General features: G+C 43.0%; 1 non-coding gene and 2 pseudogenes across 1 annotated transcript; all 3 read right to left on the bottom strand.

Moving 5' to 3' along the window:
• Positions 1-29,882: 29,882 nt before the first annotated feature.
• LOC149168471 (25S ribosomal RNA) lies at positions 29,883-33,110 on the bottom strand (annotated as a pseudogene).
• A 247-nt stretch (positions 33,111-33,357) lies between these two features.
• On the bottom strand, positions 33,358-33,511 carry LOC149168470 (5.8S ribosomal RNA). The gene has a single exon (XR_016260036.1). It is a non-coding gene; the product is annotated as a 5.8S ribosomal RNA (ribosomal RNA).
• Positions 33,512-51,712: 18,201 nt separating this feature from the next.
• Positions 51,713-53,510, bottom strand: LOC149168469 (18S ribosomal RNA; annotated as a pseudogene).
• Between the last annotated feature and the right edge of the window lie 323 nt (positions 53,511-53,833).

The raw sequence follows: 53,833 nt of genomic DNA, 5'->3' as shown, positions 1-53,833 counted from the left end.
TTTCTAATAATAAACCCCAAAAACTGACTTGATGAACATCCATTGATTTTAGGCAAACCTTGGCTTGCAACTGTCGATGTTTATATTGGATACCGACAAGGCAATATGACCATAACTAGATGGGAAGATATCAAGAACCTAGCTTTATATCCTCCAACGTAGCCAAGTGTCACAATAATAAAAACTAACAAGCATCCTGTATCATACCTCATCAAAAATATTAGATCTCCATTAACCATAGAAGAGGCCCTTGACTTCAAAGACCAAACAGAAGCTGATGCCATTAATAATTTTATTAGCCAAGATGAACCTAGATCCCATATACAATGTCACATGATAGAAGCAGCATTTGATAATGAATTAGAAGAAGATCCTCTTAAAGATACACACAATCAAACAATACCTACTACCTCTATTTCAAATATTAAAATTGTAGAAATTGAGCCAAGAAAGACTTTAAACATTAATGCCAACCTGACTTCTGAGAAAGAAAATAAGCTCATCCAACTATTGAGGAAATATAAAGGAGCATTTACATGGGACTACCCTAATATGAAGGGAATTGATCCCCAGTTATGTACACGCCACATTTACATAGAAAGGGATGCGAGACCTATTCGCCAACCATAAAGGAGACTTAATCCTCATCTAAAAGATGTTGTAAAAGCTGAACTTCAAAAAAATTTAGATGTCAACTTCATCTACCCTATCTCTGATAGTAAATGGGTCTCTCCGCTTATTGTGGTACCAAAGAAGAATGGAAAGTGGAGGATTTGTGTAGATTATAGAGAGCTAAATAAAGCAACATAGAAAGACCACTTTCCCCTTCCATTCATTGACCAAGTATTAGACAGTTTGGCAGGGAAGAAATTATTTTCTTTCTTAGATGGCTTCATTGGACACAATCAGATTCAAATTGCCCCTGAAGACCAAGACAAAACCAATTTTACTTGTCCTTGGGGAACATTTGCCTATAGAGTTCTACCTTTTGGCTTATGCAATGCTCCTGCCACATTTCAAAGGGCTATCCTTCGCATATTTTCAAACTTAATAAATGAAGGGCTCGAAGTATACATGGATGAATTTACACCATATGGAGATGATTTTGACCCAACATTGGTCACATTGGAAAAAGTCCTGCAGTGCTGCATTGCCACCAGGCTTTGTTTGAGCCATGAAAAATGCTATATGATGATGACTGAAGGACTTATTCTAGGCCATTATATCTCAGCAGCTGGCATACAGGTAGACCCAGCCAAAATTCAAATAATTTTGCTAATTCCCACTCCTACCACTCAAACAGAGGTATGCAGTTTTCTTGGATTTTCTAGTTATTATAGAAGGTTTATAGAACATTTTTTGCATATTGCTGCACCTCTATATGCACTGACAGGTAATGTTGACTTTCTTTGGATAGAAAAATGTGACCATGCTTTTCAGGATCTGAAGAAGCTTGTGTCCATAGCCTTAGTCCTTCGAGGACCAAATTGGGACCTGCCATTCCAAATTTCATCAGATGCCTCAGATACAGCTATTGGAGCAGTCCTTGGGCAGGAAAAAGACAAAAAACCATATGAAATTTATTATATTAGAAAGAATTTATCCCCTGCTAAATTGAATTATACTGTTACTGAAAAGGAATTTCTAGCTGTAATACATGCTTTCAATAAGTTCAGGCATTACATTACTGGATATCCTGTTATCTTGTATACAGATCACTCTGTCATAAAATATTTAGCAAATAAACCAATCACAAATGGTAGAATAAATAGATGGCTGATTCTATTGCAAGAATTTTATATTACAATCAAGGACAGACCTGGAAAAGAAAATCATGTAGCTGACTTTCTCTCGCGAATGCCAAAACCAGTGGACGCAACAGCAGTTGAAGATCAATTTCCAGATGAGCATTTGTTTGTTGTCACTGTTAAAGCACCCTGGTATGCTGATGTTACAAACTGCTTAGAAATAGGTAAATTACCAAAACATCTAACCCCCTATGAACCAAAACAGATTTTCCAGCCAAGTGCTCGATTTTCTTGGATTGGGGGCTACATGTTCCATACAGGGGCAGATATGCACATCAGGAGAGCGTCTGCGAGGATGAAATTTTTGACATTTTGAAAGCTTGTCATGATGGAACATGTGGCAGACATTTCGCCAATCGCAAAACTAGACATAAGGTCCTGCAAACATGGTATTATTGGCCCGTGATCTTCAAATATGCAAAGAAGTTCGTTCAAGCATGTGACAGTTTCCAGAGAGCAGGATGCCCTGGTCAATCCGACGAAATGCCCCTAAACCCACAACTAGTTATTGAACCATTCGAGCGATGGGCCCTCGATTTTGTTGGATCAATTAACCCATCCTCGAACCAGAAAAAATATTTTTTAGTAGCAACAGAATATGTCACCAAATGGGTTGAAGCAGAGGCATTGCCGAGAGCTACAGAGGATTTTGTCATACAGTTCCTATTCCATATATTCGTACGATATGGGCTTCCAAGAGATATAATTACAGATGGTGGACCATAGTTTACTAGTGACAATATTGATGCAACACTAAAAAACTATCATATCCAGTACAAAATCACCACTCCATACCACCCACAGGCAAATGGTCAAGTAGAAAGCAGCAATAAAATAATAGAAGCAATCTTAACAAAAACCATTGCGTCACATAGACGCGATTGGGATGCAAGACTACCAAAAGCCTTGTGTGCTTATAAAACAACATGGAGAAGCACTACCGGCTATTCACCTTACAAATTGGTGTCTGGAAAGCAACCCATCTTTCCCATAGAATTCGAAATCCAAACACTGTGAACAACACAAGAAGTCAGCTTAGATCTAAACGAGGCACAGATTAATAGATTACAGTAGATCAATGAGCTAGATGAAATCAAGCTCTCTGCCCTCCAACACACTGCATTGATCGAAAAAAAATGAGCTAAATGGCATGACACTCTCATTAAAAATAAAGTCTTCCGCGAGGGAGATTGGGCACTCTTATACAATTCCAGGTTTCAAGATTTTCCAGGGAAGCTTCAGACTCGCTGGCTGGGGCCATATGAAATCCATAAGGTACATGATAATGGCACCCTTACTCTAGTCACTATTTATGGATCTAGCCATACCTTTAAAGTAAATGGCCATCGAGTTCGATTATAACGCAAACCACTTACTCGGGAATCCTTCTACCAGCAACTCCGCGAAGATTCTGATATGAAAATTTTACAGGAGGAAGAGAAATCTTCCTCACCTGTGATTCATTAAGTGATTCACCTATTTTTACACTTTGTACATAATTTCTTTGTTTTGTTAAATCATTCTCTGTACATATTTTTGTATTTGCACTTTGTTGTTCCTTTTCGAAGCAGCAACAATTCCATTGTTTTTGCTGTTCCTTTTTTTTCAAAAGAATAGCACTTGCATTTTTTTCTGTTGTTCATTTTTCAGAGGAAACAACACTGTCATTTTTTGTTGTTCCTTTTCTAAAGGGACAACATTTGTGTGCACTTTTGTTGTTTCTGTTGTTCCTTTTCCAAAGGGACAACATTTTTGTTTTGTTGTTCCTTTTTCAAAGGAACAGCACCTTTTGTTTCAGCCGTTCCTTTTTCACTTTCATTTTGCCGTTCCTTTTCCAAAGGAACGATGCTTTTGATTTTTGTTGTTCCTTTTCCAAAGGAACGACATTTGAGTTTTCTGTTGTTCCTTTTCCAAAGGAACAACACTTTTCATTTTTTTTGTTCCTTTTCCAAAGGAACGACATTTGGATTTTTGCTATTCCTTTTCCAAAGGAATGTCACTTTTAGCATTTGTGTTTTTGTTGTTCCTTTTCCAAAGGAACAACACTTTTGGTTTTTGTTGTTCCTTTTCCAAAGGAATGACATTTGAATTTTCTGTTGTTCTTTCTTCAAAGGAACAACACTTGTATTTTTTTCTCTTCCTTTTTCAAACGACAACATTCTCGTATTTCTGTTACTTATGCTTGTTCTCCTTGTTCCAATTTAAAGATACATGTCGTTCCTCCTGTTTCAAGTATTTTGGAGCACAGCTATACGCTTATCCAATGGATACAAAGCTAGAGCATACTGAAATCAGCGAATTATATAAAATCGCTATTTTTACAAGAAATTTCTATGAATTGATGGGAGGAAAGAGGAAAGAACACAATTATCCGTCACTTTTACTGCCATTATCCTCCTAATACTAATATGATTGGTTATCTTTATCATGTTGGTTCTTTTTAAATTCCCATAATCTTCTTTGATCATTATTAAGGAATAAGAACAAAGGGTTTATATTTTTCTATTGGGATGTTAAGACTTCTTCCACCATTCCCACTCTTAAGGAGTGCCGAACCACCCTTTGTGTATAAATAGGAAAGTAATTTAGAAAAAAAAGGAGAAAAAATGTTTATATGACTTGTTTATATGAGTTGTCAAATGCAGGATAGGGGGTCTCATCAAGAGCCAGCCTACCATGATCATAAGGAAGAACTGCAGTGGCATTCCCACTATGGCCACCACACCAGGGATATGATCCAAGAGGCACATCAAAAAAACAAAGAGCCCTTGGAATAGGAGGTCTCATTACGAGTCGGATTGCCCACCTTTCACTCTTTCCTAGTGAATGACATTATGGTTTAACTAGTTACCAAGCTAGCATAATGACCTCCATTTTGACATGGCATAGCACTTCCTAAGCATACACAAAGGATCATGGTTCCGTGGGTGAAAAAAACAACTCTGTCAAGGTTATGGACACCTGTCGGCAACAGAGATCTGTTAATGGTATTGAAGTCACATTCTTTATACACCAATAACAATCATTAACACCTTTCTCTATCTTATACCTTTGTAATCCGTCAAATAAGATTATGTATATCACTTCACCGAACCATTAAACACATGAAAAAACTATCATAACCAATCATGATGGAAAATTTGATAATGACTGCATTAGACTGGTTGTGCATGTCAGCTGTCCTATCCTCCTAACCTCGCATCATATCACAACATTCTCTTATTTGTTAAGCGATCCTATTATACACCTCGATTTTGGCAACCTGCTCCTTTTGTAAACATGGCATGTTCGCATACGTTGTTCCTTTATGGCTCTGTACCATTGTAGATCGGCACGTCGCTCCCTCATTTGACAGCCGAGTACAGCTTATCACATTGCAGGGGGGAGGCTGACCTCATAATTTGCTGGCATATGTGTCAGACTATTATTTGGAAAAATTTTACTTGGGAATAGCAAGGCTTAACGGTATCTCATTTTTCAATTTGCATGCCTTGTTGTTCCTAAGCTATTTCCATATTATACTCTGCAGACATTAGTAAGATTTGAACAAGCCTTGTTGTTTCATTATTTTCTCTGTGTTTCTTGTAGGAATTTACAGGGTAAGTTCCTCAGAAAGAATACCAAAAGGACACCGCTCACAACCAGATCTCAAATCAATACACCAATATTTTTGACGTGGTTAAAACCCTCAGAGTGCAAGGAGGGAAACAGTCCACGGCCTGTCCCAACGTGGGTACAGACAATTTATTAATCAAAGAATGAAATTTTACATAAGCTTCTCTCATGCACGGATTACCCGAACAATGACCCTCCATGCGCTTTAAATAGAACTCATGGACCAATCGGGTGTCAAGCCACGGATCAAGTGTCGGTAATACCGAGGTGAGAGTGAACCGTCGGATCACTACATATTGTGACCGTCGGATTGTAAGTTACAAAATGTACAATGGTAAAGAAACACACTTTACCTAACTCTAACCTAACTCTATGCTAGACCAAGTTGAACTTAACTATATCCTATGTGTCGGAATATCCTAACATCCCCCCTTAAGAACAACTTGGGATAGGATTGAAGGATTTACAAATATGACACAATAGGAGAAGGAAGGAGGTACTAGAGCCTATCCCCCCTTAGTGACAACTTCCTGAACTCCAAGCATATATCGAAGTTTAGTGAACTTCGCCTCTGTGAGAGCCTTTGTGAAGATGTCTGCAACCTGATCATCCGTTGGACAATATTGCACTTCAAGAACATGGTCATGAATGAGCTTTCTGATGAAGTGCATGTGTAGTTCAATGTGTTTGCTGCGCTGATGCTGGACTGGATCTTTGCATAGTTGAATGGCACTTTGATTATCACACCAAAGTGTGGTTGGATGCTGCTGCTCAAAGCCAAATTCTGATAGGATCTGACGAAGCCACAAGGCTTCCTTACTAGCTTCCACGGCACCACGATACTCTGCTTCTGCTGACGAAAGAGAAATGGCAGCCTGTTTCTTACAAGCCCATGTAATAGGTCCTGAACCAAGAGTGAAGACATAACCGGCAGTAGACTTCCGATCATCAAGGTCACCAGCCCAATCAGAATCAGTGAAACCAACTAACAGAGGAGTTGCTTTGGCACTGTAATGAATCCCAAACTGTACTGTACCTCGAACATAACGAAGTATTCTTTTAGCTGCTTTCCAATGACTTTCACGGGGGTTTTGCATAAAACGAGCAACAAGGCCAACAGCAAAGGAAAGATCAGGACGAGTATGGGTTAAATACAAGAGTTTTCCGACAAGTTGACGGTATAAGGTAGCATCAACTTCAGGAGAAGTACAAGAGACTGAAAGTTTGACTCCAGACTGAAAGGGAGAAGGGGCTGGCTTACAGTCTTCCATGTGAAAATGACGAAGAATATCACAAGCATACTTGGACTGGGAAAGGAAAATACCTTCTTGGGATTGCAAGACTTGAAGACCGAGAAAATAGTGTAAGTGTCCTAAGTCTGTCATTTCAAATTTCTTTTTAAGGCTGGACTTCACATGGTTTATAAGGTTGGGATCACTACCAGTAAGAATAAGATCATCAACATAAAGAACAAGGATGATAAGAGAGTTGCCCACTTTCTTGGTGTAGACAGTATTGTCAGAATGACACCTAGAAAAGCCAGATTCTAAAAGAAAGCTATCCATTTTGGCATACCAAGCTCGAGGAGCTTGTTTGAGGCCATAAAGGGATTTCTTAAGTCGACAAACGAGGCTGGAGTCTGTTTGTATGAAGCCAATGGGTTGTTCCATATAGATTTCTTCCTGCAAGTCCCCATGCAAGAAGGCAGATTTAACATCCATTTGATGGACTTCCCATTTTAAAGAGGCAGCAAGGGAAAGAACAAGGCGGATAGAGTTCATTTTGGCAACTGGAGAGAAGGTTTCAGTGTAGTCAATGCCTTCAACCTGTGAAAAGCCCTTAGCAACTAGACGAGCCTTATGTTTATCAACTTTCCCATCTGGTCCATACTTGGTTCTGTAAACCCATTTGCATCTAACAAGTTTGCGTCCCTTTGGTAGAGGAACAAGATCCCATGTATCATTTGTCATCAATGAATGATATTCTTCATTCATAGCTGCTTCCCAATGTGGATGGCCTGAAGCTTCTACAAAAGTGTCAGGATCATGATTTACTGGAGCTTGAGCCAGTAAAGAAGAGGCTCTTTCAAACTAAGAACGTGTACGTCGCTGATCTGTAGGATCACCGGCAAGATCACCTGCTGCATCCCGAGTAGCACGGACCCATCTTGGAAGTTGAGGATCCTGAGAAGGTGGGGGAGGATTATCATCCTCGCTTTCATCATCAGAAGAAGAAATGTTTTCAAAGATAGAAGAGATAGGAAGAGGTGGCACATCCGCCGGATTAGGCTCGCAGGCCGATTTATTTTCATCAAATTTTACATCTCTTCTAATGATAACATTTTTGGACTTAAATGGAATAAGTCTATAACCTTTTACATCTTCAGAATATCCAACAAAAGTACATTTCTCACTCTTAGGTTCTAAAGCTTTATGCTTTTCATCTGGAATATGGGCCCATGCTTCACTTCCAAACACATGAAAGTGACTTACATCTGGTTTAATGGAACTCCAAGCTTCTTCTGGAGTGATATTCTCTAGAACCTTAGTAGGAGTGCGATTGATTATATAATTTGCACAATTAATTGCTTCGGCCCAAAAACTAAGACTGAGTCCTTTAGATTGCAGCATACAATTAGCCATTTCCTTTAAGGTGCGATTTTTCCTTTCAGCTACACCATTTTGTTGTGGAGTGTATGGAACAGTATGTTGCATTTGAATTCCATTTTCGGTGCAAAAGTTGATGAATGCGTTTTTAACATATTCTCCACCATTATCAGTTCTTAGCTTAAGAATTTGATGTCCAGATTGTTTTTCAACAAATGCTTTGAAGGCCAAAAAAGTGCTAAATACTTCGCTCTTGAGTTTTAAGAAGTATACCCAAGTGCGTCTAGAGAAATCATCAATGAAAGTTAAGAAGTACTTGCAGCCAGAGAATGAAGCAACAGGAAGAGGACCACATAAATCACTGTGCACAAGCTGTAAAGGGGCTGAGGCGTGCCAAGAGGCACGTTTGTCAAAACTGTCCCGATGATGTTTTCCGAGTACACATCCGGAACAAACACCATCTTTGCAAGATACCATAGGAAGACCTGTCACCATATTTTCTTTACATAGATGCTGAAGGGAGCGATAGTTTAAGTGACCAAACCGCTCATGCCAAAGTTTGCTCACTTCATCATTATGAGCAACAAACACTGAGGGAAGATGGGATGACCCAAAGTTGTGAAACTTATACAACCTTTTGGAATCATCAGCAAGACCAGTAGCTAGAATCTGTTTAGGATCTTTTAGATCCTTGATTACAACATCATGAGGTGAAAATTCAACAATTTTACCTTCACTTGAATGAGTTATCTGATAGACAGATAGAAGGTTGCAGGATAAGTTTGGAACACATAATACATCATTGAACTGACCATTGTCTAGATGAACAGTTCCAGTCCCTACAACATTAAGAGATCTATCATCACCAACATATATATTTTTGGTGTTACAATCATTTAAAGAAGAAAACATGGCTTGGTTTTTGGCCATGTGACAAGAGGCTCCAGAATCAATGAGCCACTCATGAGAATGAGAAGAAGAAGAAGATACATTTAATGCATAACCAGACTGAGATGATTGACGATGACATGCAGAAAGTGCCGTTCCGGAAGTTGAAGTTGAAGTAGGCTCCAGATGGATGTTATGTTTCTTCATTGCGGCTTCCAAGGCTTCCATCTTCTTAAAGCATTTAGATTCTAAGTGGCCATCTCGATTACAAAAGTTACAATGTCTGTCAGTCCTCTTCCATTTGTTTTTATTGGTCTTGTCATTTTGCTGAAATGATCTTTCATCTTGAGGCTGAGTTGGTTTAGGACCATTCCTTTGAGGATAAGACTTCTTAGGATTCTTTGAATTTGGTTGCTGCTGGGCGGCTAACGCTTTCGAGGAAGAGTTTCCAAGATTAAGAAGACCAAGGTGTAAGAGTTTTTCTTATTCTCTTATTAAGGAATCACAAAAGGAGTCAAAGGAAGGGGGTTTGTAGTCTTTGCCTTGACAAATGAAAGCTTCCCTTGTAGAATGGAAAGTGGAAACAAATACAGAGTAGGCTGGTCCCAACTTAGTAAGGATGGAATAAATAAGGTTACCATCTTCTTTCTTAACTTTAACACCTTCCAAGAGATATCTAAGGGTCTTGAATTTGGACAAGAAATCTTCAATGCAAGAAAAATTATTAGGATCCAAAGTAAGCAACTCATTCTCAAGTTGATGGGCTCTAATTTCATTTTTAATCCCAAAAACTTTAGCAAGTTTTTCTAATGCTTCATGAGGAGTTTCAATTTCTGCAATGTGGAATCTAAGATCAGGAGAAACAGACATTCCTATCAAACCACATGCTTGATCTTGTCTATTTTCCCATTTTTCGGCCTTGTCTTCATCTTTGGGTTTCTTCTCTTGGTCTGTGGCTATTCTGAAGAGACCTTTACTTCTAAGTAAATCTCCCATGTAGGCTACCCATTGGAAGTAGTTAGTGCTGTCAAGAATGACTTGGCATGGACTTTCCATTTTTTGAAAAAAACCTGAAGCTGAAGATGCTGAAAGTAAGTGGTCCAATGGATAGATCTCGAAAAAATAGGCGGTTTTAAAAAAAACGGCTCTGAAAAAGGCTTCCGGATGAAGAAGTTATGGCTTTTTGAAAAAAAATTGTTGACGTTGCCGGCAAAGTGCGCGAATGTGCGGGAATGAAAAAATCCGCCCCCACAAAATGGAGACTTGAACCCAAGACCTCTACTCTCTTAAAAAGTCTTTGAACCAATTGATCTATACAAAATATTTGAGAGAGAGAGAGAGAGAGAGAGAGAGGGGGGGGGGGGGGCCTCGATTTGCGTGCTTGCCTTGGGAAGGCTCTTTTCCCTACAAAACAAAAAACACAAAACCCAACACGAATATGCAAAGAAAAACGAACCTTACGGCTCAAAGTTAGCTTTAGCCAAAAAACTAGAATTTTAAAAAAAATCTCAAAGTTAGCTTTTAACCGAAAAACTAAATATTTTTCTCAATGTTTCTGATTTTCCAAGATCACACTAAGGTGCAGGGAAAAGAGCATACGCATGAGAAAAATCCTTTCTTTCTGTTTCTGATTTGCCCAGATCGCACAGAGTCGCAGGGCAAAGAGCATACGCAGAAATGAAAGGTATAGATCCGGGAAAAAAAAGCTAAATAAACCGAAACCGAAATAAGCAGAGAGAAAATGACAATAAACTGCAAAAAAAACACTGTATACCTCCCGATCTGAAAAATGACGCAGCTAGGGCTACCGGAAACCTTTTCGCGTGAAACGAAAGGGGTTCCTCACTGAAACAGATGCTCCGAACGCAACAGAGCAGTCCTCTCGGCCCGAAAGTAGTCAGAAACAGCAGATCTAGGAAACGACAGCCGCATGCAGTTCTACCGGCTTCAGATTTGGATCACCAACGGACGCGGCCCTCAAATAGCTCCGATACCATGTAGGAATTTACAGGGTAAGTTCCTTAGAAAGAATACCAAAAGGACACCGCTCACAACCAGATCTCAAATCAATACACCAGTATTTTTGACGTGGTTAAAACCCTCAGAGTGCAAGGAGGGAAACAGTCCACGGCCTGTCCCAACGTGGGTACAGACAATTTATTAATCAAAGAATGAAAATTTACATAAGCTTCTCTCATGCACGGATTACCCGAACAATGACCCTCCATGCGCTTTAAATAGAACTCATGGACCAATCGGGTGTCAAGCCACGGATCAAGTGTCGGTAATACCGAGGTGAGAGTGAACCGTCGGATCACTACATATCGTGACCGTCGGATTGTAAGTTACAAAATGTACAACGGTAAAGAAACACACTTTACCTAACTCTAACCTAACTCTATGCTAGACCAAGTTGAACTTAACTATATCCTATGTGTCGGAATATCCTAACATTTCTAACAGTTTGAACAACCTGTTGTTCCATTGCCGTCTCTGCATTTTTATAGTGAGATAAAGCATGGGAGGAAGTCCAATTCGAAGAGAACCATAGGTATTGACATCTCTGATGCTGCACAGGAAATCCTGGTAAGGGCAGGATGGTTAGTCTATCTTAATCATTTATAGGAATCCAACGAGACTATAGCAATATAATTCCTGTAGAACTTGCAAGAATATCACTCCACAGTAAGGGGAAGACACATAGAAATCACCGATGACATAATTGTAGAAGTCTCGGGACTACCAGTCATTGGACCTGTGTGGAGTCTAAAGAAGGAGAGACTACGAAAGATTATAAAAATATTCCGAGATGAAGGATAGAACCTGACAGTCAAAGGAAAGGGAATTCTACCAGCAGCATTAGGAGAGTCGTGGGCAGAATTGGTGAAAGTCATCTAGAGATACATCACTTGTGAAGGAAGGAAAGACGTGGTAAGAGCACGACACCTTAAACTCTTATCCGTATTAAAACAGAAATGCTTTGTGAACTTACCTGCATTTTCAAATTCATTACTTCATGATGTTGCCTGAAGCATGAAAAAGTCACAACATGTAGAATCAGTAGTAAGTCACCATGGGCTGATACGACTGATAGTTAGCCACAATCTTGCTCAGCAATAGAGTAGCTAGGAAGAGCTAATTGCCATAATAGATGGGGGACTGACTCTGCCAGCCCAGAAACACAAACATGCTACCAGTACACCGAATAGACCATCGAAACGAAGAAAATTAGTTAGATTGGCACGGATTAGAGAGAGGTTGGAAAATCTCCAAAGGAATACCAGCAAACCTGTGGAGATAGATTATTTCGGGGATGAGCAATCCCCGCAATTGGAAGGAGGAGAGAATGAGAAAGAATTGGAAAGAAATGAGGAAGAAGAAACATAGGAAGAGACCGAGCAGCCTGGGCAGGTAGAGGTGGAGATAGAACAACGCGAAGAAAGCCCATTGCAAAATCCATTGCAAGAGGATGAATTGGCCCAAATTCTAGCCAATATGGTGAATATGCCCAACCTCTCAGCCCGCTAGGCCTCCATATTGAAGAAGAATCAAAGGAGCATTATGCTCAAGACAAAAATGCACCCGAAGAATTGCGCGACGAGGAAGAAAATGAAGAGAATCATTATGTTCTTGATGTAAGTATGACAGGAGAGAAAAGTGATGAAGATACAGAAGAGGAACAATCTGTTCCCAGAAAAGAGTGCACCAAAATAATTTCATGGAGAAGAAGGAGTGGAAAAAGAAGTTACCCAGGAAATAACAGAGCCAGCCAGGGTTTCTACTTCTGAGCAACCTGAACAGAACAACAAAGGAGCACCCCAAGAAGAAAACCAGCGAATTGGCCAAGATAACAGTCCAGGCCCGAGTAAACAAACAATTGTTCCTTCTAAGAAAATAGAAGAAATTAGAAGATTATGAAAATAACAACAAAGATTATTGAATGTGATAGCTCGACTTTGATAACAAATCAGGGTATTGAAAATGAGAAAGAGAGTAAAAAGGATTTCGGGGGCAAGACATGCAACCACTATGGCAAGACCCCTCAAGAAAAAGGTAAGAGGACTCAATTCAAACTTGCCGTTCAAAACCAAAAGGAACAACATTCAGCTATTACCAATGTTGAAGTACAAATAGATGATATGTCGGCTTGTGACAAAGAAGTTTAGACAGAGGCACAACCCTCTAAAGAATTATGAACCATGAACATAAGACAATGTAATAAGAATATTCAAGTGAATCTTTCACTTACCACTACCATGTGGGACAATGATCCGAGGACAGTAACCCTACGAGAGGGTTTGGTACAAGCTCAAAAAGCAGTAGAAAAACTCACAGAACAAACAGTTTCTCGAGAAAAGTATGAAGAATTACAACAACATCTAAGGAATGTCAATTTATCCAAAAGCCAGGCCTTTGAAGGATGGCGAAAGGAAGAAGAAAAAGTCGCAAAGGTAAATCATAGGTTAGATGTAGTTATCAAGAAGATGGATACCTTATGCTCTTTGTACATTGACATCCTAGCATGTAGAGCCCCTGCTAAGAATTATGCCTTGTTTTTAATGGAACGATATTTGCAATTGAAAATTAAGGCTGTCAAAGCAGGAGCCCCTATACAAATTAATACTATTGATGATTTTATAAATTGTTGTAAGCACTATGGAGTAAAGGTTCAAAGATTATTGTGTGAATTCTATCTGCATAACCTTGTGTTAGATCAAGAGACAGAGCAGAACCCTGGCCCTTTCATTGGGGATATCCAACTATAGGCATTTATTTCGTTTGGGGTTAATCAAATTAAATGGCTTAAAGCCTATAATGCCTTCCAAAGACAAGAAAATGGATTAGATTTATGGGTAAGAGCTGAGCCTAGAAATCCAGTGCAGTTATGGAGGAAACATAGGAATCTCATGAGGACTCCAGGTGTGATTGAAGCATTAGGACCCATTCATACAACAATCAATCAGCAAGGAATAGAATACTTTTTCACTATTAAAGACCTTGCCATTGATGCTGCTAAATTTCGATATCAGATTTCTAATCCGAATATTCAACTCAGGGAACCATTTAATTATGAGAACTTTAAATTAGTTGTCGATCACTTGAACCTCTATGGCGAAATTATCTTGAGGGCAGGGCCATCTTGGTTAGGATATAGGTTTCAAAGTCTGATTATTTGGCACCCTGCACCTGCATACCAAGCCCTTTATGAGATGCCTGAGGGTCAGACATGCGATATTTTTGAACACCTAGTTAGGCATCATGGCTGTAGACCACCACATGAGATCCCATCTCCAGCCTACTCTCTCACTGCCTTAAATGTCAACTACAATGTTTTCATGAGGGCATGAAAAAGGGTACGCAGGGGGGTGTGTGGGGCACTGAAGAAGGTATGTTTTTATTGATTATTTTGTCATCTTTCCTTTAGAACTCGTAACCTCTTTGCATCATGAACTAGATAGATAATAAGAAATCATGAAAAAAACTGTAGGATTTATACACAACACGAAAACACTAATAATTGCTATTTCTTATGAAGGAAAAGGGAAAAATGAAAGATTTCCATTCCAAAGAAAAATACAGGGCCAAGTTAACTGTTGTCCCTTTAGCGGGGAACCATATGCAAACAAGGCGATCTAAATTAAAACATATTAGCCAAGGAAAGGAAAAGGAGATATCGACTCGGCGCAAGAAAACAAACGGATAACTGGGAATTAACAGTTCAGCGAATCCCTTAGGATCCTTTGATCCTGAGGGATCGCTACCTTACCTATTTTTGCATCCTTGATATCTCCGCTTTAGCTGTTATAAAAAGGGGCAACACTGCTAGCCTGGGTGACAATCTGCTATTACTTTTTCTATGTAACTTTTCTCTGTATTTGAAACTTTGGTCATCGATTCTCATTGAGAAGTGATTCATTGTAACTCTGTTTTAATGCGTTAATATAAATCTGGTTGATGTTCTGTCTTTGATCCTAGAGTAATTTCAAGCGGTGTGTCCGTGGAGGCTAAGGGCCTGGCCCTGGTGGAACACTTGCTCATGTATCATTATCTTTAGTTCGTGCGTGGTTTTCATTATCAACTTTGTTTGGTAATCTGATGTGTTTTCTTATTTTACATCACGACTCTGATATATTTGATTCATGTTCGACTGAGTAATATCATTCTCTGTGACAAGAATGTTGGATTGTTCATTCTGACTCTCGAACGCATTGTTGTTCCTTTAATAATTAATATAACATTGCCGGTCTTTACAGAATGCTATTGTTGTTCAATTATAGAGTACCCATGTTGTAACAGTCATAAATTGGTATTACTATATTCATCTGTAGATTACATTTAATTGTAATTGCTGATTCAACTGATATTGTTGTTACATTATGAATTACAATCGTTATTCTTTATAACTAAGATTGATATTTGTAGTACCGAAATCAGATTATTGTTTTTCTCAATACTAAGATGTGCCATGTTTGTTATTTATCTTAGTTTATTGTGCATTTACATTTGGTTCCAAGTGTTGTTCTATACTTCATTACTAATCAGTTGCTGTTGTATTTCCGTGTGCTGTCCGATTTATTCCTAGAGTAAAGATTGCTATCTGATTTCTATAGGATACAATTGCTGCACTTATTCCTGTAGATTAAACTGTTGTTGTTTATAAGAATCAGTTGTTGTTACATTTTCTAGTTATTGTTCCATTTCTTAGTTGCTGTTCCATTTCCTACTTGTTGTTCCATTTCCTGTTATTTGTGTTCTCATTGCTTTGGTGTGCAGAATGATCTCAAACTGTAGTGGGCGTTGACATTTGTTGTCTAGTTCCCAGAATAATGATCTGTTCCTTGATTATCTTTAATTACATCAGTTTGCAGAGGGATGAGTTACTGTTACTGGACCCTTGACTGATAAACCGCTTAGTTTTCCGAATGCATGATTTAGGCTTTAAAGTGCTTTGTTGTAAGTAGATCTTATTTTAAGCATCTGTTTACTCTTGTATTCTGAGCACTATACTACTAGCATTACTCTAGCAAATGACAGCCTCAAACTAAGTACACTCTTTGAAATAACAAATCGTTCTTGGATTGACAAGTTAATTTGAGGTAATTAGAGGTGAAAAATACCCTTTTTACGGCTCGACAATGATGTTGATATAATTATTGTTGATACTTGTGTTTCATTTGAGATTTTGGGAGATGAACTATATGCAGGGAAGGGAAAAATCAGTTTGTCGATGCAGGGGAGCATCCTACCATGGATGACTATGATGAGACCTTGCATGGAGAAGTAAGGATTGTTAACTATTGAAGGACTTGTTGGGGTTTTTTGTGACCTTATGGTAGAAGGTACAAAAGGCTTGTGACAAGGGAGGGACATGATGGTCATTTTGGAGGAATGGATCATGCTTTAGCCACATGGAGAAATTGGCTAGGTGCCCAGCATGACTCATGGATAGATTGGAGGAGGGCACACACTTGAGTATGGTGATACTTGGGTGGACTTCTCATGGCCGAGACCAAGAGAGGGAGTCTTGGTGGAACCTTTAGTGGGGGAGCTATGATGGAGTGAATCAAGATGTGATGATGATATGGTTGGGTGACCGAGTTCACTAGACCAAAGATTGCAGGCTTGGATGGGGATGACTAATTGTTGTGATGGGTATACTTAGTTGGACTACATGGGCAACTTAGTCATGGACATTAGGTTGGAGACATGGAGCATGGCAGTATTATGCAGGGACATTATGCAGGAGCACTTATAGAGGTGTCACTTATGGGCATCTAATGAGGAGTGCCAAGGCAGAGATGTTGTTCAAGTAGATTTGTTGATGTGACATGGAGATGTTTTGTTTATTAGCCGATGGAGAGGTTATGCACTCTTGTACAACAAGGCCATGGACTTGGATGGAGTTGTGAGTAGACTATGGAGCATTCCTACTACATGGAAAGCTGAGGCATCTTGCAGAGACCTTTGGGCCAAGACTTGTATGCTTGCTAAGTGTTGGTGGGAGATGACTCATGGAGCTCATGATAACATGAGGTTGTGACTTTTGGGGGCTTCATATATGGTGGACTTGGAGGATCTGATGCATTGAGGAGCTGAGGTCAAAGACTTTCATGTAGAATGAGGTGCATACTTTTGAGTACATGTATGGGTGTGGCTTGGAAGAGTGACTTGATGTGGAGTATCGATGTGAGACACTTTGGAGTGATGGAGTTACAATGACGATGATGCCTTGGTGGCAACACTTGGTCATGGGTTGAGCCAAGACTTAACCACTTTTGACACATGGGAGCTGATTGATTTATGACGATTGGCAGCACATGGATAAATGAGACAGGTATATACTTGTTTCTATGATAGACTTGAGTGATGGCACATAACAGAGATGATGAAGGTTGCTTCATGGACCTGGATGTGGCACATCAAGAGTCGGGGTTTAATGAAATGATATCTTCATATTGAGGAGATACACATATGGATGATGATGTTGGGATAGATGTGGCTGATTTCATGTAGCACATTGGTACCAAAAATCATGGACAACATGTTGCAGATAAGATGAGGGTTACTTCATGGACCTGAGCATGGCTTACACTTATATGAAGATGGAGTCTTGATCGAGTTGATTATGTGACATGATGTTCTGAGAAATGACTAATGGTGGCATGAGGATGTGCATTCTCATGATTTGAGCGTGACAGATGGACTGATCACCCAACTAGTTGAAGTCATGATGGGATCCAGTGTGCAAAGATGTGTTAGCATTATGTTGGAGTATCATGGTAGTAGTTCACACGATTACGATACATGATGAGGTCAACACGATATGTTGTAGGAAGCATGTAGCTTGAGATGGAGGGGCCAGCCTTCCACGATGGGAGCAATATGTGGAGATTGCAGCGAGGTGGTATATGATCATGGATTGAGGAGACTTTTCAATGTATGACATACCGCTAGAGTATATGCCTTGGTATGGATATCTTGGTGATGGATGGTTGCTGGGATGAGATATTGTCGAGGACGAAAATGACTTTAGGTGGGGGAGGATGTAAGGACCTGTGGTCCGGGTCACCTTCACCATGCGAAGTGTGTGCAAGGATCATGTGAAAAATGCAAAGTGAACGAGCCAAGGATGAGTTTATAAGGTGTTGGGTGAGTTGAGGGGGTGGTCCCACGAGTTGGGTGGGCTAACCCTCCTCCATAGTGAGACAACACATTGTGAACGAGTCGGCTTGGGCGTTGGGCATAGGTCAGCCAGGTGAAACAACCCACCACCCACCCATATATATTGGCAAACAGTTTGTGGAGGAAAATCATCATTCGATCAACACAAGTTCGATCAAAGGAGTTCTGCGGTGTGCGGATGAGCCCGCATGATGGGTAGAACTGGGTGAGAAACTCATGCAGAAAATCTGGGTGAGAAACTTGTGCAGAAAACTCAGGTGAGAAACTCGTGTAGAAAAGTCAAGTGAGAAACTCGTGCAGAAATGTCAGGTGAGAAACTTGTGTAGAAAACTCGGGTGAGAAACTCATGCATAAAAGTCAGGTAAGAAACCCATGCAGAAAATTCGGGTGAGAAACTCGTGTAGGAAACTCATGCAAAAACCTCGGGTGAGGTCGTTCAGGCAGAACTTGGGCAAGTTCGTTCAGGCAAAACTTGGGCGAGGTCATTCGGGTAGAAAAATCGGGTGAGGTCGTTCAGGAAGACTCGGGTGAAGTCATCGGGCGACCCGGGTGAAGTCGTTTGAGCTAGTTCAGGTGAAGTCATTAGGCAACCCGGGTGAAGTTGTGTGGCGACTCGGGTGAAGTCATTTGGGTGAACAAGTTCGGGTGAAGGCATTTGGGTGGACTCGGGTGAGTCGTATGAAGGTGACTCAGGTGAGTCGTGCAAAGGCGACTTTGGTGAGTCGTGCAAAGGCGTGGGTAGACGTGCAGATAGGCATCCAGGTGAGGGTGCATCGTGCATGCCAAAATGAAGGATGGTGCAGATGGGGGACCCAGGTAGGGCACGTCGTGCATGATGAGATGGTGGAAACGATGAAGTGTTGGTGTTGTGAATGGAGGTGTGACTTGTGCATAGGGCGCCCGTGTGTGGCGACTTCGTTACGACGAGGCATGCCCAAGTTGGGCAAAAGACACGACTGTGTGATGAGGTGAACGAAGGGTTGGTTAGTCATGTGGCGATTGTGTGGAGGCACCGACGAGTTGGGCAACTGAGTTTGCAAAAAAATGGAAATTTGGCCAAGTGTAAATTTGGAGTTTCCCAAGATTTAGCTTATACTTTGTAAAAGTGGAAAATTATATATATTGATATCGAGCAGACTCATATTGCATGGAGTTTCCCCTCCCTTTATACTGTTGTGTAATTGTATATGCGTTAATTAATATTGATGATGAATATGTATGGGTTTTCATCTGTATAAAGGAAAAATATAATACTTGGTAATGAAAAATAAACTAAGTATGGAATGTTAGGTGTAGTCTACAATCATAAGTATTGGTGAAAAGAAAACAAATGGTACTGCTGCAACTCACTATAGTGAGGTTGGAAGAGTACCACTAGTGTAGGGGTGTGACACGCCCAAACGAGTTTACACAGACACCCTCAAACGACATGCCCAAATGAGTTGACATGGATGCCCTCAAACAACTCGCCCGAACGAGTTTACATGGGCACCCACATGATCGAAATGAAGGTATGTGGAGGTTTTCCATTACATCAAAACCTGTAGGTGTTGGTAAACGTTACAAACCAGTGACTAGGATCCCAAGGGTGGAAATTACAAATTCTATAGAGGTACAGTGATTTTTCCAACACCTCCCCTTAAACACAACTCAGTGGAATCAAACCTGGGTCCAAGCTCTGATACCATGTGGAGGTTTTCTATTACACCAAAACCCAAAGGTGTTGGTAAATGTTACAAACAAGTGACTAGGATCCCCAGGGTGGAAATTATGGATTCTATAGAGGTGCAATGATTTTTCCAACAAGGTATAAGGGAGAGCCAGGCAAACGAGCTGCACAAACGTGCATAAAGCCCACCCCGGGTCACAACTTAGTATTTTTTATACGAGATCATGTGCCCGAGTGTGCCCTCACACTGAACAACCCGACTAAACAAGTTTACACAGACACCCTCGCTTGACCCGCCCTAACGAGTTTACACAGACACCCTCAAATGACCTGCCCAAACGAGTTGACACGGACACCCTCAAACGACCCTCCCGAACGAGTTTACATGGGTGCCCACACGACTGAAATGCAGGGACAAGGGAGAGCTAGGTAAACGAGCTGCACGAACATGCACAAAGCTCACCCCGGGTCACAACTTAGCATTTTTGATACGGGCTTGTGTGCCCGGGCACGCCCTCACACTAAATGACCGGACTGAACGAGTTTACACGAACACCCTCACCTGGCCCACCCCAACGATTTTACATGGACGCCCTCACCCGACCCGCCTGAACAAGTTTTCATGAATGCCCTCGCTCGAACGAAACGACCCACCCTAATGAGTTTACATGGATGCCCTCAAACGACCCTGCCGAATGACCAGCCTGAACGAGTTTACACGGATGCCCTCAAACGACCTGTCCGAACGAGTTTACACAGATGCCTCAAAAGACCCACCCGAACAACCCGCTTGAACGAGTTGACATGGATGCCCTCAAAAAACCCGCCGGAATGAGTTTACATGGGTGCCCACACGACTGAAACGAAGGGACAAGGGAGAGCTGGGCAAACGAACCGCACGAACATGCACAAAGCCCACCCCAGGTCACAATTTAGCATTTTTTATACGGCTCATGTGCCCAAGCACTCCCTCACACTGAATGACCCAATTGAACGAGTTTTCATAGACAACCTCACCCAACTTGCCCGAACAAGTTTATATGAACGCCCTCACCCGACCCACCCAAATGAGTTTACATGGATGCCCTCAAACAACCCACCTGAACAACCCGCCCAAACTAGTTTACATAGACACCTTCAAATGACCTACCAGAATGACCCACCCAAATGATTTGACACAGACACCCTCAAATGACCTGCCCGAATGAGTTTACATGGGCGCCCACATGACCAAAATGAAGGCACAAGGGAGAGCCACACAAAGGAGCTGTGTGAACGTGCACAAAGCCCACCCCGAGTCACAAATTAGCATTTTTGATACGGGCTCATGTGCCCTAGCATGCCCTCACACTGAACGACCCACCCAAATGAGTTTACATGAATTCCCTCACCTGACCCGCCTGACCTACCTGAACGAGCTTACATGGACGTCGTCGCCCTATTGGCCAAATGACCCTCTTGAACGAGTTTACACGGATGCCCTCAAACGACCCGCCCAAATGAGTTTACACAGATGCCCTCAAATGAGCCATCCGAACAAGCTGCTCGAATGAGTTGACACGGACACCCTCAAACAACCCGCCCAAACGACCTGCCCGAACAATTTTACAGAGACGCCCTCAAACGACCCGTCCAAACGAGTTTACACGAACACTCTCGAACGACCGCCCAAACGCGTTTACACGGACACCCTCTAACAACCCACCTGAAAGATTTTACATGGACGCCCTCAAACGACCCACCCGAATGAGTTTACATGGGCACCCACACTACCGAAACGAAGGCACAATGGAGAGCCGGGAAAATGAGCTGCATGAACTTGTACAAAGCCCACCCTGAGTCGCAACTTAGCATTTTTGATACGGGCTCGTGTACCCAGGTGCACTCTCACAGTGAATGACATGACCGAATGAGTTTATGCAGGCATCCTCAAATGACCCTCCTGAACAATTTTACATGGCAAATGACCCGTGTGAATGAGTTTACATGGCAAACGACTCACCTGAATGAGTTTACATGACCACCCTCAAACAACCCGCCTAAATGAGTTTACATGGCCGCCCTCAAATGACTCACCCGAACGAGTTTACACTTGTTCCCTCAAACGACCCGCCCGAATGAGTTTACGTGGCCGCCCTCAAACGACCCACGCGAACGAGTTTACACTTGAACCCTCAAATGACCCGCCCGAACGAGTTTACACAACCACCCTCAAATGACCCGCCCGAATGAGTTTACATGGAAAACGACCTTCTCAAATGAGTTTACACGGGTGCTCTCAAATGACCCACCGAATGAGTTTACATGGCAAATGACCCGCCCGAATGAGTTTACATGGCAAACGACCCTCAAACGACCCGGCTAATGATTTTACATGGAAAATGACCCTCTCGAATGAGTTTACACGGGTGCCCTCAAACGAACTGCCTGAACATTTTTACATGGGAAATGACTCACCAAACGAGTTTACACGGGCGCCCTCAAGCGACCTACCCATACGAGTTTACACGGAAAATGACCTGCCTAAACGAGTTTACACAGGTAAACGACCTGCCCGAACGAGTTTACATAGGAAAACGACCTACCCAAACAAGTTTACACGGAAAATGACTCGCCCGAACGAGTTTACATGAGCTCCAACACACGACCAAAATGAAGGCACAAGGGAGAGTCAATCAAACGGGCCACACGAATGTGCACAAAGCCCACCCCCAGTCACAACTTAGAATTTTTTATACAGCCACGTATGCCTAGGCGCCCTCACATGACACGACATGACCCAACCCAACCCAACCCACCCCAACGCGTTTTCATAGGCACCCACACATGACACGTCCCAACCCGCTCGAATGAAATTTGGGGTTTCCATGGGTGCACGACCTGAACAAAATTTAGGGATTCCATGGGTGCACGACCTAAACAAAGGCACAAGTGAACGTCAGGAAAATGGGCTGCACGAACGTGTAGAAGACACTCAAGTGGTCACAAATTAACATTTTTGGCATGGACACGTATGGCCGGGCACCCACACATGGCACAGCACAACCTGACTGCGCTTGGGTGAGCTGACTCGATCCCCTGAACGCGTTTGCATGGGCACCCACACAATACATGACATGACCTGACCTAAACAAAATTTGGGGTTTCCATGGGTGCACGACCCAAATGAAGGCAGAAGGTAGCGTCAGGACAACGGGCCACGTGAATGTGTAGAAGGAACATGGGGGGTCACAACTTAACATTTTTGGCACTCTCACGTGTGCCCGAGCACCCACGCATGGCACGACCCGACCCGCCTGAATGGAATTTGAGGTTTTCATGGGTGCACGACTTGAACGAAGGCACGAGGGAGCATCGGGAAAACGATTCATACGAACGTGTAGAAGGCACACGGGTGGTCATGTCTTAGCATTTTTTGCACGGCCACATGTTCTTGAGCACCCACACACATCAAGGCATGACCTGACCTGACCCGCCCAAACACGTTTGCACAGGCACCCACACATGATACCACCCGACCCGCCCAAATGAAATTTGGGGTTTCCATGTGTGCACGACCCGAACGAAATTTGGGGTTTCCATGGGTGCACGACCCGAAAAAAGGCATGAGGGAGCATTGGGAAAATGGGTCACACGATCATGCAGAAGACACATGGGCAGTGATTACTTAGAATTTTTGGCACAACCACATGTGCCCAGGCACCCACACATGGCACGACATGACCCGACCCACCCTGGGTGAGCCGACCTGACCCGCCCGAACGAAATTTGGGGTTTCTATGGGTGCACGACCCAAACAAAGGCATGAGGGAGCATTGGGAAAATGGGCCACACAAACGTGTAGAAGACACACAGGCGGTCACGACTTAGCATTTTCAGCACAGCCACGTGTGCCCAAGCACCCACACATGGTACAGCATGGCATGACTTGGCCTACCCAAACGAAATTTGGGGTTTGAATGGGTGCACGACGTAAACGAAGGCACAAGGGTAGGAATATCTTTGACTCTAATACATTAATATACCTAGTATAACATGCCCTTAAGGTCTTCAACATTTTCTTTTGAATCTTCGAATCACCTATAACACTTAACATGTGCTAGGCCTACTTCAATGAGCAAGAAACTCAATGATAAACATAATATATATATAAATACAAATATCAAAAGTACATTTATGAAGACCGAACCTAGTTACACTTTCTTCAACAGCCCCTCCTAACTAGGGAGGTATTCATAAATCATTACAATGTGTTTGGCTTTTTTTCAATCTTGAATAATTCACATAAGAGAAACTGAATTGGAAACCCACCTATTATAGCATCATATTAGCCAACATTGTTCATAGCAAGGCCTTGACTAACAACTTTATCTCTCATAAGATCAGAGCACAATGTTGGTGAGGCCAATGGCTTATAAACACCTTATTCATTGTCTCTCAAGGTACATACCCACCCAGGTGTTCCCTGAGTATGACCTTCTAGGAAAATTCTTGTCTTGGGTTCCCAGCCCTCAAAGAATATCTCTCCTATTGCCTACTCTTGTCTTGGATTCCCTACACATCCTCAAAGAGCATCAGATGCTAGATGATTACCCAATCCTCTCATTATTTCTTGTCAAGTGAAGATAAGAATGTTGTGTCTATCTCTTCCCCTTGATTGAGGAAGACATGCCCAAGTTTCCTCTGATAAGGAACTTGCCCAACCTCCTTTGTAGTTTGGAACTTGTTAGAACTCCCTCTTAGCTAGGGACTTGTCCATTCATCAACAACATCTTCTTCGTGGGTCCTTTAGGTGCTTGATCTCCTTCTTGCCTTCAATGTCATGAAGTCTTTGTTTGAACTTCTTCTTGGCAGGGTACCAGCCATCGATCACTTTCCCTCCTGGTTTGTCGTGTCATTTCTCCCTTCACGGAAAGTGGCCTTTTTGATATATATCAGGTCCTTTTTGTCATCTAGCTACTCCTTTGTCATCTTGTCTATCCTTAATAATACCTATCACATGGATGCTTAGTTGTACTTGCTTGTTCCCATACTTTGATTTAGTGGCCCTTCATGACTTCATTATGATATTGCTTCAACATTGAATGGTACCTTTGTTGGATGGCCTCTTCATCATGACATATTTGTAGAGTTGAATCAGTGATCTACACCTTACTATTTCCAAGGCCTTTGTAGTACATTCCTCTGAGCATGTTGTTGGCGAAAGAGATCCTTTTATTTTTTATCATGATTATAGAACTTTTCCCATGACCCAATATATGTGATGACATGACTTAAACTTTGATGCATACATACCTCATCTTGATTATGCTTTTACCATCTCGGCTTTATTTGATAGTTATCCTCGATTGTTGTAGCTTTTCTTGATTCATCTGCTCTTGCCTGTATATCATCCTTTCTTGAATCCCATAAATGGGACTCCCAATGAGACATCTACCCCCTTATGTGTGAACCTTATTTTGAAGATTCTATCAGAAGATCTTGAAGACCCTTACCATGCAAATGTTTCTTCCTTTGATGATGGAGGCCTTCTAAGAATTTTGATCATGATCAATCATTTTTTCATTCTGGATGAGACCCTATAATAGGTATGATCCTTCTATGTGAATATATTGAGCTATATCTACACCATGCTCCTATATTCTAGAAGATATCTTTAACCATGCAATTTTTTCTATTTCTATATGCTCCTATACTACTCAAAACTTTGAAACAAGACTTTAAGAAAAGAGGTTGACTTAGTCATAGGAGGATCTTCCTTCTTTTTCTTCTTGTCATATTCTTTCACTTCTTGAGTTACATGAGCTCCTTCCCCTTTTCTCTTGTTGTTGTGGTCCTTCTTAAGTTTAGGACAATCCCTTTTGTAGAGTCCATATTCTTAGCATCAAAATCATTGGTCTTTGGACATGTATTGGTCCCAACCAATTTGTTACTTTCCTTGCAAAAAGACATTAAGGTATACTCAGAAGGGGACATATACTTACTTGATAGAGTTTGAGATGTAGTGAGCTTTCTTTGTTCTTGAAGACTTGATGGCTTGCCTTCCTTAGATCTTCATGTTCTTCAAGTTGCTTTCTTCAAATGGACTAGCTTTATGACTTGACTCGTAGTGCCTTTCATTTTTCAAGATGGTGTAGCTTGATGTAGGCCCCTCTTTTGTTTGTTCTTCTTGTAGGTGCCTTTATACAAGGAGTTTCTTCTTGCTTTGTAGTCTTCCATGATGAATGATAGATGGTAGACCTTCTTGTCCTTGATTTGATTGAGACTTCTTGGCTTGATGCTTCAACCTTGTGGATGTTCTTGAGATTCCCTTTCCTTGATATGTCACCTTAGCTCTAATACCGCGTTGAAGAATCTGGGGTAATGGGGTATAGCGGGATTCTTCTAGACTTGATAAAAATTTGCGAAGCTATTTTACAATTTATCTTGTTATCTTAATTTTCTTCTCTTATTATTAATGCATGTGTGTTTACTTCATCAAAATTGTGCCAAAAACATAAGAACAAGAACATAAGAGGTTGGCTCTCTGCTAGGGAAATACCTCTCTCTCTCAGAGAGGAAAACCCTTTCATAAATTTCTCTTATTGAAGCTTCTTATTGGTCACTGCGAAGCCCTAGACCGTTGATAAGAATATCCTCCAAGCACAAGTCAAGTCCTTCCTCCTCTCTGCACTTTGTTTCTTTAGTACTTCATTCCCGAGCACTGTCTCCTTCTTTCAACTTTTGATAGTCCTTGGTGGACTAACTCTAGAAGAGACTCCAACCTTTGATCCTTAGTGAGATCCTTTACCAATGAAGAAACCTTCATTCTCTTGACCAACCAAGCCTTTTTCTTGATGTGAGGTTGTAGACTCGATGTACACCAAGTTTACTGCACCTAGGGTGATTTCCATTGTGACGAGACATGGAAACCCCAAATTTCCCGCACTTGGGAGGCTTTTGACAAAGCTGGACATGGAATCCCCGGGTTCCCGGCAATTTGGAAAGTTTTGTTGAGGAGGGATTGGGAGACCCCATGTCACACTCCTATCCTAGTGGTAGTATTTCAACCACACATAAGCGAGTGCAGCACAACCATAGATTTTCCTTTTACCAATACTTGAGTGCACGATTTGCGCCTACTTCAACACTCAGTCAATTTTCCAATAAGTGTTATTAAAATTGCAGTGAAAATAACTTACCATCAATTTATCTTCTTCAATTATTATTTCAACCCGTCATGTCGTGTGGTCATGCTGCACTACCCGCGACCTGCATGACACAACTCCACACCTGAACTGTGAACCTGTTCGCCCGACTTTCTGTTCCGCGGTGCCCAAACTCTGCCTATCGGTGCGGTCCACAATGAGGGCACATGGCCCGCACATAGTGTGGCCTACTTGCCCAGTCGGTAACCCACCACACTCTACCTTTCTGCACTACCAAGTCTAACCTGCCTAGTGTAATCTGCCCACTAGTGCGGCCCTCTTACTTGCATCCTTCTCTTCCTTTTGTTTTTACCCAACTCCTTCCTTCACACTTGTTCTGCGATGTGGAAGTCGGAGTTCAATTTCCCTTCATCGAACGCCATCCTCCTTACTTATATGCATCCTTTCGCCCAAGGTTCATGTCTCTTGGGAATAAAAAGTGTCGGCTCCATCAACATGCATGCCCGGCCGACCTACCACATAACCTCGACACACCCCATTCCAACGAACCACTGTGTCCCTTCGTGTGCATCGTCGCACCCATGGGTCGACTCCAACACTTAGCCAATTACAACCATCGATGTACATCACACACCTACCCGTGTCCTAACTCGTCCACACATGGTAACCTCTTTCATCCGAGCACCCAACAAGGGTTTCCCATGTGTCTTCCGTCGTGACTCACCCATCATGCACGTATCAAGCGGTGTGAACCTTGCCCAACACGATATGCCCACTATGAGTGCGCCCATCACCATCGCACATCAGCGAATGCCATGCAAAGTCTTCGCATATAACCAAACGCGAGCACTCGTACTATGGGTTTAGTCTTTCGACTCTCTCGGGTGATTTTGACTCGAATACTTGACACCCCAGGTGCCCCCCCAGTATGTGGTAGAGGTTTCCAGCATGATGGGACATGGAAATCATATATTTCGCGCACTTGGGCAGCTGTCGTCACAGTGGGGTAAGGAAACCCCACTTTCCCCACACTTGGACGACTCTTGTCGCAACAAGGCATGGAAACCCCAAGTTCTAGAGATAGACCAGGCAAGTGGTTTCCACCCCACCACGAAATGGAAACCCCGAGTTTGCAAGACTTGGGTGGTTCTTCATCGTTCCACAACATGGAAACCATGAGTTCCGTAAACTTGGGTGATTCCGGTCGTGTTGCAACATGGAAACCCAAGTTCCTTGCACCGGGGCCGCAGTTTTCACCCGGGCGGGAGATGGAGACCCCAGAGGTTCCCGGAGTTAGGTAGTTTCCCTCATTCCACAAAACAGAACCTCCCAAGTTTCACGGGCTTGGGCGGTTCTCTGTCACTCTGCAGCATGGAAACCCAAGTTCCCTGCAATGAGGTCGTGGTTTCTATCGTGCAGGACATGGAAGACCCCGAGTTTCCCATAATTGGGTTGTTTCTATCATGCCACGGAATGGAAAACCCCATGTTCAGTAGACTTGGGTGGTCATTCCATGTCGCACGATGACATGGAAACCTGAAGCTCCCCAAACTTGTGCAGCTGTTCCCTATCGTACAATGACATGGAAACCCGAAGCTCCCTAGAATTGGGTGGCAGTTTTAGCTGTGACGTGAGCAACATGGGAACCCAAAATTTCCCAAAATTGGGTAGCAATTTTTGTTTTGATATGAAATGGAAACCCCGTGTGTCCACTGACTTGGGTAGCAGTTTCCATCATGCCCCGAAATGGACACCCCGAGTTCCCCAGAATTTGGCGGCTTTTTGTCGCATCACGACATGGAAATCTGAAGTTCCATAGACTCTCAGGCGATTCAGGGTGTATTGCAACATGGAAACCCTAAGTTTCCCAGACTTGGGTGGTTTCTGTCGGTGGTTCTGACCGCGCTGCGGCATGGAAACCGCTAGTTCCCTAGACTTGGGTATCAGTTTCAAAACACCCCAAGTTCCCCAAACTTGCGAGCTATTTTGCATTGACATGGAAACCCCAAGTTCCACGCTTTGGGGCATTGTTGAAAACCTCACATTTCCATTGTGTCGTAAAATGTGGAAACCCACGGTTCCATTAAGGGTGGGACATGGAAACCCCAAGTTTCCTTAGACTTGGGTGCCACTGGTTTCGGCCATGGCATGACATGGAAACCCTAGGTTTCCCAGGCTCAGGCGCCAGGGCACGACATGGAAAACCCAAGTTTCCCCATGCTTGGGGATTGCCGGTTTCGGTCGTGGCGCGACATGGGAACCCCAAGTTTCCTAGGTTTGGGCGCCAAGGTGCGACATGGAAACACCAAGTTTTCGCAGGTTTCGGTTCCGTCCATTTCAGTCGTGGTGCGACATGCAAACCCCAAGTTTCCCTAGGTTTGGGCACTAAGGTGTGACTTGGAAACCCCAAATTTTCGATGTGACATGGAAACCCCAAATTTTTTGCGTCGACCGAAAGCCCCAAATTTTAGGTGCCGGTTGGAAACCCCAAATTTTGGGCACAACATGGAAACCCCAAATTTTTTTGTGTCGGGCGAAAGCCCCAAATTTTAGGCGCTGGTGGAAACCCAAAATTTTGGGCGCGACATGGAAACCCTAAATTTTTTTGCGCCAGGCGGAAGCCCCAAATTTTAGGCGCTGGGTGGAAACCCCAAATTTTGGGCACTGGGGCATGACATGGAAACCCCAATTTTTCCCATGCTTGGGCACCGAGGCACATCATGGAAACCCCAATTTTTCCCATGCTTGGGTGCCTTTTTCGTCACAACATGGAAACCCCAAAATTTTGGGCACTGGAGCATGACATGGAAACCCCAATTTTCCTAGGATTTGGTGCCTTTTCCTTCGCGGCATGGAAACCCCAAATTTCTTTCCCCCAAGCAATAAAAAATTGCCATCTAGAGGAAGAGGCAAAGGCGCGAGGGCGGGAGGGTTGTCTAGATTTGTTTGTGACAAGGGTGAAGCTCTAAATCAAGGTGACCAAGGGCTAAATCTCAATGGATTGTGGTAGCAAGGCCACTCTGCCACTTACAATACCCCTCGTGTATTTAAGTTGTCTACAAAGGATTCTTCTCAATGACCATTTGGAATTGAACTTCAAAGCTGCCCCAACCGAGATGCTTCATGGTCACAGCTTAAAAATGACATGGGTCCCCGGGGGCAACAAAGCAACGCCCCTACTGCGGGTCGAGATATAGTCGAAGAGGGACATGCACCACTTCTAGCATGGATTCTAACTTAGAGGTGTTTAGTCATAATCCGACACATGGTAGCTTCACGCCACTAGCATTTCAACCAAGCACGATGACCAATTGTGTGAATCAACGGTTCCTCTTGTACTAAGTTGAATTACTATTGCAGTGTGGTTCATCAGTAGGGTAAAACTAACCTGTCTCATGATGGTCTAAGCCCTGTTCACGTTCCCTATTGGCGGATGAACAATCCAACACTTGGTGAATTCTACTTCATAATGATAGGAAGAGCAGACATCAAAGGATCAAAAAGCAATGTCTCTATGAACGCTTGGCTGCCACAAGCCAGTTATCCTTGTGGTAACTTTTCTAACACCTCTAGCTTCAAATTATGAAAATATAAAGGATCGATAGGCCATGCTTTGACGCTTTGTATTCGTACTGAAAATCAAAATCAAATGAGCTTTTACCCTTTTGTTCCACATGAGATTTCTATTCTCATTGAGCTCATCTTAGGACACATGTGTTATCTTTTAACAGATATGCTGCCCCAGCCAAACTCCCCACCTGACAATGTCTTTTCCACTCAGATTGACCCACCGAAACACGCCTTAAGGCAAAAAACAGGGGCAGTACCCCGTCTTTGCCCCACGGAATAAGTAAAATAATGTTAAAAGTAGTGGTATTTCACTTGCACCGAAAATGACTCCCACTTATTCTACACCTCTCAAGTCATTTCACAAAGTCAGACTAGAGTGAAGCTCAACAGGGTCTTCTTTCCCCATTGATTCTGCCAAGCCTGTTCACATTGCGTCAGCATCTGTAGGGACCATCGCAATGCTTTGTTTTAATTAAACAGTTGGATTCCCCTTGTCTATACCAGTTCTAAGTTGAATGTTTGACGCCTAGGGAAAAGCCCCTAGTAGGGAGAATTCTACGCCCGTAGCCCAATCGGCATGCGACTTCCCGCCCTCGCCATGAGGGCAGCTATGGTAGACTATTGACATCCCATGAGTTGAGGGTGCAGACCCCTAGGCCCAGCCCTTAGATCCAATCCTTTTCTCGAAGTTACGGATCCTTTTTGCCGACTTCCCTTACCTACATTATTCTATTGACCAGAGGTTGTTCACCTTGGAGACCTGATGCAGTTATGAGTACGACCTAGCATGAACGGTACTCGGTCCTCTAGATTTTCAAGGGCCACTGAGGGCACACTGAACACCACAAGATGTGTGGTGCTCTTCCAATTGTTGGACCCTATCTCTGGGTGAACAGATTCCAAGGTGGGCAAGTTGTTAAAAAGAAAAGATAGCTCTTCCCAGGGCCCCCAACAACGTCTCTAGATTTCCTTAGGTTGTTGCCTGCCACCATGTCCCGGTTCAGGAATATTAACCTGATTCCCTTTTGATGCTCATGCAAAGTGCACCCTTGATACAAGGCTTCCCCATATCTTAGGATTGACTAACCCATGTCCAAGTGCTATTCACATGGAAACTTTCCCCACTTCAGTCTTCAAAGTTCTCATTTGAATATTTTCTACTACCACCAAGATCTGCACCAAGGGCCGATCCACCCAAGCTCATGTCGGAAGTTTCTCAATGACCCCTGTGTCCTCCTAGTCATCGGAGCTAGGAAATTTCTCTTACAATCGAGTATAGGTTGCGCGCTTCAGCACCATCCATTTTCGGGGCTAGTTGATTTGGCAGGTGAGTTGTTACACACTCCTTAGCAGATTTTGACTTCCATGACCACCGTCCAGCTATCTTAATAAATCAACACCCTTTGTGGGATCTAGGTTAGCACGCAATTCAACACCGTAACTGGACTTTCAGTTCATCTCGCATCACCAATTCTGCTTTCCAAAAATGTCCCACTCGGAGCTCTAGATTTCACGACACAGCTCAATGGAGCAGCTGCACCCTCTTACCTATTTAATGTTTGAGAATAGGTTAATGGCATTATGCCCTCGACGCCTCTAATCATTTTATTTACCCCATAAAAGTCGCTCGTGAGCTCCAGCTATCCTGAGTGAAACTTTGGAGGAAACCAACTACTAGATGGTTTGATTAGTATTTTGCACCTATACCCAAGTTAGACAAATGATTTGCACATGAGTATCTCTACGAGCCTCCACCAGAGTTTCCTCTAGCTTTGCCCTGCTCAAGCATAGTTCACCATCTTTTGGGTCCCAACAGGTGTGCTCACACTGGAACCCTTCGCATAAGCTCAAGGTTGGTCGAAAATGCACCCCCATAGAGAGGGGATCTCGCTCATCAGCTTCCTTGTGCCTTGTAGGTTTTCAAACCTGTCGACTCGCACACATGTTAGACTACTTCGTTTTTGTTTCAAGGCGGGTCGAATGGAAAGCCCGCCAACCAACACCATGAGTGCACAGGTACACACAGCCCGCCACAAGGGAACACACTTCGTTCCTCAACCACTGCAGTGGCAAACTGACAAGTAGTAATCCACCCATGCTTGTGACGATGCAGCAGCCCATGTTGGTTTGCACCTCAAGTCGAGCGGCAGACTAGCCTGATCCATTCCACATCCAACCGAGACTCATCGACAACCTCTATCCACTTCCCTCCCGGCAATTTCAAGCACTCTTTAACTCTCTTTTCAAATTCCTTTTCATGTTTCCCTCATGGTGTTTGTTCGTTATCGGTCTCTCGCTTGTATTTATCCTTGGATGGAGTTTACCACCCAATTAGGGCTGCATTCCCAAACAACTCAACTCATCGACAATGCCTCGTGATGCAGTAGGGTCCCGACCCAACGGGCCTGTCACCCTCTCAGGCACCTCCTTCCAAGGGAGTTGGCCCAAGTCTGCCGCTGAGGACGCTTCTATAGACTACAATTCGAGTGACACTGTCACCCAATTTTCATGTTGGGCTCTTCCCCATTCACTCACCGCTACTAGGAGAATCCTTGTAAGTTTCTTTTTCTCCGCTTAATTATATGATTAAACTCAACAAGTTTTCTCACCTAAGCTGAGGTCACAAAGTTGGAGCTAAATTCGCCCTACTCGATGGGAGGACAAGAGAGAGCAAAGAAAGTTTAAGCGATGCCACACAAAGCCCGCATCAGCTAAGGTCAACTGCCCATCCAAGGGGACAAGATCACCACTCGACGACATATGCCACGAAACATTGCTTCAGGTATTTTAGCCAACCACACCACATTGGGCATGGACGACCAGCTTCGCTACTCCCTAACATATTGCAGGGATCACATTTGAATGGGATGCGATGCCTAGATAGATGTGCCCTTGACTGAGGCCTTGGGTGCAAATTACGTTCAAAAACTCGATGATTCACGAGATTCTATAGTTCACACTAAGTATCACATTTCGCTACATTCTTCATCATAACAAGATTTGAGATATCCGTTGTCGAGAGTCGTTTCCGCGTATTACCAAAAAATCTGCCACAACACTGAATAGGGGCACCCCCCACAACAAATACAAAGCTAAGGGCCAAAAGGAGGAAAGGAAAAAAAAAACATGAAAGAAAGAGAAACAAAGGTGTCTAGCCCCCTCACAAGAGGAGGCTCAAATAGAAAACAATCTCCTTGAGCCCCACGCCCTCACAAAAAGGGGGGAAATGCATGGAACAACAATCGAGAAGGACTAGGGTGGCCACCTCAGGAGCTCACACTAATTTTAATCCTTCCCAAACACCAGTCCACAAAAATTCCCCCTTTTCTCCGTAAAGCTATGGACCAAAATGAAGAAGGGAAGAAAACAAGGTGAAAGAAAGAGAGATCAAACGTGGCTACTGGCTCATAAGGGGAGGCTCAAACAAAGCACAAGCCTCCCAAGCCTCGTGCCTTCACCAAAAAGGGGAAATTGAAGGGGACGATGATCGAGAAGGACTAGGGTGGCCGCCCCGGGAGCTCGCATTGTGTTTTGTCCTTCCCAAACACCAATTGTCACACGGAATCAGTCAAGGGTGCGGACACAGCTGACCTTCCTAGAAGTCTAAGACATTCTAATGACAAACAAAACAAACTGGAGCTATCATTCTCTAAACATACATTATGATATGAGAAATCAAGTGTTTCGTTCTTACCTTTGTCCAAACGCTGTTTTAGAAGTCCAAGCTTTGTTGATCCGGATGAGCTCCTCCCTTTCTCCAAAACCTGTAATCACCAACAGTCAAACAATTAAATAGCACCTGATTATAACATAAAACAAAGCATATTCAACACGTAGACCAAGGAGTACATGAAATAACCCATTAACAACAAGTTATTGAGAAGAATGGACCAATTTGCATTAAAGGTAATCAAAAGGAACCATTACAACCTGAGCCTTGGTGTTGTGCAAGCTCCTTCCAGGGTCCACAAGAGTCTTCCTCTACTTTGACAAAGCTCACCCACTTCCAAATATAACAAGTAAAGATGACAATCTCTCCTCACAAGCTTCTAAATGGGAGTCCTAATTCCTGCAGCATTTACCCTTAGAAATCTATAGCTTTCAACCTTCTTCCTTCTGGCTCAATGCCTCTTTTTATAGTGCTCAAGAGGAAGTTAATCAGGTCCACCATCAATGGGATAGTCCCCTCTTTGGATGGGATCACTTCCTTATTGATGGGATAAGTTCCTCTTTGATAGGAGTGCATGAACCATCTGGAGGCGCTCAATACACATCAAACAACCTTCTAGAATGCTCTAGAAATGACCACAAGTAAGTTTTTGAAGATAAAACTTGCGCATTTTAACCTTTTCAGAGGGACGCACCTGCCCCTTTAGATACAGAGCGTCCTTGGACGCAGACCTTGTGAACAAAAGGTGCGTACCCGCAGGCAAGGCTTGAGAGAACCTGTGTACCCAGAGATAAACATATTTTTTAAAGACTTTCTCTCTTTCTTGGAGTTTGACATGAATAGCAGAGGCATAAGACTTGCTTAAGAGGGTAGTATGACTGTTGATAGAGCCATACCGACTGTAAATAGCCATGGTGACATTTTTTAGTGTAACAGATTGCCCCCTAAAGTGCGAAGCCTGGAATAGATTAAGGTTTTGTATTATCTAGGAAGGGTGAAGCGCTTTATCATTTCGAGGATTATCTCATGGAGAACCTGGTTGGAACCTGCAATTTTCAACACAAAATACATGGATAAGATTATATCATCATTGAGGTAGGCATTCCCATACTCAGATAAAAACTTTAACTAACAGACTAACTACTCTGATACAGGAATGATTTTGCAGTACATCATAATCATAGACTTTTGTAGACACAGTATGGACGCAGCCATCTGTTTATGATTAGTCTACTTAGATAATGAATACAAAATTCCTCGCAGCCTGGATGGTAAAGATTTGATCCAGGGTCTTCATTCCTACTTCTCGAATTGGTACGATTCTAACCATGCGAATAAATGAGTCGATGTCGAACATGGTAGAAACCACTTGATTACCAGTCAATGATGTGAACTGTTAACAAGCGTGAGAGAGACCACCAGTAATGTCAATGGTTCTCAAAGTACCCAGTACAATCCATGAGATGTGAATGAATGAGTTGATGTCGAACATTTCACGGAATCCTTCGATCGAAAGTCAATGATGTAAACTGACGTCAAAGGCGAGAAACCTACCATTGATGCATGCAGACTTCAAGGCACTGACGATTTCTAAGTCATCTCTCTAGATAATGTGCTGATGTCGATAGAAAGAGACCCGTTGCGGGCAAGCCCGCAACACGAAATCATTGTTCAAGTTGAAGAAATATTGCTGTAAGGACTGACTCAGGGATGGTCAAATGGATGACAAGTATTTTGCAGATGAAAGTTTTGTTTGCAGACCTCTTGGACACATAACGACACGACAGATGATTTGGTGTTAAATAACTCAAAGTTAATCCCCGGAACCCAGTTAAAGACTTTCAAAAGTGGTTTGATTGACTGTGAGGTAAAAGGTTTCCCAACCCAGGTGAATGAAAAGTGTCGTGTCCAAGAGAGGTAATAAAGTTTCTTCTGAGACAAAAGGTAACAAATAGGCTTATTCTTCTCTCTTTTCCCCCACCATTTCTGGCAAGTACCTCTTTATTTTTAACAAGCTTGAGGAGGATAACATATGCTTGATTATAAGCTCATCCTTCGGATGAGTCCAACCCAGTTTTGATTCGAACCCTAGGAAGGAGTGGTTCGTTCCTGTTTGTAATTGAACAGGTCCTTTACTGTGAAATGTTTAACGAGCCCAGTATAGGAGAAACTCGGCGTTTTTCAATTTTAGAGAGTCTGAAAAACTTAAGGAAACTCCAAGTTGAACTTTTTCGTAAATTTGTGTCCCTCAAGCCCGAAAAAGTATAAAATAATACCTGGGGGAACCGCTTGATCTTGCGACCAAGGAGTACTTTCATAGTTAGTGCCACTGACCTAAAAAGTAAAAAGCGATCAAGGACACGTCGTTTTATTTCCGTATCGAGTTTGAAACGACAAAAACACGACTATCTTTTCCTGATTTTACGGTCAGAAAAGAGCTATAAGGGGACCGTCTTTTAATTACGTTTTAACGAGTGTAAAAGAAACGCTCGGCAATCTTTTCATGTTTTAGGAGTCAGAAAAGGGCTTAAAAGATGACTCTGATATTTTGTTTGTGAAAAATGACAATTTTCCCTCTAAGTCCCTTTGTCCTGCACAAAAGCGACACATTACTCATACCTGTTTAAGATAGGCAAAAATTCATCGAAAAACATCTTTCCATGGTGAAAAATGAACAAATTCATCCAAAAAACCTATAAAAAGACTTTTTTCCATGTCATTTTTACCGTTTGACTGTTGAGGTTGAAAAAGGAGCTTTTGACAAGAAACTTCCCGTGGTCGCTGCGGAAAATCCGACCGTTAGAATCGAACGCCGTCTCTTCCAGGTATTTCACAACATCCTCCTTGTCAATTTCATCCGTTTAGAATTTTGTTTTAAGTTTCATTTTTGATTTTTGGGGGGTTTTGGGTTTTGAAAACCGCCCTGCGGGGGACGCAGGTTTCCTAAAGGCTGGCCTGCGTCCCCTGACTTTTTCCTACACAAGGAAAAGGTCGGGGGACGCAGGTTACCTTCAGGCCACCTGCGTCCCGGCGCACTGTGCGCCAAACGCGGGGTGCGTCTTCCGCAAAACGCGGGTTTTGAAACCCCAAACTCCCAAACTAACCATTGAAATTTCTCAAAACTAATTTTAATGCCTGTTTGTTCATGTGTAGGGCACTTATCATGCTGGATTGGAGAGAAAGAGAGCATGAGGAGGTTGATGAAGCTGCAATCAATCATCAACCTTCCCTCGATGCCCTAAGAGGATGTGGGTTATACAAATACTGGTCCATACCCGGTATGAGAGCTCAGGTAAGGTTCTTGGAGTGGCTGGTCGAGAGATGGAACGTTCAAGAACAATGCTTTTATATCGGCGGGCAACAACTCGAGATAGAGCCTGCTGACATTTACTTTCTTACTGGCTTGCCGAATAGAGGTGAGCAACTCAATCTGGCTGGGACTAGGCCGGGTGGCCAATCCCTTGATAGTCTCCGAGCAGATTGGTGCCTACCTGATCGAGAGCACAAGAAAGGCATAGAGATCAAATATGTCTCTCAACGTGAACTCATGGTCTTAGCTTTCACTGTGACCAGAATTTGTGGCTCAGCCACTTTACATATTGCTACTGGGTCTCAATTTCGGATGGCAATTGATTGTCTCCAAGGCACCATTTTCAACTGGTGTGATGCGTTGTTGGCTAACTTGAAAGCCCAACTGACCAAGGCAAAGACCGGGAGACTAAAGACCTTTGGATATGGGCCTATAGTCGTGAGCTTTGCCTTAGAGAGGATTCCAATGCTGATCCCTCAGCATCTCACTGTTGATATTTCGGGTCCTCAGGAGCCAAAGCTGGTACGATGGGTTGCTGTGATGGCCCGGCATCCGGACGAGGGTGCGGCAGTTGTTCGATTCACTGACAGTTATTTTCACTGGTTAGAGGACCAGGTGTTCGCGATTCAGGACTTTCCGTATGCCGGAATAGATTTTCGAGGTGATCCGGACATGGTTCTTCCACAGGGAGAACAATGGGATGACAGAGGTACTTTATTTTTCACGAGTTTTCAAATTATGTATTTTTTTGTTTTTTATATATATCGTCTCAAAACTGACAGTAAAATTTTCAAAATGCAGATGTTGGTCCACAGCGTCCAGCCAACCTTCGGCCTTTCGAGAGGCGACATCCAGTTGCACCGCTACCGGCCCCACAGGACGCGGCGGCTGCAGAGGTACTGACTGAGTTGGAGCATGAGCTACAGCGTCTGACGGCGGATATACCGGAGACTTCTATGGATGATATTCCTATCAGACTTCAGCGCTACGTAGTCGCGGTCCCTGGACCGTTGAGGAGATTTTTGCGCAAGGTAGCCCGTGCAGTGGTGTCGTATAGGGAGCACCACCAGTGATTGGCTAGTCACTTTGTAGACACATGTGACATTTTTGACTTTTTGTACTTATCATTTTGCCGATCATAAGGTGTTTTTCAACCTATGATCGAAGACGATGTATATTTTTTGACACACTCCTATCTATATATATCACTATTACCGGCTTATCTTGTTTAACATGTATGATGAAATGTTTTTAAATTTACTTGCATGATTATCGTAAATGTCTGTCCAACACTCGAGAAGCAATTGCATCTGCTAATGTATTTAAGGACCTTGGAATATGTTGATATTCAATGTAATCAAATTCACGTTCCAAGAGACGCACTCTCAAAAACAACCTTAATAACACAGGATTTCTAATGGCATAAACTCTATTAAGCTGTAATACAACAAGTTCAGAATCTAACCTCACTATCAAACGTCGAATTCCAAATGAAATAGATTCGGATAATAACTCAACCACTGCACTGTATTCTGCAATGTTATTCGTTGTTTGACCGAGGCTTACCCCATGCATAGAAACTAACTCGTCAGAGGGTGAATAGATAACCCAAGCTGCGGAAGAGATATTCCGTGTACTACGACAAGCACCATCATCAAATCCAATGTATGTTTGGAGGGGCGTTGACATCTACAATATCAAGAGCAAAACCAAGATAAGCCATAATAACGACGAAAAACACACTCACTAAGCTAAGCACACTGACTAACTAACAATCATACTAGCTAGAAAGAAAACCTAACCTAACTAAAAATTCTCCATACCCACCTTTTAAGCATAATACCTCTTTAGGTAAAGTCCATTTCTGGGTTTATCCAAAGAGTCCCCATCAAAATCTACTAGCTCATAAGCCCCTTTTGCTAGCTTTCGCTTTACAATATAGGGTCCATGCCACATAGGAACGAATTTTCCAGCACCTAGCTTATCGTTAGCTTGATCATATAAGAGCACTAGGTCTCCTTCCGAAAAACTTCGAGGGGTCACATTTCTATCATACTGAGCTTTCATTCGCTTCGCGTGAGTCTCGATTGCCAATGTAGCGTCACGTCGAGTCTCATCTAATTTAGCTAAGTACAATAAACGTTTCTCCTCTTCAGAAGTAGCTGGAAGTAATTCGACAGCCATTTGAAGTGATGGGATTTCACATTCAATGGGTAACACTGCTTCTAAGCCATAAACTAGCTGGAAAGGAGTGAACCCTGTTGAGGTTTTCACTGAGGTTCGGTATGCCCATAGCGCCGAAAATAACATGTTGTGCCAATTCGACCGATGAATACCAATGGTTCGTCGGATCATGATAACCAGAACTTTGTTGATAGACTCAACCAAACCGTTGGCTTGCAGATAATAAGGAGTAGAGTTGTCATGGCGCAAACCAAGCTGGCTTGTAAGTTCAGTCATCATGGTGTTTCGAAAATGGCTCCCATGGTCAGTAATAATTGCTTGTGGGACACCAAACCTAGTTATTATATGATTCAATATGAAAACTGCAGTTGTTTTGCCGCTTGCGTCGAATGTAGGCATCGCCTCGGCCCATTTAGTGAAATAATCAACTGCGAGGATGATATACGCATGCCCCCCGGCCGAGTGAGGGTTACAAGTAATAAAGTCGATACCCCATTTGGCGAATGGACCAACGGCAATTATAGGGTGGAGAGGAGCAGGTGGTGCGCGCATCTTTCGATCAAACACTTGGCAGTTGTGGCACTTCCGGACTGCAATGATACAATCTTTAAACATAGATGGCCAGAAGTAACCAGCGCGCAACACCTTCTGAGCTGTGGCATACCCAGACATATGACCGCCACATGCTCCAGAGTGACAATCATTCAAAACTCTCTCAGCCTCTTCGTGAGTTAGACAACGTCGAAAAACTAAGTCTGCCCCCCGGCGATAAAGTGTATCTCCAATAATTTTGTATTGCTAGGATTGAAACCTAATTTTTCGCCGTTCCTCTTTGGAAGCTTCAGGCCGAAAGGTTTGGGTTTGGAGATAGATGATTATATCCCCGAACCATGGATCTAAAGTACTGATAAGAAACAAAGATTCGTCCGCAATGGACTCTTCTGCCACAGTCTCTGTGTCAGTACGCGGGAAATCACACATCAATTCCGCAAAAACTAAGGATTTCTTAGACTTGGACTTCTCGAACTCCAAGTCGAACTCTTGTAGGATAACGATCCATTTAGAGTACTTGCCCCCTAGCAATTGTTTTTTCAAAATGTAAATCATAGGGTTGCAATCCGAAATAACTGTAGTTTTACGGAGAAGAATGTAGTGACGAAAACGCTGGACAGCTTGAACGGCTGCCAGGGCCAATTTCTCCACATGTGAATATTTTAACTCAGTGGGATTTAAGGTTCGACTGAGATAATATATCACATGTTCTGCTTCGAATTCATCTTCTTGAACTAACACCATCCCAATGGTGGAATGTGAAGCTGCGAGGTATAAGAAGTAGTCCTGGTTGTAGTTGGGAGGATGCAACAACGGTGCATGGGTCAACGCGTGTTTAAGTGCATCAAAAGATTGTTGGGAAATCTCGTCCCAAAAGAATTGAACGTTCTGTTTCAACAACCGTGTAAAACCTTTAGTGACCTCGGCGTAGTTTGGGATGAATCGACGTAAAAAGTTCGCTTTCCCTTGCAAACTTTGGAGTTGGCGCAAACTCGAAGGAGGAGGCAATTTGATGATCGCTTCGACTTTCGAGGGATCGACGCGAATGCCGGCTTTTGAAACAACAAATCCCAGCAATCGACCTGTTTCTATACAGAAAACACACTTGTGGGGATTCAAACGAATTCGATAATGCCTACACCTCATAAAGATTGCTCGTAGGTGGTCAAGGTGATCAGCTCGTCGTAGAGAATGAGCAGGCAAATCATCGAGATACGGTTGCACAATGTGCTTGATGTCGTGAAATGCATAAGACATCGCTCGTTGAAAAGTGGCCCCGGCATTCTTAAGCCCAAAAGGTAATTTGCAATAAGCAAATGTCCCCCATGGACAAATGAATGTTGTTTTTGGTTGGTCGGCAGGTAGAATATTGATTTGATTATAGCCCGAAAAACCATCCATGAAGGAAAACATTTCACTTCCGGCACAATCATCAATAATTTGATCGATATAAGGCGTAGGATAGTTGTCTTTTGGACAAGCTCGATTGATATCCCTATAGTCGATACAGATTCTTATTGTTCCTTGTTTTTTATTGACGGGAACAATATTCGATACCCAATCCGTTAACGGGATCGGATAAATGAAACCTGCTTTCAACAGCTTTTCGACTTCTGCTTTAATCGCAGCTGCTTTTCGAGGGTGAATCTGACGCAACCGTTGCCGGATGGGTTTAGCATCCGGGTAGGTTTTGATTTCATGAACAACAATGGCAGGATCGATTCCCGGCATTTCCTCGTAAGACCATGCAAACACATCGCGGAATTCTTGGAATAGGGCCTTGTAAGTTTGGATTTCTTCTTCTGTACATGAGGCACCTATATGAATGTTCTCCTCAATTCCAGGTTTCACTGAAATATCAATGGGAATAGTACGAGAAATATTCCCTAAATTCAACTCTGAATCAGAATGTTTCGTTGGATCCTGAGCGTCTTTGACATATTCAGCGGTAAAGATAGATGAAAAATCATTTTCAAATGCATCATCCTTAGGTAAAAACGAAGATCTGTGATGGAGATCTTCCCATGGTAGATCGTCTACACTTAGGATTTCGCGAAGTTGTTCGTCAGATGACACGACTTCAGGAAATGCTATCCGTTCTAAGGTTGAGGTGAAAAGTGATTCTTCACTGACCACATTCATTTGGTCGACTTCGGTTGAATGAAAATCGGTAAAAGACATGAGAGCTTCATAAGCAATTTCATATGGACTCAAGGGCATAGCATTACCGAATGAGTCTAACTCAGAGTCAGATGGAACATACCAAGGATCATCATAAATAATGTTTTCTGACGTAATCATATGAATCGTTGCAAACAAAGGTTCTACGCTGAGTGGAGGGAGAGGAAAAGTTCCCAGTAAACCGGAATCCTTAACTAAACCTACACCAACGTCCCTATAAGGGATTGTCGTCTTACCGACATGCTGGATACTCTCTGAAGAGGCTGGGTCGGATGAAAAGTATGTCAGCTGATCAATAGTCACGATCTTACCGTTATGTGGAAACTTAATTACTCTGAAGACCGATGAAACGATCGTTGTCATAGCATATGACCAACTTCGACCCAAAAGAAGGTTGTAGTCTAGAGGGGCATCAACCACTTCCACATCCAGACTAACGGTTTTACCTTCTACCCCTATAGGCAATTCTTGTAGAATACCAAACGGACGGAACCCACGGCCATCAAAGGCCTTAAGGATGGTGGGGGATTGGTTCAACGAAGGAGAACCAAGGGATCTCCAACATTGAATTGACATAATACACGTAGAAGCTCCCTCATCAATCACAGTTCGATGAATAGGCCTGTTTTTGACTATCACTGGAATTTGGAAAGCCATTTGATGGGGGAGTCGTGGTGTACTATTTTCTAGATCGAAGATCATTAGATTCGGATCCTGAACGTCAACAGCTCCTATAGCCGACAAAAGCAATTTTCGTTGTGCTGGACATGATTGCAGCACTTCTAACGCCGACATTGCTGAGGGTGAAACAGCTAAGTCCTCACCAATGTTGTAATTCTGGGCCGCTCTCGCATGTGGATTGAAAGCAGACCTTCGAAGTACACCCTTGGCGGGCGGTTTAATTACTAAGTCTGGGTTAGGTTTCTCGATCTGTAGTGGATCGGAACCAGGAGCTGAGGTTGATGGGTTAGAGTGAGAAGATTCTGCTTCCTTACCATCAACAGGATTCTTACTACCATAATCTTGCGATCAAGTCGCAATCCTCACATGAGACATCATCAAAATGGGTTCTTCACTGGCATTCGAGGAAGAACCTATCATCTTATTCTCCTGCTCCGGAAATGGATTTTTTAACACAGCAGGAGTGGGAGAACCTTTGACTATTTTCACTACCTCGGCCCGATGAGGGCAATCTCTCGTAAAATGATCCTCTTCACAAATAAGACAAGGATATCGAGGTTTGCGTTTTTCGTCATTGGTTTCTGACTTTTCAGTTTTCTCCTTCGGAGCCTTGTCTGCTTTAGCCTTCTTCTTTCCTTTCTTCTTTCCACCGTTTTTTGATTTGGCCGTAGATGACTCTACAGCGTGAATATCGGCGGTAAGTTCAGGAGAAGACTCTCCTGTCGGGGAATCGGGCAAAGTGATAATAGGAGTAGTTGAAGCCTTGGAAGACTTCTTCTTGCTCTTTTTATTCACGATACCAATCATACCATCAGCGGCATGAGATCCCGAAGGAGCAGCAGCGATTTGGTTCGACTTTGGAAGATCCGGAATCTTCTCGTGTAATGTACCCGACTGCGTGTAAACTAAGTCAAGGTATTGTGCCTGAGCAATGACTTGCTCCTCAGTAACTACTCCGGCCTTAGCTACATCCTCAGTAATCCTTGGTAATAATGATTTAACAAACCATTCAGCTAAGATTTGGTCCGGGATAAAAACTTTCACTAGCCTTCTTCGACGTCTCCACTCATGAATGTGATCTGAAATATACGTGGAGGTTGATTGTTTTAGTGAAGTTAATAACTCCGTACCGTTATCGTATCTGACCGGTAACTGAAAATGAGTTAAGAACGAGGTAGCTAACTGGCTAAAATTGTAAAAAGAGGCCCGTGGTAACTCAATGTACCACTTGGCCGCGAGACCAATGAGTGCACGCTGGAAAAGACGTAAGCGGATCGAATCATCCGAGATGGAATTTGAAGCACACCAGAGGTGGTAAGTCATCACGTGATTGGACGGATCCTCTCCAGACTTACCTTCGAACTTGGGTATATCGCTGGGCAACTTATTTGGCATTGGCGGCCAGAACGGAAGATATTGAATTGGATCGTTCGTTAGGCGCGTCAAGTCTGGTAAATCCAAAGTTGCGATAAACGGTAACTGCCGGTTAGGATCTCTAAAACTCTGGGCCACAATACCGGCCCCAGGAGGAGGATATCCAGGATAACTAGGAACAGGAGTCGCATTTGGGATATTATATCCTCCTGGAAAACCAGGATTAACCGGACCGTACTGGGGTTGCTGAGGTTGTTGATAAGTGTACCCAGGATACGGTTGATACTGGTAAACCGGTTGTTGGACAGCTTGCCCAGGTTGATACTATCCCTGGTACGGAGGTTGAACAAATTGAGGTTGAGTAGTAACAACCGTACTTATACGAGGTTGGCCTACAGGCATCTGGACCGTGGTTTGAATCATAGATCCAGACAACGGTACAGATGTCTGAGGAGTGGTTACAGAGACAGTAGAAACCGGAGCTGTCGATACTCCAAAAGTAAGTATGGTAGATGTGGCGGTAGTTGCAGCAGCCGTTTGAGATGGAGTACTAGGTGCAATTGGCGGCTGAGTAACTACCGAAGTTACAGGGGTCTGAACACTTGACTGGACAGGTTGCGGTTGCTGGGGTGGACCAGAAACTACAGGTTGTCCTGCTTGAGGTACCGACTGTATACTTGGCTGCAACATCTGTTGACCCTGTGACGGATCCCACACTAACATTCCAGGGTATTGACCCATAACAGGTTGAGGGTACTGAGATCCATAGCCGGATTGAGGATAGGATTGATAATTGTAAGGTGCAGTCCCCATATTTTGACCATATGATTGACCTTGAGGTGGTTGATAACCTTGACCTGAGTATTGACCTTGAGGTTGATAACCTTGAGGTAAATACGGGTACTGGGGTTGACCTTGACCTTGAGGTTGGTATCCTTGAGGTTGATACCATTGGGGTTGATACCCTTGGGGTTGCCATCCTTGAGGTTGCCATCCTTGAGGTTGATATTGATACTGAGGTTGACCTTGGGGTACATATTGAGGCTGGGGTTGACCTTGAGGTATGTATTGCCCCATAGGAGCGTACTGACCTTGAGGTTGCCCCCCAGACACGAATGAAGTACCTTGAGGTTGCCCCCCAGGCATTAATGAAGGCTGCCCCCCAGGCGGTAATTGGCCACCTTGAGGTTGGGTAACGGGAACTGAACCTGACATCATGTAAATGTCTCCTACACCCAATGGTACATTACCACTGTTTCCAACTAATGACCCATGATCAATGGGTTGAGGAGATGCTCCCGCAAAGGTACCAGAAAGAGATTGATACCCAGTAGGAACAGAAGGACCGCCATGTAAAAAAGATTCAGGACTTTGTGTAAACACCGATGACTGACCAGACATATTTACAGGAGTATGAATACCTCCAGGTGGAAAAGGAGTTCGAGGTGTGGAAAAACCAAAGTTGTCTAAATAATTGGTTAACGAAAGGTACCAAGTAGTACTTCTAGGAGGACTATAAAAGATAGATTCACGCTCCCTTAGATCAAGGGTAATTTGATCTTCAGGATCAGAGACGCCTATTTCTTCCTCTGGAACAAGTTCTTCAATAGCAATCAAACCAACAGGAAGATTTTCGGTGATAATTCTTTCTATTCTCGGTGAATCAGGAACACTAGGAGTCGGAGTAACAGGTTCGGATATTTCTGGTTCTTCGCCTGTATCACTAGCAGACGAAAAACTACCAACAAGCTCAGAAACTGTAACAGCTTCGGGATTATAACCTGTCTCTAAACTTTGGTAATCTGGATGGACTACCAAGGAAGATTCTCCTTCTTCAGGTGAACCTACTCTACTGCCACTAGGAGGAGTTACAAGGACCTTTAAACCTTCTAAATGACTGGACTCGTCTTGAGGAGGTTCACCCCTAAGTCTACGGGATCTTCTCAACAATTCGGCCACAGAAACAAATTCAGGAGACTGGCCCCGAATTCTACGGGACTGCCTCGGTAATTCCGCCACAGCTAAAAACTTTTAACTACTACACACAAAAACAAAATAAAATTTCAAATCAAACCACCTAAAGCCTCTAAAGAACCAAACAAATTTGAATCACACGCCTAAAGAATCTAGGGCGTCAAACCAAACACAAACAGTATTCTTCCGGACCAAAAGCGCTAGTTGGTGATTAGGTCCAACCTCGCAGGATTCAGTACAGAAATGGCGGGTGGAACAGTTACGCCGACAACCTGCTTAATGAATAGACTGGACCAAGTTCCTCCACTTTAACCGTCTCGAGTGAAGTGAATCCCCCAGAAAATCCAAGTGAGTATAGCCGACGTCTGCTCCAGGTACAGTGGGACCTTCCCTCCACCGTCACCTTGGGTAGAATCCTAGAGATTATGGTCACTAAGGTTACCAACGGCCACAAGTACACCTGGGGGAACAGTCTAAACTCCGACAGCACGCAAGGGCAGAGTAGCAAGCTCAATCCCCTTACCGGCTCCTTGACAGTAATCCAAGGTTTACCGATAAGTGACCCCTGGCTCCTCGACAATGGTTAATCCGAGGTTTACCGTTTGTAATACGTACTGTCTGGCGTCGTTCCCAACGAGGGGGGAATGATCCCCTCACTGGTTCGGACACGAGCTCGTGCTTCTCCTTTAAGAGGAGCTTTCCCAGAGTGTAAATGTAACAATTGGATTTGATTCTATCACAAGATCGACTACTTGTTTGGTTTTACTATCTTGGAGAGTTAAGTACTCACCTACTCCAAGACACTAGCCTGATCTAAATTGATGCTTCAGAGCCCTAGAAAATAAAAGTTACTAGTTCAATTTTACTTTAAGCGTTACTTTTATGGTTGTTCTTTAAAGTCACAAGGTAATGGAAGTGAAACCAATGGTGTGTAGACCCGACTCCAACCACTATAAAGATGCACCTAAGATGATCTATGCTACTTTTGCTTTTTCAATGAAATTCTTTAACTAAGAGAGTTGAGAGAATGCAATTTTTAAAGAAAACAACTTCCTTAGAAAAGACAATCAAAGAAACAATTCTCTTTTTCTTTTCAAGCACACAATCATAACCACTCTTTACTTACACGAAAAAACTCTTTTTCTTTCAAAACTTTCAAAGCTACTTGAAACAAAACTTTTCAAAGGAGATGTTTTTGTATTTTCTCTTTTCAATAAAGCATGTAAACCTACCTTTAACAAAAAACAATCTCAAAAGCTACAAAACTATGAAAACTTGACTCACAAGCAAATCAAAAGAGAGATTACTCTAAGCAAACCTAACAAGGCAAAAGCTCACAAAGACGATTCTAGGATGTTTTACTTGATCAAAATCAAATCAAGGACTAGCTAATGCAGAATCAAAAGACTAGTCAAAACAAAACTCAAATCTTTTTGTTCTTTTCGTAAAATGGATTTCAAGACTTAAACAACAAGCACTTCGAAAATGACCCAAAAGACAACTTGATGGTAAGTTGCTTCTACAGGTAGACTTTATGACAGGTCTGACTTCTTAGAAAGTTGACAAAACCAGGGAGATCTAAGGCTTGACAACTCCTACCGCTAAAGTCACTACAAGACCTACTCAAAATCAAACCCTAGGGCTTACACTTCGACGAAATCCACTAAAACACTTAATGCTAATGAAACCAGTTCAGGTGAAGATTCTGGACAAGGGACTGATGAATCTGGGCAGAAAAAACTAAGAGAAAACAAAATCCAAGAGCAAAAAAGGCAAAAAGTGGAATTTTCTTAAATTTTGGCAGGGGACGCAAGCAACCCGTTAGCACAGGTGCGGGCCCGCTCTGTGCACACAGCAAAAGTGCGTCCAGGGACGCACTGTGCAGCACTCAGAGGGTGCGTCCTACTGAAAAACTCAAGAAAACCTAAAATAAAAATAATCCTAAGCTAACCCACCCAGAGACAAGATCACAGAGCCAAAACCAGAAAAATAAACCAATTTTCTCAAAGCAAAGTTCAAACAAAAGAAAAGACTCTTCTCATCAATGGAATCTATCCCCAGCGGAGTCGCCAATTTGTCACACGGAATCAATCAAGGGTGCGGACACAGCTGACCTTCCTATAAGTCTAAGACATTCTAATGACAAACAAAACAAACTGGAGCTATCCTTCTCTAAACATACATTATGATATGAGAAATCAAGTGTTTCGTTCTTACCTTTGTCCAAACGCTGTTGTAGAAGTCCAAGCTTTGTTGATCCGGATGAGCTCCTCCCTTTCTCCAAAACCTGTAATCACCAACAGTCAAACAATTAAATAGCACCTGATTATAACATAAAACAAAGCATATTCAACACGTAGACCAAGGAGTACATGAAATAACCCATTAACAACAAGTTATTGAGAAGAATGGACCAATTTGCATTAAAGGTAATCAAAAGGAACCATTACAACCTGAGCCTTGGTGTTGTGCAAGCTCCTTCCAGGGTCCACAAGAGTCTTCCTCTACTTTGACAAAGCTCACCCACTTCCAAATATAACAAGTAAAGATGACAATCTCTCCTCACAAGCTTCTAAATGGGAGTCCTAATTCCTGCAGCATTTACCCTTAGAAATCTATAGCTTTCAACCTTCTTCCTTCTAGCTCAATGCCTCTTTTTATAGTGCTCAAGAGGAAGTTAATCAGGTCCACCATCAATGGGATAGTCCCCTCTTTGGATGGGATCACTCCCTTATTGATGGGATAAGTTCCTCTTTGATAGGAGTGCATGAACCATCTGGAGGCACTCAATACACATCAAACAACCTTCTAGAATGCTCTAGAAATGACACAAGTAAGTTTTTGAAGATAAAACTTGCGCATTTTAACCTTTTCAGAGGGACGCACCTGCCCCTTTAGATACAGAGCGTCCTTGGACGCAGACCTTGTGAACAAAAGGTGCGTACCCGCAGGCAAGGCTTGAGAGAACCTGCGTACCCAGAGATAAACATATTTTTTAAAGACTTTCTCTCTTTCTTGGAGTTTGACATGAATAGCAGAGGCATAAGACTTGCTCAAGAGGGTAGTATGACTGTTGATAGAGCCATACCGACTGTAAATAGCCATGGTGACATTTTTTAGTGTAACACCAATTCACAACAATCCCTCCTTTTCTTCGTAAAGCTAGGGGCCAGAAGGAAGAAGGAAAGAAAACAACATGAAAGAAAGGGATATCAACCATGGCTACTGGCTCACAAGGGGAGGATTCAAACAAAGAACAAGCTTCCCCAACCTTGTGCCTTGGCAAAAAGGGGGAACTATAGGGGACGACGATCGAGAAGGTCTAGGGTGGCCACCCTAGGAGCTCGCACTGTGTGTCTCCTTCCCAAACACTAACCCACAACAATCCCACCTTTTCTCCATAAAGCTAGGGGCCAAAAGGAAGAAGGGAAGAAAACAACATGAATGAAAGAGAGATATCAAACATGTTTACTGGCTCACAAGGGGAGGCCCACACAGAGAACAAGCTTCCCCAACTTTGTGCCTCCACAAAAAAGGGGGAACTGCAGGGGATGATGATCGAGAAGGACTAGGGTGGCCACCCTTGGAACTCGCATTGTTTTTCGTCCTTCCTGAACACCAATCCCCAACAATCCCATCTTTTCTTTGTAAAGCTAGGGGCCAAAAGCAAGAAGGGAAGAAAAAAACATGAAAGCAAGAGATATCAAATGTGGCTACCGGCTCACAAGAGGATGCTCAAATAGGGAACAAGCTTCCCAAGCCTCGTGCCTTTGCAAAAAGGGGGGAACTGCAGGGATAGCGATCAAGAAGGACTAGTGTGGCCACCCCGGGAACTCACACTACTTTTCATCCTTCCCGAACGCCAATCCACAACAATCCCACCTCTTCTCCATAAATCTAGGGGCAAAAGGAAGAAGGGAAGAAATCAACACCAATGAAACAAATATTCCAAGAAAAGAGAGAAGCTCAATAGCACACCGAGTAGATGTCCGCTAACCAAAAAGAAATCAAGCAAGGCACCCAATCAAAAAGAATCCCACCTCTTCACACCCACCCACAAACATTACGGTACAACACCCTTTCTAACTTACAACATAACAAAAAACAATCAAACAACCAAGCAAATAAATCACAACCTAAACTTGACCACTAGAAAAGACAAGGGTTGCGATGATACCAGTGTTTGGAGCACGTTACTGAGAGGTAAACAACCTGCCAATCTTGTACATGGCTTCAAATGACAAATAGACTACTAATAACAAATGCACCCCGCTATTGCACCCCTCCATGTACAAAACACCCAACAGCCTTTCTAGCGAGAATGTCAATAGGGGTCAAGAATCAAAATCCAAAGAGGAGTTGTCACGGGCCAACACTCAATGCTGGAGAAAGCCATGGGCCGCAAATACATCAATGGTGCAAGGCCACTAAAGAGAGGGACACCCGCAAAGTGCACACCACAAAACAAAGAAATGACCAAGTCCCACAAAAACCCACAATCCAAAGGGAGGAACAAAGACACAACCCGCTACTTCTTTTTCCTTATAAGGGGAGTGGCTCACAAGAGGATGAGGAATTCCCTCAACAACAAAGGCACGAGATAATATTGCCACCCTCATGCCCATTGGCGGGGAAAATTGCGATCTTGATGGAGCTCAGACTGAGGGAGGGGTTTTCCATTACCTAGACACCCAACACTTCCGTGAGGGCATATTGAGGAACAATTGGGAGGACTAGTGTGGCTAGCCCAATGGGTTGAACTGCTCTTCATCCATCCCATACTGACCCCACCCTGACAATTTCCCCTCACGGAAGGTTTGAGCTACCAGGCACGCATGCAACCACTCCCTCGAACCAACCACCAGCAAAAAAGCTCACCCAAGCAACATATCAAGCACTGTCACCTTTTCGAGAGAACTAACTATGGAAGCCCACACCCTTGGCCCATGCCTTCCAGTGAACAAAAGACCGAGCACCACCGCTATGAATGAGTCTAAATTTATCCATCGTATATCCCAAGCACCTCAGCTGCAGTAAACAAGCTCCCAGAAGCTCCCAAGAAACAAGCTTCTGAACCCCCTACAGAAACACATTGGGGGAAAGAAAAACAAAGGATGGGGGGGACAAGCACAAGCATGGCTTGCAAGCACACACACGAAAAAACAAGCGTCACCTCAAGACAAGCAACCAACAATGTTCACGCCAAACACCAAACCCACTCCCCTAGAGACACACCACACAATCCCACATTGTAATCAAAACCCAACCGACCTGAACCAAAAAAGAAAACGCCTGCTATCAATGATCCTACTGTAGGTTCAGCTATGGTAACCTTATTACAAATTCTCCTTCCTCTAAGTGATGAGGTTCAATGAAATTCTCACGACGTTGATGGAGGCGAACCACCATCGTTGATGCAATCCGAACACTTCACCAAATCATTCGATCGATAGGAGCATGGGCAGTGTGTACAAAGTTTAGGGACGTAGTCAACACGAGTTGATGACACACGCTTACTAGGAATTCCTCGTTCAAGACCAATAATTGCAATGGTCTATCCCCATCATGATGCAATTTGAGAATATTTTTCGATCCTCTCAAACTAGGAAGAAAAACTTGTTGGTTGCATTAATGTAGTGCACGTGTGGCCCAGAACATCTAAGGGCATCACATACCTATTATTGCCTCAAACTTCCATGGCCTAAATGGCCATAGTCCCTCTAAGAAGCTGGTTGCGAAGGGTAACCTCCACGTAGCTAGTTAGCAGGCTGAGGTCTTGTTCATTATCAGAATGAACTAGAAAAATCGCCCCACCAACTAAGAATGACCATGCAACACCACCCATAGAATCAAGAAAGAGCTCTCAATATATCAATCCTTACTATGTCTGGACCTGTTAAGTTTCCCTGTGTTAAGTCAAATTAAGCCACAGGCTCCACTCCTGGTGGTGCCCTTCCATCAATTCCTTTAAGTTTCAACCTTGTGACCATACTCCCCCTAGAACCCAAACACTCTGATTTCTCAGAAGGTGTTGGCGGAGTCCTTAGAGCAACATCCACTGATCCCTAGTTGGCATCATTTATGGTTGAGACTAGGATGGCATCTGATCATCTTCAAGACCCCAACTTTCATTCGTGATTAATGAAAACATCCTTGGCAAATGCTTTCTCTATGGTCTATCTTTCATAAATCCAAGAATTTCGCCTTTGACAATGAAATATGAATGCCCCTAACAGTCCCTATTGATCATTACTTCGGTCCCGAAGGCCAACACAATAGGACCAAACTCCTATCACGTTATTCCATGCTAATGTATTCAGAGAATAAGCTTTCTTTGAGCACTCTAATTTTTTCAAAGTAACAGTGTCAGAGCCGTGACCCAACCAATTAAGGCCAGGAGCACGCCGCCGACAAAAGGGATGGAAGGGTAGGTGCACATTGAGTAGGCAGACCGACCTTTATGACCCAAGATCCAACTACAAGCTTTTTAACTGCAACAACTTAAATATGCGCTATTGGAGCTGGAATTACCATGGCTACTGGCACCAGACTTGCCCTCAAATGGATGCTCGTTAAGGGATTTAGATTGTACTCATTCTAATTACCAGACTCGATGAGCCCAGTATTGTTATTTATTGTCACTACCTCCCAATGTCAGGATTGGGTAATTTGTGCACCTTTTGACTTCCTTGGATGTGGTAGTTGTTTCTCAGGCTCCCTCTTCGAAATCGAACCCAAATTCTCCGCCACCCATCACCACCATGGTAGGCCTCTATCCTGCCATAAAACGTTGATTGGGAAGAAATTTGAATGAAGCATCGCCAGCACAAGGGTTGTGTGATTCGTTGAGCTATCATGATTCACCAGAGAAGTGGGCAAGCCCACGGCGGCCTTTTATCTAAAAAATGCATCCCTTCCAAAGAGTCGGGACTTGGTGCATGTATTAGCTCTAGAATTACTACGTTATCCGAGTAGTATGGTACCATAAAAAAACTATAACTTGTTACACAAAAATATCGTCACCATGATTATTTGCAGTCAATATGGGTCTATCATCACTTGTATTGTCCTCCTAAGCAAGTCTTAGACCGCAGCTCTTCAAATCAAGCTTTGGAAATGAGAGAAAGACATTAAAAATCAATGTAACTCTGGTTCCGCACTTTCTCTCACGGTCACCTGCTGTCCTGCACCTTCTGTGTACAAAAATTGCAGACATGCCCGCTCTGTACCTAACGGTGTAGGTGCGGACCCCTGTGAAAGTCAAAAGGTGGAAGTTTTATCTTAAAAAACTCACTTTGGGTTAATTCTAGAGGTTTCTAGAAGGAATTTTTACGTGGATTGTTCGCTCTGAGGTGGTTCATGCATCCCAAAAGAGAAGGAGCTAATCCCTTGATGAGAGGAGCTATCCCTTTGAAGGAGG

Source organism: Pinus tabuliformis, chromosome 4_2 (genome assembly GCF_031772625.1).
Source record: "Pinus tabuliformis cultivar Carrire ecotype Pingquan chromosome 4_2, CPIR1, whole genome shotgun sequence".
Taxonomy (NCBI): domain Eukaryota; kingdom Viridiplantae; phylum Streptophyta; class Pinopsida; order Pinales; family Pinaceae; genus Pinus; species Pinus tabuliformis.
The sequence above is the reverse complement of the archived record's forward strand: the minus strand, read 5'-3'. Positions and strand labels throughout refer to the sequence as shown.